We start from the raw sequence: 70,304 nt of genomic DNA, 5'->3' as shown, positions 1-70,304 counted from the left end.
GGTGGAGCGATCCCCCATGCGCCCAGCGCTGAATAAACATACCCACTTTATAACTCCACAGTTAAAGAGTGATTTCTCCGCAAGTCATCTTGGCACCCCAGATGGGACAAACTCTGCTCGGCTGCCATTGACTGCTGACGGGTGGACGTCCTAGGTGCACCCCAAGCTCTTCTCGGAGGAACTCTGCTCCCGGCTGTCCACTGTGGGAGCAGACAAGGACCATCTGGTTCATGGACAGAGGTATGTTTAAGGGTAACGGGCTGCTGGTAAGACGTGCAGAGACGTCTGGCGCATGGCTCAGTCCCGAGGAGGGGGTACACCCATTTGGTTTTGGCTTTGGGAATCCATGGGAAAGAAGTAAGATCTTTCGGGGCAAACTACCGATGACTGGTATATAAGAGTCAGTTTGCATTTTGGGCAGGGTCCTGGTAATTACTGTCACCTGCAGGATCTTACTTCAGGTCACTGTGTAGTGCACTAATTGTGGATATACTGGCTTTGAACTGACTGCAGATTGTTAACCGTTTATGATATATGTTACAAATGGACTTGGTGATTGTTTAAACTCAGTATATTTTGTGGTATGAGTGAAAAGTGTGGTGGGCCCTTTAAGTGTCTGTGTGCCTGTGTGGTGTGAGTGAGACGCTGCCGCTGCTGTGTGTCCGTGTGCCTGCGTGCCTGCAGGGACAGGGTGTGAGTGAGACGCCGCCGCTGCTCTGTGAGTGAGAGGCAGCTGATGCAAGACAAATGAGACGTTTATGCCTGTTTAAATAATGCACTGTCCTTGTATGTCTTGTGAAAACATTTTATGAACCAGAGATGGGAAAGTGAACCCCTTCTCTGTCAGTTTGGGTTAGATTTGGTCGGATTATTTGTGTAGAAGGAGTGAATGGTCGGCACAGGGAAATGATTTATACCTGCTAGATGGATTGTACACACTCCTTCTGGGCAACTGGTAGTACCAGATTGGGGTCGTGGGAGAATCCCCTGCTTTCTCTGTGCTCCTATGCTCCTACCTTTGGTAATTTTCGTCAGGCCTAGGTATTAGCAGAGTGCGTAAATTGTTGATATAAGTGGTATTATGCTTCCGATATGAGGAGATCGAGGTGTGCAGAGTATCGGGAACAATTATGGGGAATAAGCAGGGAAAAGTTGTAAAGAAAAGCCCATTGGATTGCATACTCACGCACTGGAAAGACATAGCAGGGAGGGGAAGCACGGAAAGCAAGAAAATCCTGATTAAATATTTTAATCAGTGGTGGCTACTTTACAAACTAGAAGAAGCAGCTAAATGGCACCTTAGACTATAACACGCTTTTGCAATTAATGTTATTTTTACAGAGGGAAGGGAAGTAGGATGAGGTGTCATACACAGACATGTTCTTTACCCTCCGAAATCACCCAGAGTGGCAGAGGAACTGTGGACTAGTTCCACCATAAGACCCTTTAGTGCTTGCCCTGGAAAAAGATTATAAGGGAGAAATGAAAGGAAGACTATATTATGGTGGTGGGAGCTACTAGCCAAAGTGAAAAGGCTTATTTTTGCAAACCTTTGAAATATAAACTGGGAAAGCAGTTAGGCATACACAAATTTCTGTATATGCCTTACTCCACAAAAGCGCTCCTAGGAAGACACTTACTAGAACAATTAGGAGCAACCATTACATTTAACAATGGAGAGATTACTCTGGAGGTAAATAACCAAGAACTTACACAAATAATGAGCTTGTCCCTAACTAGTATCCCCACAGGAGGAGAAATCAGTGAGGAAATTATTAATCAAGTGTATCCCGGAGTGTGGGCCACTGACACACCTGGAAGGGCAAAGAATGCCTCACCCGTAGAGGTAAAACTTAAGGAAGGACAACAACCAGTAAGAATTAAGCAATACCCTTTAAAAAGGAAGATCGGGAAGGGATCCAGCCAGTTATAGAAAAATTTTTACAAATAGGATTAATAAACAGATCTCCACCCAGTGGTGGCAAACCCATACACTTTATAAACAAAATTAACTCCTGAGCTAATCTGGTTTAATGTTTTAGACCTCAAGGATGGTTTCTTTTGCCTCTCTCTCCTCGAAGTCAGTCAGAAAATATTTACATTTGAATGGGAAAATCCTAAGAGTGGACGTAAAACCCAGTTGACCTGGACGGTGCTGCCACAAGGATTTAAAACCAGCCCCACTATATTTGGTAACTAATGGCCAAAGACCTTGAAACCCCAACTCCACCTGAAGAGGGAAAGCTGCTGCAGTATGTAGACGACATCCTAATTGCCACCAAGACAAAAGAGGCCTGCGTGACCTAGACGGTAAGCCTTTTAAATTTTCTGGGACTTCAGGGCTACCGGGTATCCAAAAAGAGGCCCAAGTGGTACAGAGTGGAGTGATCTATCTGGGCTATGAAATCAGTGCTGGAAAGAGAACCCTAGGACAAGCTCGGAAAGAAGCAATTTGTCAGACTCCGAGGCCACAAACAGTGAAGGAATTGCGAACGTTCCTGGAGATGACTGGTTGGTTCAGGCTATGAATCTACATAGACTGCTTGTTAAACCTTTATATTCACTAACTGTCACTGAACAGAAAAATCTCCAATGGAATAAGGAAGCCATACAAGCCTTTGACTTGCTAAAGAAGGTCCTGATGTCAGCCCCAGCCTTGGGACTCCCAGACGTAAGTAAACCATTCTTTCTCTTTTCACACGAGAAAAAGGGAATTGCATTGGGAATACTGGTATAAGACTTAGGCCCGTATCGTCGGGCAGTCACTTATTTCTCCAAGCATCTAGATACAACTGCTAAAGGTTGGCCCGGATGCCTACGAGCGGTTGCAGCAGTGATCTTAAACGTACAGGAGGCACGATAATCACCTTAGGCCAGAAAATGACTGTATTTGTATCTCACACAGTGTCTGCAGTATTGGAAATTAAAGGGGGTCATTGGCTTTCGCCCCAAAGGTTCTTAAAATATCAGGCAGAATTAGTAGAACAAGATGATGTGGAGATTGTAGTAACTAACATTATTAACCCAGCTTCTTTCCTGAGTGGAAATACAGGAGAACCAGTGCAACATGACTGCCTGGAGACCATCGAGGCAACATACTCAAGCCGCACAGACCTGAAGGATGCCCCTCTGGAAGATGCTAAGAACTGGTTTACAGATGGGAGTAGCTATGTCTTGAGCAACAAAAGGTATGCTGGGTATGCTGTTACTACCACCCAAGAAATACTGGAATCAGGACTGCTGCCTGTGAATATATCTGCACAAAAGGCAGAGATAATCGCACTGACTCATGCTTTAGGATTAGCCCAAGGTAAAACAGTGAACATTTGTACAGACTTGAAGTATGCCTTTGGGATAGTCCATGCTCATGGAGCAATCTAGAAGGAAAGAGGACTGTTGAACTCACAAGGGAAATATATCAAACATGGGAAGGAAATTCTGAGGCTACTGGAAGCTGTCCAACTTCCAAGAAAAGTGGCAATCATGCATATTAAGGCACACCAAAAGGTGAACTCGGATTTGGAAAAAGGAAATGAACTGGCGGACAGAGAGACAAAACAAGCAGCCAAAAGAGAGATAAAAATGTAAGGAGCTTTAGTTCCTGATGGGCAAGTCATCCCAGAAGGCAAGCCTACTTATACTAAAGAGGATCAAAAGTTAATTACAGACCTGGAAGGATCATATAATGAAGAAGGTTGGGCCATCACTCCCCAAGGAAAGGCAGTAATTCCCTCTTGTTTAGCGAGACACCTGGTACGAGAAGAACACAGGAAAGGGCACTGGGGAGAGGAGGCACTATACTGATATTTGGTCAAGAGTATTAGAGCTAGAAATTTGTATACCATAGTAAGACAGGTGACTCAGCAGTGTGACCTTTACCTCCAGACTAATCCTAAGAATACCCCCACTCTAGAAGTAGGCCAAATTGGAAAAGGAAATGGACCGGGACAACAATGGCAAATTGATTTTTCAGAACTTCCAAGAAAAGGAGGGTATTGATATTTACTGGTATTAACGGACACCTTTTCAGGTTGGCCAGAAGCATTGCCCACTAGGTCTGCCAAAGCCTGGGAAGTAACAAGAATATTGGTTCAAGAAATAATTCCACGCTTTGGGGTCCCAGCGACTATATCCTCAGATAGAGGACCACACTTTATCTCGAAAGTAGTTCAGCAAATCAGTCGCCGTCTGGGTATAGACTGGCAACTTCACACTCCTTTATCATCCCCAATCAAGTAGAAAAGATGAAACATTTGATTAAGCAGCAAATAGTGAAGCTCGGGCAGGAGTCAAACCTGACGGGGCCCCAGATTCTCCCTCTGGCACTTTTGCATATATGAGCCAAACCGAGGGCCAGGGAAGGGTTGAGCCTTTTTGAGATGTTATATAGCAGACCTTATGTGGTACAGAAGGGAACGTCGATGCAAGTTGAGGAAGAAACTGTGACGTCATACATGACAGCATTAAGTAAACAACTCAATAAAATTGGGAAACATGTATTTGGAACTCGGGGTAGAGGGTTAGATGGGCCTGGACATAACATTCAGCCTGGAGACTATGTGTATGTTAAGTCTCTTACAGAAAAGACATTGGAACCACAATGGAAAGGGCCATTTCAAGTGCTACTCACAACATTTACTGCCATCAAGATTAAGGAATACTCAGCCTGGATTCATCACACCCGAGTAAAGAGGGCCCACAAATCCCCATAGAAGGTTACACAAACTCAGCCGGGAGGACTACACTTCTCATGATAAGTCTAATAATCTCCTTTCCCCAAATACCCGGTCAAAGGTTCGCTGAATGGCCATGGTCCCAGGCGTACATTAGGTATACTGAAAGCATGAGTATAACCAATAATAACTCAGCCTTAACTTTAACAACTGTAGTGATGCAGGGAACAGAAGTGTATACAAAAATCGAATGGAGAGACATCAATGGAGTACCGCAATTATGGGGAACGGTAGGGCAAGAGATTAGAGTAGGGTGTCAAGTAATAGATAAAATCACCCATTGGTCAGTGCGTCAAATTACAGTGTCTGAGATCAAGATATCAAATCCCAAATATATCGTGTCAAGTATTGGCCATATTTGTGATCCGAAAGATCTAGAATGCTGGTATAATTTTACTTTGACTCCACCTGCTGTTTCTGTGACATGTCTCTGGGCCAAAGGTAAACTAGGGCTATCTTTTAAATTTAACATGGTGACTACCCTAGTGACAACCACAACTAAAAGCACAGTAACCATGACAACCACACCAATCGCTGTAAATCTTACACCCAACATACACGAGGTCAGCTCGTACGTGATCAGACACATAGACCAACAGCAAGTGCTGATCAATCCAAAACGGTCTCTAAAAAAGTAGAATTACAGAAATACCTACCGGAAAAGACCACAAAGAAACCTAACCGGAGTATTAGGAACCGAATTGGGAGTGTTGAATTCAATAGATTCAAAAGTAATAATAAACAAATTAGCAGCTACTAAAAGGGATATATCAAAATTACAACAGCCATTGAGGTCTTCACTATCAGCATTAGGGGTACATCAATGGGCAATGTCAAAAGTAATGCCAGATTGGGAGTAAAAAGAAACAAAAGATGACACACTTATTGCTGAAGCACTGGGAGCATTACAAGGTGATGTCGCCATAGCTCTAAGTTGCATACAAGCCCAGTTATGGATGCAAACAGTAGCAGAATCTGTAATAAGGGAAGGAGAGGAGGGCACACTTCCCACTGAAATTCGAAAAATAGTTTAGGATAGTGCCACAGAGACAAAGTTACAATCATGGTAAAACATGATCAACTTCACCTATAGGCCTGACACGCATACAGTAACGACTTTTGTGTTAACAATATATGATGCAAAATTAATCACCATACACCCCATTGTAAGCCTTAGAGTCAATTACAACAGGACCCTGCTGTACCCTTTGAACATAAGACCTGGGCTATGAATACTGGTAATAAATGGCAAGCAGTAGATCTCGAACCCTGTATCATGAAAGAACAACAGAGATTTATATGTGCAAGTAATACCTTAATAACCCAGGGTACCTGCTTAGATACTGACCAAAAGATTTGTCACTTTGGAGCACGCCCCAACGTAGATTTGAGGACCATTGTTGTCTGTACCGGAAAGGGATGTGCATGTTTAAGGACACTGTGTGACACAATAACCATAGAAGGGGCAAGGAGCTTTACTCACAACCTTTCATGATAAGGGAAAGATAAAAAAAGGTCTTAAAGGTGGTTGAGCAGGAAGGGAAACATAATTGGTGGGATACACTCCTCAGATAGTTGCCTACAACTACTGGAATCTTAAACACAGCCCTTCACCCAGTGGTCGCTTTATTAATATCTGTAGCAATTTTGTTGATCCTTACTGTAGCTATACATGTATGGATCTGGAGACTTACAAAACGCTTGCAAGCTATGTATGACACTTTATATCACAATCCGAGCTTTAAGCAATAAACTAACTAATTTGTAGGATAGTACTAACATATTATGGGGCAAGGGAAGTAGATTAAGCAGTAGATAGATAAGTAGTAAAAGAATTTACTAAGTAAGAAGAAAAGGGGGGAGTGAGAAGGGGAGTCTAAACAATCTTAGATAGATGGTGCAAGACTTGTGCAAAAACAAAGGGAGGCGTATGGGACTGTTCACAAAGATATAGCAGGTGCTGATAACGTTGCTAGGCGACTATCTCTGAGCCCAAAGAGAAGTCTCCTCTGGTCCTTGAAGTTGTGGGTATCATCAAATGATTACGCCAAACACCAGCACAAACCCTGAGATCCCAGGTACAGCCCAAGAAGTCTCCAAGGGCGCCACATGAAATATTTTTTACCTTCTGGGGAAACCTCATCTCCAGCATGCACCCAGACCTTCTGACAGGCATCTCCTGCTCTCTTCTCTGCTTTTGTTTAGGGCCATCACATCGCAGGCAGCAGCCCCTGACACCTCCAAAGGGAGACACCGGAGATGTGTTTTCTCCTGTAAAGGAAGATTATGGCTTCAGCATCATCCCACACTTCCACCAGGCATATTCTGATGTCTTTTCACAGGGATTTTGCAAGCTTAATCCTGGGTAACACCCCCAGACTCCTCCAAGGAAGATACCCAGATGTTTTTTCTCCCTGAATAATGGTCTATTCTCTGGGATCTGACCAAGATTCCTCCCAGACATGTCCCAGACTGTCCTAAGAGCTGCTGCAGTGCCCTGAGATCCCAGGTAGCAGCCCCAGACTCCTCCAAGGAAGATACCCAGACCTTTTCTTCTCCTTGATAACACACACTCTTCTCACCGATCTGACCATAATTCCTCCCAGACATGTCCCCAACAGACCTGACGCTGATACAGGGCCCTGAGATCACAAGTACAGCCCAAGAATTCTCCAAGGGCGCCACATGAAATATTTTTTACCTTTTGGGGAAACCTCATCTCCAGCATGCACCCAGACCTTCTGACAGGCATCTCCTGCTCTCTTCTCTGCTTTGGTTCTGGGTCATCACATCGCAGGCAGCAGCCCCTGACACCTCCAAAGGGAGACACCCGAGATGTCTTTTCTCCTGTAAAGAAAGATTTTGGCTTCAGCATCATCCCACACTTCCACCAGGCATATTCTAGTGTCTTTTCACAGGGATTTTGCAAGCTTAATCCTGGGTAACACCCCCAGACTCCTCCAAGGAAGATACCCAGATGTTTTTTCTCCCTGAATAATGGTCTGTTATCTGGGATTTTACCAAGATTCCTCCCAGACATGTCCCAGATTGTCCTAAGAGCTGCTACAGTGCCCTGAGATCCCAGGTAGCAGCCCCAGACTCCTCCAAGGAAGATCTCCAGACCTATTTTCTCCCTGAATAATGGTCTATTCTCAGGGATCTGACCAAGATTCCTCCCAAATATGTCCCAGACTCTACTGATCCCTGCTGCAGGGATATAAGATCCAAGGTAGCACCCTCAGACTCCTCCAAGGATGCCACCTGAAATATTTTTTACCATCTGAGAAACTCTCCCACCTCTACTATCCAAACAAGATTACTCTCAGGCACGTCATGGAGTCTATTCAGCTCTGCTTTAGGGAGGCCTAATCTTGGGTAGCAGCCCCAGACTCCTTCAAGGAAGATACCCAGACAAATTGTCTCCCCAAATAATGGTCTATTCTCTGGGATCAAACGAAGATTCCTCCCAGACTTGTCCCAGACTGTCCTAAGAGCTGCTGCAGTGCCCTGAGATCCCAGCTAGAAGCCCCAGACTCCTCCAAGCAAGATACCCTGATGTTTTTTCTCCCTGAATAATTCAGTCTCCTCTCTGGGATGTGACCAAGATTCTTCCCAGACATGCTCCAGACTCTCCTGTGCCCTGATGCAGGGATATAAGATCCCAGGTAGCACCCTCAGACTCCTCCAAGGATGACACCTGAAATATTTTTTACATTCTTACCAAGAATCCCATCTCCACGATCCAACCAAGATGCCTCCCAGGCACGTCCTAGAGTCTATTAAGCTCTGCTTTAGGGAGGCCTGAGATCCCAGGTATCAGCCCCGACTCCTCCAAGGAAGATACCCAGACATATTTTCTCCCTGAAGAATGGTCTATTCTCTGGGATCTGACCAAGAGTCCGCCCAGACATGTCCCACACTGACCTGACGCTGATACAGGGCCCTGAGATCCCAGGTACAGCCCAAGAATTCTCCAAGGACGCCCCATGAAATATTTTTTACCTTCTGGGGAAACCTCATCTCCAGCAAGCACCAAGGCCTTCTAACACCAGGGCATGATGTATCCCTTGAGTTCATCCATGAGGAGTCCCAAAATTCTTGCTTTAAAAGGGAAACTAACAAATTTTTATAATAAAAGACAAGTGAAAAAAAAAAGTTATCCATTACTTCGTATTGCCTTTATTTCTATACACAACATGTTCACAGCATGCTGTGTCACTCAGACCTCTAGAATAAACAGGAAAACACGAATGAGGACAAATTACTCTAGGCCCAGTCACACTCCTAGGCAGTACAGTGCTCTGGGCTCTCAGTGATCCCTAAGGCTGGGAATAGAGATTAAGGTAAGAGGGTGACCCAAACAAAAGCCTGGGTGCTAAATTCTGTTCTCATTCAACCAGCTGCAACCTTGAATGGGCACTGCTGATTCCAGCGTGTGCACTGGATTTAATCACCAAGTGCACAGGCACTGCTGTTTAGATTGCTCCTAGAAGTCTTCAAAGAGTGACAGTTGTGTTTGGCCTGTATTAGTACCTGCTGACCAGCTGCAAACCCAGCTCAGGTGAATCGGAAACATCCAGAAATTGCACCAGACCAGAATTCCTGATGAGATTTTGAGGAAACTTAATAAGCTGCAGCTGCAGTGCACTGGACACTGTCAAGCACATCTTAGGGAACTTCTTTCTCCCCAAAGTCTAAATCTGGTGCTCCAAACCCAGTATCTCTGGCATAAGATGTGAATTCCTCCACTTTCGGAGTATTGCTCACCCAATCTCTACACATGCTGAGACAACCCCTTCTCCGGAAAAACACCACAAATCTGGGTAGAAGCATCTAAGAGACTTGGTTCATGGGATGACTGTTGGATCACGATCCATCAAGCAAGTATTTAATTAGAGGAAAAACAAAGACATGCACTTGCCTAAGGTCACTCAACAGACAAACAGCACTGCAGCCCAGGTCTCGGTGTCACTGCATTGCCCAAACAAACACAGGTGGTTTATCATCTGAAAAAGGACAGGAGCTGTTTCAGATGACTTCAAACTCAGTCACTAAAATGTAGAACTGTTTCCAAAGGAAATGCCCTTAAAGTGTTTTGATCACTTTATAGAAATAGTGGAAAGGCTATGGGAGTGGATGAGCTGAGTGAATGAACAGGTTTTTTCCATCTTCACTTGTCTCTAACCCCTAGCTGATGAAAATAGAGGACATTTAAACACTGAAACTTACAGCCCTACTTTGTTCAAATAATGACTCTGCTTAGCATTCAAGCCCTTGCTAAGGGAGAGTGTTTATTTTATTCTAGAGTTTAATTGAATCCCCAGGAGGCTGTCCCTAGGCAAACTCATTTGAGAGCAAGACTCTAAAAATAGTGAGTGTTGGGTCATGTTTGGGATGAGCATTAAGAGAAGGTGACTTTTCAGAGCTATAATCCTCACACCCATCCCAAGCATAAAGTTCAGCCAGCTATCCATGAGTCAGTGCTCCTGTAAGGTCAGGACTCTTGCTTGCCTCTGTTCACACTTTCAGTGGAGACGCACAAACTGATTTTGACCCAGCTTCCATCAGTCTGACATTGTTAATACTACCAAACTTGGGAGAGTCAGTTCTGATTTCTATCACCAGAAAAGCAGAATTCAGTCTCCCACAGTGCTGGTCATTATCGTGATTATTCCAGCTGGGTTAATGTGACCAGAAAGTGCTGGCTGGCTGGAGGAGTTGTGCTCTGGAGGAGATGGAAATACCACACCGGCTATGATTCACCAAAACCCCATGGGATTTTCTTCCCAAACTGGCTTTCAGTAGAAGATTCCCGGTCAAGTTCTAAATGGCGCCATTAAATGTGGTCCTGGCACAGGCTGAAATCTGTTCAGACCCCTGTGCCAACGCTGCCATTCAAGACTGAAGCACTTCATTCTACCCATACCCCACTACTCAAGACTGAAATCCAGCATATCCATACTCTCCAATTCATGGAAGACCAATCATGCTTTCACGTATCTGGCTGACCTGCCATGACTGCCCTGGACATCATCCTACAGAGGGGACCCCCGAGCCATCAGTGCCTTCAGCTGGGAATGGTGACTTGACCAGGACTGTCTACTACCTTAACCCCCAAGGACCCCACTCCACATCAGATGCATTAGGAGCTCCAGACCACACCATGCCAGAGAGCTCAGGCAAGGGATTCCAGCCTCTTCCTGAGTTATTTCTCCCACAGAGTTAATTCTTGCCACGTCCTGGACCTGGCAAGGGCCACCTGGGCTTTTTCTTGCCAAGCGCCAGTCATTGCTATTGTGACTAACCAGCCAACGGCCTGGCAGGATGCCGTGAGCAGACCTGGGGTTAATGCAGACTGCCATCAAACACCCTTTGCACGGGTGAAGGTGACAGGGAGATTTAACACAATGTATTCATTTGGAAGGGGCTGGCAATAATTAAAAATTAAATGGACTTTCTCCATTAAGCATTCATTATTGACAGTTCTATATTAACTGGGGATTTCAATTAATAGTTCTTCTTTGCTGGTCCAGCTTTCCTAGCAGCTGAACTTATCACCAGAGCTAATCGCTAACACCCCCTTTATCCTCCATCTTCATGTACTTTTAATCTGTAGCAGAAATCCAGACATTTCAGGGGATGCTCTTACTTAGAAACACTCGGCAGAAAAGCAGCAGCGTGCTTCAAAGAAAATGTTCTGGCCTCTGTCCCAGTCCAGCTTTCTGTTCCCTAAGAGAACAGGACTAACAGAAATCTCAATATTTTTCTTTCCTCTACAGCCACAGGACAAAATGCTGACATGACACTCACGGAACCTCACACACCTGATAACTCAGTCCATTCATTCTTGTATTTGAGATCCTAACACTGATTTCAAGCTTTTCTCATCATGTTAACATTATTTATAGCTGCACCTGGTGACCGTGGTGGATTTCACAAATGCTTACAAGGTGGTTTATTCAAGAAGAAAACACAAAACTATTCAAGGAAACCTTGGCAATAAACAATTCCCGGTTTTTACTGCAGTTTTACTTGGATATTGCCATCACATTTACTTTAGAAAATTCTGAGATTTAAAAACACACAGTACTGACAGAAATGTTTCAATCTGCATTAAACAAAAGTTTTGAGGGAGTAAAAACATCTTCTCCCCTTTCACCAGAACTTACAGTAAAGCCCAAATACCTGTTTCATGCCACAAATGACTTTGTCCCTAAGGTCATTCTGCTTGGACTGTCTGTGCAGACAGCTCCTTTCCACTGACACACAGCTCCCTTGGGTGCCACGGGCCAGGAAAGACCCTCACAGCGAGACCCAAGCCCAGACCAGGGAGGGTGTCCGTGCGATACCTGTTTGACAGGGGATCACAGAGACCTTTCTTCTTTGAACACTACACAGGCTAAGGGTGTCTGGCCAAGTGCCCTTGGACAACAACTTTAAAACATCCCACCCTGCCCATCAAGAAATCTCAAGTACATAAAAACTGTCTCAACTTCCCTATGTAAACTTGTTCTATCAGCAGTTTCTCAGCCACCTTTGGTAACTGCAATGTTCCCCAGCGGCAGTAACAGAAGGCAGAAGACCACAGCACTGGTTCAGACCAAGAGCTGCTCTCACTGAGCACTCTAACTCTGCCCTTGACAAGGAAAGAGCAAGAGTGGGGCAAGCACATACGATGATGCCTTCCTGACTAATCTCCCAGCCTACAGACTTTTTCAGCTGAGAGTATTTTCTGTCAATTTTCCCCGTTTCTAAATACCTGCTATGAAATTTTGCATTTATTAGACCTCAGCAGGGCTCTCCAGGCAGCCCCACCACCATTCAAAACAATAACTAAATGAGAAAATTGATTGCTGAATGCTGCTGCAAGGAGTTGACAGACTTGAGTAACTGCACTCCTCTTGCTAAAGATGACATTGCTGATGCAAGGGGAACCCAGGCACCCACGTGAACATTGGCATCGTGACTTCCCTGAAAGGGAAGCAAACTGCCAGTCACCTCCATCACTCCCCCAGCTGGAAATGGCAGTGTGCACTGGCACTGTCCTGGGACTCCTGGGCTGTGCTTTGCAGTGAAGAACATCCCGAACTAAACCATCAGCATCGTGGAGACTCGGTGAAGGCCCCACGCTCGGTGAAGCTACAGCTCTGGAGGGCAACACGCCCTCTTCATTTTCCATGGCAGTGACTGTCAGCTCTCCACAACCTGCCAGCCGGTGCTGCTCAGGTCTATTCTCTGCTCCATGCATGTGGAACTCCTGATAAATTATTACCGTAATAATAAAAACATTTGTAAAGTGCCCTTCACAAAATGGTCCCAAGGAGATTTCTTATTCCAGCATAATTAAACAAGCAGTGAACACAACCCTCTTCCATTCAGAGCAAAAGCAGATGGGGCTCTTCCCAGTACCAATCAGTATCAGATTGCACACTGACCTCTGTCAGGGTGTGGGGAAGCTGCACTGGGAAAGGAAAAGCAGAACAGAAGGTGATGGGGACAAGTTTATGGAGTGCCTTTCTCTGCTGACCTAATTCTCCTGGAGAAAGGCTTTGGGGTCAGTCCCGTATCTGAGAAATATCATCCAAACCTGAGAAATGTGGAGGACAGAGGTCATGAGGGATAGCAAGGGGGAGAGGAGGATTGAATTAGAGCAGGGAAGGGATGGAGAAAAAGGCTATTGCAAGAAACCTCCTTTTTTCTAGAGCCAGGGGCAGCCTTGCTCTGTGGTCACTGTGGCACAAGCACAGACAGACTCAAACTGTAATCTGCCTTTAGATTACCTTTACGTTTATTCTACCTTTAATTCACAAGCCAACAGCAAGGTGCCTGCTTCATCATGGATTTCCCATTGTTACTGACCCCAGTTCATCCCAGGGCCCCAGAGAGGCTGCTATGACGACACGATAATTCACACCCCAAATAAAAGTGAGCTTCAGTACTACAAACGCTGCTGCCAAACCTCTGATTGCCCGGAGGTACAGCTCATCTGTGCGTTCAGGACCTGGCACACAGGGGCTGTGCTTGCGGCCTGCTTTCCAGGGGTTCACAGGCAGCATCTTGCCCCCTAAATGGCAAAGGCAGTGGGACAGGTGCCAGAACACTGAGAAGGCTTAGAAACAGGCATAGAAACAGAGTGAGAGTCACAGGCCCGAGGTTCTGAGAGTTTTTTAATTCTTCACAGAGTGGGAGTCTTGATTGCTGTTGCTGTTGACACACGGAGTGGGGAGAAAAGCTATTTACGCCTTTTACCTAAGGTCATAAGTGACTTCAGTCCCCAGCACTGACGTTTCAGCGCTCACATTCCCTCTGCCCACAGAAGGTGATTCAGGGAGTGAACTCAAATATCTTGCTCAGTGTAAACAAACCAAACGAGTTGGACTGACATGGGACCCCCAAATATCCCCGGAGAGTGTGCAGAACACAGACGTTTCAGGAGCAAGGGTGAGCAGAGAGATGGGGCAGGATCTCAGTCACGGGCAGATTTCAAGGCTGAAAGGAACAGAAGCCCAGTCACCCCGAGCCGTGGACAATATGACAGACCAACTGCCTAGCAGGGACAGCATTTCTGCACTGAACACTGAGACTTTCGGATTTACCACAATAAAAAGCCTCTGTCTGCAATGACAAGTCTGTGCAAACAAAGCCTTACGGCCACAGACTCCAGCAAAAAACAGGGTATGGGCTGTGCAGAGGAACTGCCTCTGCTCAGAGCCCCCACTTCACACAGAGGGTAGTGATGAGGCTGTTACACACCCACTGCCCCAACCACCCACCACTGAAATGAGGGGCCAGGAAATTAAAATAGGATATAGAAATTAGGCACTCAAGAAATGAAGGTATAACTTAGTTTAGAGATAAAGATGGAAGACTTAGAGATCAGGCTAGGGGCTGGAGGGTCATTAGTTAAAAGATAAGCTTAAAATAGGATAATAGATCATAGCTGATGGGCCAGAGAGCAGAACAATAGGGAAACCTTGATTAATAGAAGCTGTGAGAGAACACTTCCTGATGGAATAGGAAGGCAGCCCTAAAAGCTGGTCAAAACCAACCCTATCGTCCGGCCTGAGTCCAAGAGGCTGCATAAACTGCAAGGAGGCAGCGGGTGCTCCCCCATGCGTGTATATCACTGGCTTGTTACATGGAGAAAGGGCAACAGTTTGGCATTGCTCAACTTTCCCTTCGCTCCTGCTGCATCTTGTTCCTGAAACAAAAAGGATCTTGCTGTCGCCTCCGCTGTGGAGGTGGTCTGGGCTTTTGCAGGGTCTGCAGCGAGTGTAGGACGCGCTGTGCCAGGCAGAGGAGGCTGCTCAGTGGGTGTGGGCTGAGACCCGGCTTCTGGGTTGGAGCTCCTGCCGTCGCCATCCCTGTTTGACCTTTGCAGTGTCACTTAGTTTCTCAGTGCTCGGTTCCCCACTCTGCCGAGGGAAGATGCAGGGGTAGTCCCACTGCCCTTTACGTGGTGCTGAACTCGAGGAGCAGGCATGGTGCACTCCTGCTGTAGCTGTTGAGCCGGGCTTGGTGCTGGTGTTTAATGGGAGGGTGTAATGAGGGAGACAGGCTCTCCTCTGTGCTGCACAAACTGAAATACAGGCAGTTTTGTTTAACCGTAAGAAGAACTTTATTTCCTGTGAGGATGGCAAGCGCTGGAGCAGGCTGCCCAGGTCGGCTGGGGAGGTGGCGCAGGTGTACGTGTCGCCATCCCTGCGGGTTTTCAGAAGCTGACTGGGCAGGGCTCTGGGGTGGTTGGCCCTGCTTTGAGCAGGGTGGTTGGACTAAGCCATCTCCAGAGCTTCCTTCCAACCTCAGCTGTTCTGTGATTCACCCTGCGGGTCCTGCTTCAGTGCAAGAGAAATAACTCAGAAAGTCTTTTCTGGGGTGACCCTGAGTAAAGGTCTGACAGGATCTGTCCTCTCTGCGGAGGTGCACCCCATGCCCAGAGGAGGGTGTGTGCCATGTGGTGGTGACTTGCGGAAACATGACTCCCCAACCTCTAAGGTTATAAAGTAGGTGTGTTTATTCAGCGCTGAGGCACATGGGGGATCTCTCCACCACAAACGTGCGCACGCCTCGTGGCACCTTGCCTTGGATTTATGCTACAAAGCATTACATATTCATAATAAGCCTATACATATGCATAACCTATCCCCGCTGCGTATTATAATGAGCCTGAAAGTCATCTTCGTATGTTCTGCCCCGGTCTCCTCCTAGTTGTGTCTGTGCAGTGTGTCCCACGTGTAGCTCCCTCGAAAGATCTTTTGTTAGCACAGAATGTCTGAAAATTACTTTGTTTCCTATGTCACAGGGAAAAAACCAATTTTGAAGATGCTGTAAGATACAGCTGTTGAGATGGTGCTGATACCTTTCAATGTTTCCTCGAGGCGGATTCCATCAAGAATGCTGTTCAACTCCTCTCTAGGGCTTACACAATTGACCCCAATAATCCAGTGGTGTTAAATAACTTGGCTAACCATTTCTTCTTCAAGAAGGTAAGAGGTCTGTGGAATTTTACAGTTAAATGCTTGATAACTTCTGAACAACAAGGACTCTGGTTTTAGATTCAGTCTCTTTTCATTGGGCTAAGTGGTGCCTAATATGGAACTTCTAATCTAGGTGGAAAAGTGTAAAGGTTTTGACTTAAAGTTTGTGTAAATTTTTTCAAGAAAATAAAAGGTATGCTTACTTCTTAAGTCAAGGTCACCTTTGTGTCCCGAAAGGTTTTTGGTTTGTGGTGTTTTGTGTGGTTTTGGTTTTTGGTTTGAGGTATTTATTTTGTTTTGGTTTCTTTTTCTCTTTCATGCTTTAAAATATGAAATAAAGAACAGTAACCAGTAAAACTAAATCTGTTATTCATTTAGGCAGTGCTGTGGCTAAATCTGTCTTGTCTTTTCCAGCTATCCTTGTTTAAATAATAAATCACTGCACCATGAATAAAGTGAAGACTTTCAAATTTCGTTTAACTTCCTTTTTTTCAGGACTATGCTAAAGCACAGAACTTGGCTCTTCATGCTTGCCATAATACAAAAGTTGAAGCAATGCAGGCAGAGGGTTGTTATCCGCTGGCTAAGTCTTTTCATGTACAGGTAGGGCCATTTTCAAATTGAGATTACACTTAAAAATCTGTCTTATGAAAGTTCTAAGTGTGAAAACACTACCTCTTCTTTGATTCTTCTTTTTCATTAGGGAGATTATGATCAAGCTTTCCAGTATTATTACCAGGCCAGTCAGTTTGCCTCTTCTTCTTTTGTACTTCCATTTTTTGGATTGGGTCAAACATTTATCGAGGGGACAAAGAGAATGCGTCACAATGCTTTGAAAAAGTTCTGAAAGCCTATCCAAACAATTATGAGACTCTGAAAATCCTTGGATGTCTTTATGTGGCTTCAGAAGACCAGGAGAAACGGGATATTGCAAAGGTGAGTTTTGCTTCTGCCAGCATCATGCTTTTACATCCGACTGTAGAACTTAGAAATCAGACTTGAAATCAGACTGTACCTGAAGCTGCATAAAACTCAGGGTTACTTGGCTGTAGATATGGCTGTCATGAGAGATCCTCTGAGCTGTGGAGAGTCACAACTTCTCGACAGAACTGAGACTCCTACGGGGCTGTGGCTAAAGCAAGTCCCGGAACTGCGAGGAGCCCCAGCCTCACCTTTGTATTTGGCACTGTGCAAAGGGCAGAATTCCTCACATGTATGTTATAATTCTCTGAAGATGGTAAGTTAGCTAATGTTTTCCTGAAGGCAGCAAATTAGCTAGTGAGTTTCATAAAACACTTGTCTTGGCTTCTCTGGAAGGACGATGTTATGCTTTTTTTATAAATGACAGTGTGTTTTAATGTAGTGTTGGATAACTGAATACAAAAGGTGTTAGACATCATTTTTCTTGCCGCTCATGTTGCTGTAATAGTTTCTGCTTCTCTAACACTTTAAGCGGGTTTATGTTCTACAGAAAAATTCATTAATGAAGGAAGGAAACTAATGCAATTTTTTTGGTGACAAAATTGTGCAGGTGTTTAAGATGTTTTCTTTTGCAGTGAGGTATATCTGTCTAGTGTTAAGGTTAATACCTTCACTCTTTCTTTCGATTGTTTTCATATTTTTTTAAACAGTTTGTGCGTCCGCAAAGAGGCGTAATTATTTTTTGCTGTTTTTCAGGGTCATCTAAAGAAAGTCACGGAACCATGTTCTGAAGACGTAGAGGCATGGGTTGAGCTCGCCCAAATTCTAGAACAGACTGATATACAGGTGTTATTAATACACACCTGGCAAATTATGTGTGTGCTTCTCACAAGAGCACAGAGAGCTCATCCTCTTCTTTCTTTCATCCACGTTCTCTCCCTGTGTGAAGGGTGCACTCTCAGCCTATGGTACAGCCACACGCATTCTGCGAGAGGAAGTACATGCTGACGTCCCACCAGAGATTGTGAATAATGTGGGTTCTCTGCACTTCAGGCTGGGAAACCGAGGAGAAGCAAAGGTGTGTTACTACTCAAAGTTTGAACGGAGTTTCTTGATCACCTAGAAGTTTTCCTTGAAGAATATTCTAGAGTCCTTTATTCCTTTTTTTTTTCTTTTTATTCTTTAGACATACTTTTTGGCATCGCTGGATTGTGCAAAAGCAGAAGCTGAACATGATGAGCATTATTACAACGCTATCGCTGTAACAGCGAACTATATAACCTTGCCCAAATCTATGAGGTGATGTCTGAATTTCATGAAGCGGAAAAACTCCATTAAAACATTTTAAGAGAACATCCGAATTACGCTGATTGTAAGAAACTTTTGGTACTTTAGTTTCACAGTCCTCCTTTTAATACCAAAACTCTTCCCATTTACAGTGTCTTCGGGTCACCTTCTATCTGTCTTTGCTTCTTTTCAGAGTAGTTTTGGGGGTTACCTACGTGCTATTTCCATACCTTTTTCTTTTTTTAAGGCCTGCATCATCCTTATGGTCTAATATTCAGCTTTAAGCCTTCTAATTCTTGTTAAATCATACTGTACTCCAAAACTCTAGCAAAATTAGCTTATCTAGACTTGCATGCCTTTGCTTACTTGCGCCCCACCCCTAACAAAGCCTTAGTACCTCAGCCCTCGGGTGCAATCAAGGCCATCCACTTGATACACCCAGGCTTTGCAACCCTGCCTGTGTGGGTGGAAGTAGAGACCCTCTGGGAGAATCATTTTATCTTGGACCTTGGCCCTCCTCCAGGGAAGAAGAGCTGTTGAGGGTGTTAGCACAGCTTCTATGGCACATCCTGGTTTTCCTCCTCACTCTGCTTTTCCTCTTGCCCTCAAGCAGCGGACCTGTGGTATTTGCTGCAAAGGCAGGGTGGTAGCCCTTGCTCAGCAAGCTGCAGCACACAGCATGCCCCAGCCTCATCTACAGCCTTTCCCTGTTTGTTTTCTGTTGTTGCCTGCTGACTGATACTCTTCCTAAAGACTGTGGAGATGGGAGAGCTGTTTAAAGTGATAAGAGAGAGTTATGTAACTGGTGTATCCTCTTTTCTTTGAGGTTTCCCAATCGTCTTTAACTTATGAAACTAATGAAAAACATTCACATTACTTTAACTGTTAGAAATCTACAATTTCTGTATCACCACTGTGGATGGACATTCCTCTTCACAAGGTGTGTCTCACGGTGAATAGGGTATGAAAGGTGTCTCGATGTTTGCTGTCCTTGGCAGACCAAGAAAAAGATTGCTTTTGAAATTCATGCATGGCCAATACTTTCTTTGTCTGAGATAACTTTAATCTGTTTCCTGATTTTTATTTTCTTTTCCATTTCTGTTTTTAGGTGACTTGCGCTTGGGAGCTATGGCTAGGGATAAAGGGAATGAGGCTTCTGATTGGCTTAAAGACGTACTTTGGATAAATCTGGTTTGTAACCCTTCAAGTGTTTACAGTTAAAACACTTGAAATGCGACCTTCAAATTTTGTTTTCCTTTTGTTACGTTTTGATTTTGTTCACATAAACTAGGGGAAGAAGAAAAAACTACTGTAATCTGCTGTCTGTGTGTTTTGTTGTTCTTTTTTAAAATATAGAATTCTATTTAAGAAAAATAGTGTTTTATACTTGAAAAAGTAACCTTGCAAGGGAAAATGATACTTTTGCAAATTACAGTGAATTTTTATTTAGGACCATCCGGATGCTTGGTCTCTGATGGGCAATCTTCATCTGGCTAAACAAGAATGGGGTCCAGCACAGAAGAAATTTGAAAGGATATTGAAACAGCCCTCCACACAAAATGATACTTACGCCATGCTGGCTCTTGGCAACATCTGGTTCCGGAAACTACATCAACCGGCAAGGGACAGAGAAAAGGTAATGGGCGTCTGTCTGCCCTGTGTGTGGTTTTATTTATTTAACTTTTGCAGGCTCTTAGCTACTCAGAGCCTTTCCCGATGCCTATTTGGCATCTTGTAGGCTGTCAAACTTCTGGGTAGATCTTTAATACCCCATTATAGACATGAGGGATCAACTGAGGTACTTCATTCTGCAGGAGAAGCGTCATCAAGATGGTGCATTAGAGATCTACAAGCAAGTACTCAGAAGTGATCCAACGAATGTGTATGCTGCTGATGGCATAGGTGAATATTAGACTCTAATTTTCCTTCAGAGGTGATGATATTCTTATGTTTCATGCTTTGGTATAGAATTGTTTTTGCAGGGCCTGAATGCTATGTAGTGGAGCACAGAAAAAATGGCTTTCGTGTGCAACTATGTCACTTAGTTTTTCATGGGGAACTTCATTCCGGCAATATTTTGTTTTCTTTGGTAAGAGTACATGGTACTTGAACCTGGAAGCTTACACTGTAAATATTACTCTCCCCTTAGGAGCTGTCTTGGCACATAAAGGATATTTCCATGAAGCTCGTGAAGTTTTTACCCAAATGAGAGAGGCAACAGCCAATATCAGTGACGTGTGGCTGAATTTGGCACATATCTACGTAGAACAGAAACAGTACATCAGTGCTGTGCAGATGGTAACATCTCTAAATTGAACTAAATAATATGTTGGGTTAGATGACTTCTGGGTGTTTCGCTGCTGTCATAGCAGCTGTGAAAGTTTCTGAATAATATTTTAACGAGTTAGGTCTGTTTCTAGCATGCTGTTAGCTGTCAAGTCTCGATTTAAAACCAAACTGCCAAATGTGGGTAAGGGGTAACAAAGCAACTACCATTTGTACACTTTTTTTTTTATTTTTTTTTTTTAGTTAGCAGAGTTAAAACTTCATTGGGTTAGAATTTTGGTCTCAGAATTAATTTTCAGTGAGAGAGGTTTCAGTCAGCATAGTTAACTGTATGTGATTTACATTCAGATGTTACTGAAGAAAGTAAATGCAATTTGTTGCTGGGATTTTTTTTAATAGCAACAGTTCCTATTTTTGTTCTTGCAAATGACTGCATAAGTAATAATCGGAGCTGTCTGAAAAGATGTGCCATGATTTCTTTCACCAAAGTTAGTATCACAAGGTAATTCATGTTGAAGAAATTGGTTGAGGTCATCTAGTTCAACCTGCTCAAGCAAGCTAACTTCCAAATATCAACCTATTCTAACTAGGTTCCCTCAATTAGTTGATGAAAGGCATACAAGTAAGCTGAAACAAAAGCGTACGCTGAACAGGATAGAAGCTAAGAACAAAATGCTTTCATTGAGAGTGGGTCCACACTGAGGCTCAGAAATACTTATCTCAAAGGAATCTTGAAGCTTTTTGTGATGGTCACAAGGAAGAGATACGGGGCCTTTCTTGGCTGATCAAGACCTCAGTAGTCCCTATCTGCCCCGCCAGTGAACTCCTGTTAAAAGCTTTGGTCACACAATCACATTTATTCTGTTGTGTTTGAATTACAGTGGGAAGCTGGGTATCATTTTCACCTTTTGATTTGTCAGAAAAACGTTGTACTCATTTGCCTGTATATTTAACTACAGCTGTTAGCAGAAATGTGTTTATTTCCTGCGGTGTTGTATTGTTCCCTGGGTTGTGCTATGCAGCCAGCACAAGCCACAGTCTGAGACACATGGCACTGGACTCAAAGGGAGATGAACTGAATAGTCTAGCTTACTACAGCCACAACAGTTATTCTACTGTACTCTATCACAAAGCATACCCACCCAAGGCAGACATAAGCTAAATACAAAAACTTTGACTCTGAAGATGAGTGAAAATTGGGCGCTCACAACAGTGTGATCCAAGAGTAGTGGATCCAAGCATTACAGTTTGGGCAGTTCCTGTACTGAGCTGGAAATAAAAATGACTTTGTATTTCTTACTATTTTGGAGGTTTAGAAAGGGTGAATGATTCCTTGAGAAAAGAGTATGTCAAACAAAAGGTGCTTGTTACTGGAAAGGATACAAGTTTCGTAACTGAAGCTTTGAATCTAGACCCACAAAACCTATAGTAATGAGTCTTCCTTTACACTCTAGAACAACTAGATAGCCCTTGGCATGCCAGGTTATTCAGCTAGGTGGACAAAACCAATATGTTGCTGAGTTATCTGAAAGGTGTGGATTTTTTTTTAATTAATTGCATCAGACACATGGAATTACTACATTAAATATGCTTCAATTTATAAAATATCTTGTATGAATAAAGAAAATAGATTTAATATCATATAGCGGAGAATAATTGAGTGCACTTAAAATAAGTCGTGCTTGTTGGACTTACTTTTCAAGTACCACCTATTGTAACGATTCTATTGTATTTTAAGACCTAGAGAGCCTCCTGCACTGCTGTCAGTTTCCAGGAAAATCAGGTACTTGCTACAGACCAGCAGACAGACTTTTCTGATCAGTGAAAAGGAGGCGTCTATGTAGCATGACACACTTTAAAAAGCAAAAGGCATATTAGCAGTAATGCTTTTTAGGAATAGAAACGCTTACTGGAGTTAGGTTAAATAAGTAACGATTATCACCTCTTGTTTTGATTTTTTTTTTTTTTTTTTTTTCCATTTCAGTATGAACACTGCCTCAGAAAGTTCTCTAAGTATCAAAATGCTGAAGTTTTACTATATTTGGCCCGGGCGCTCTTCAAATGTGGGAAATTACAGGAATGCAAACCAACTTTGTTAAAGGTACGAACATAAAACATCATCTATCACAGAGTGAAATTACTGTGAGTTGATGCATGTTTGTGTCTCTAAATTCAGTAGTCTTGGATTGAAATAATGGTGCTCACTCTCTGTATGGCGCTTCAGTATACCCCTGTATCACACTGCGGCACATCTTCACAACTCGCTTTTTATTTACAGGCCAGGCACGTAGCGCCAGGGGATGCAGTCCTTACGTATCATACGGCTTTAGTGCTACGAAGACTAGCTACCTGTGTCCTGAAAGATGTAAAAAGCAATCTAAAGGAGATGCTTAATGCTGTGAAAGAGCTGGAGCTAGCCCACAGGTAAAGATGATTTGTTTCTAATCATTAGAATCTATTTTGTTGTTCCCTTGTGGTGAATTTGCAGTATAGATCACAGATCTGGTTAGACAGACCATCATCTCCTGTGAAGCGCTGTATGCAATTCTAGAGTTTCTAGTAGGAAAACAAGACTGAGCCTGACAAAACTGTGTATTCAAACTTGCTCGAGAGCCAGTTTTGTTTGGCCACGTGGCCAATATGTTTCCCAAAGGGTTTTGTGTTACTACGGTGAAGATGTGCTTCTTCCTGGAAAAGCACAGTTGAAAAAAAAAAAAAAAAAAGTTGAAAATTATTCCACTAACTTAATACTTTTTTTTATGATTTCTTTCAAAACAGCCTATAAGGCTCAAAAGCACATCATTATTATATAAGGCTAGTTAATGACTGGTAGTTCTTGAAAACTAATTTCGCCCTCCTATTGGCAAATAAATCCTAATTACTTCATGTCTTAACAGAAGGAGTTTTGGTGTGTTTGGGATCTTTCAGTTCTCTTTGAAAAAGAAAAAAAAAAAAATCTGGGCAGAGAACAGTGTGATTAATCTGATCCAACTGTAACCCTCTTCTTCAACCCCTTATTCTGCTCCTAGGTATTCCTCCCGTATCTGGTGCTTGCTTTATGCGCTCCTAGCTCTGCTGTTATGTTGAGGATAGATGTTGCCCTTCAGTAATTTTGGCAACTGAAGCCAGCTGTTCACACAAGCAAGCACTTCACAATTCTAGTGCTTTACATACTAAACTAAAGATTCAGACACAAATTCTCACTGAAATTCCATTAGCAGCTTGCTGTTACTGTTTTGAGACAGTTGCTTGAAAGCCTTTATTTTTCAGAAGTCTATCACTTTGGAAAATATTTTCCATAATCTAAAACTTTAGCAAGGAATTATTTTCTCCACATGCACAAGAACTTGAGTTCAGTCTAGCACAAAAGTTCTTAATTTAAAATGTCTCTGATGGAGTATGGGAAGAAACTGGCAACCTTGAAAGTTAGGAAGTCGTTTTCTTTAAATTAATTGAAGAAACTGTTTTCAAGACACTGATCATCACAGCTTGCGCATCGACTTGAAGGTTTGTTGTATTCGTGAGGGCCTGTCAGACAACTAGGTTCCAGGAGGGTGTTCTGGAAGGTCTTTTAAAACATGAGTTTTCCTTCCTTTCCTGATGCTGGATTCAAGCAATTAAGCTGTGACAGACAAGGAATAAATCTGCGGGCATCAGCAATGTACTTACTGCTAGGAGCAGTAAATGAAATCTTAGAAGTCTCTTTAGAATTTTGCAGGGGGTTTGTTCTGCTCTAGAGGGGTTTGAGAATGTTTTAAATTTGGAGAACTCTGAATGTACCTTTCTACTGTTGTATTCAAAGGGGCTGCACGCAGCCAAAACTGGTGAGATGTACTCATCTGTTGAGTTTGAGAAGATTGTAATTCAGGAGTAAATGCTTTGGTTTAAGGCAAAATGACAGTAAATATATAAGTAATGCCATATTTGCTTAGTTTTGTTGTTTTTTCCTCCAGGGTTGCTGAAGACAGGTTTCAGATGGATGGTTTTAAACCAACGGTGGTTGAAGGGGGTTTTTTAGTTGTTTGTGGTTTTGTTTTTTTCCTTTATCTTTGAATCTCACCAATTTACTGAAGGGACATCATGCTACAGAGTGTTGGTGTTGGTGGCCCAACAAGCTACTCAGGAATGTGAATGCAGAAGCCATTCCTATCTGAAGTCGTCCCAGGCTGTTGCTGCTGAAGCACTGAGCTTGCTGTTGGGGTTCTGTGGGAGTTGTGGGGGTTATCGGGGTCCTGGGGGAGGGGTATTTGGGTCCTAGAGGGAGCGTAATGGAGTCGGGGTGGGGCGGGAAGGGGGATGTTCTGGAGGGGTTTGGGAGGTTTACTGGGGTCCTGGGGGTGTCTTGGGGGAGGCATTGGGGTCTGGAGGAGGGTCTTGGTGCTCGGGGGGTGTTAATTGGGGTCATGGGGGAGTTGAGGGTGTTATTAGTGTCCGGGGGGGCAGTGTCTAATGGGCTCCTGGGGGCAGTTTCTGGGGGAGATATTGGGGTCCTGGGGACAGTAATGGGGTGCAAGAAGGGTCCAGAGGGGGGTCACTGGGGTCCTGGGGGGGATCTTGTGGAGGATATTGGTGTCCTGGGGATATATTGGGGAGGCTAACGGCACTCAGTGGAGTCCTGGGGGTGGGCTGGTAGGGTCCCGGGGAGATATCTGGCATCTTGGGGGTAAAGTGGAGAAGTGGGGGCCAATAGGATCTGGGGGGGGACAAACACTAATGAGGTTGGGGGGAGGGGGGGGCGCTGAGGGTGTTTTGGAGGGACCTGGCCGTGGCAATGCAGTTTGGGTGGGTTGCACGGGGGATTTGGGATTCCTGGGGGTCCCAGGGGTACCTGTCCCCCCCCCGGCAGGTGCTGCTGCCCCAGGGGTACCCCGAGAGCCTCAGCCCCGACCCCTCCAGTGCCAGTGCTGGGACGCCGTGGGGGTGGGGGACGGTGCCTCCACCATCACTGGGGCCACCCTCACCTGGGTGCTGCACGGTGAGTTCCCCAGATCCCACCGCCCCCCCCCCTTTTCACCCCAAAATGGCCCTTGGTCCCCAGATCTGTGTGTAATCCCCAGTACCACAGTTTTGCCCCAAAATTTCTCCATTGACCTCCAAAACCATTTTTGTCCCCCAAATTTCCCACTTTGAACTGGTGTTCCCACTTTGCCCCCAAATCAGCCTCAGCACCCTCAAAACTCTTACATTTCATCCCCAAAATCTATCTTGAAAGTCAAAACCGCATAGTGTGACTCCAAAATCTGTTCTAGCAACCCCAAGAGCCTTCCGGTTTCACTCTAAAATCTTTCTTGGACACCAGATTCCCCGTTTTACAACAAAATGTTCTAGTTTGACCGCCAAATCTCCCACACTCTCCCCAAAATCTCTCTTGGATCCACAGAATCCCCCTGTTCGACGCCATAAATTACTCTAGCACCCCCAAACCCTGCCAGTTTCATCCCTAAAACCCCAGTTTGACCCCAAAACATCCCTGTATGCAAAATCCCTTCCCCCCCCCCCCCGTAACCCAAATTCCCCTATTTCACCCCAAATCCCCCATACCTGCAATTGCCCCTTTTCACCCCAAACTCCACCATGGCCCAGATCCCTCAGTTTCATCCCAAACCCCATGTTCCCCAAATCTCTCAGTTTCTCTCCAAAATTCCTGCCATGCCCCAAATCTTCCAATTTCATCCCAAAACTTTTTTGTCCCAAATCCACCAATTTCACCACAAAACTCCCTTGTCTGTGGGCACTCAGGGAGCTCTGGGGGCAGGGTCTGTAGCACAGTTGGGGTGTCGAGATTTATTGGGCTCCCCGTGCCCCTGGTGACCTTATCCCCCTTTCGGTGCCCCCAGGGCAGGAGAAGGAGGGGCCCTTGCTGGAGGGGACCCCGCCGTGCCCACGAGCTCTGGGCGGAGCAGCAGCTCTGCTACAGGGAGATCCCCGAGGCCTGCGTGGGCTCCTGCCAGGCCAAAGACGCTGCGAGTGTCCCCCCGTGTCCCCAAAACCTCAGGGGGTCCCCGCCCCATTTTTTGGGGACATCGTGATGTCCCCAGCTCAACACTCACCTCTAGGGTTGGTGGCCTCTCTCTCTCCTGAGGTGGCCGCACATCCCTGCGTGCCCGCGGCTGGAACCAGAGGGGCTCTGCCACCCCCACACGTGTGCTGCTGCCCGGAGCCGTTCTGTTCTGCGGCGTCCGAGGTTTGGGAAGGCCCTGGCGGCAGAGGGCTGCGGAGGGCAGGGGGCGGTGAACTCCCCGCAGGGGCTGTGGTGCCCGGCTGGGTGATTCCTGCTGGCCGAGGGCAGGCAGTGCTGGGGGCGTGGCCTTCTGGTGGGCGGGCCCATCCCCAGAGCCCCGCCCACTGTTCGTTAGCTGTCCGTCGGGTCTGGCCGTTGGTCCGTTGGAGCCACCAGCCCCAGCGCCGGCAGCACGGAGCTGTGCTGGCCCGGAGCGGCGCTGGGAGGAGGCAGGGTCTGGCCGAGCGGCGCTGACCGGGCTCTGGCAACCCGCTTCCCGTCCTTGCTGTCCCCGGCTGGGCCGCGTCCTCGGTGCACAGCAAGGGTCCTCCTGTCCCGGGCAGGATGGGCCAGGCCAACGGCTGCTGCGGCTCCAGGTGGGCTCCCCCCACGGCTCGGGGACGGGGGGGCACGGCCGCGCCCCGCAGCAGCGGCCTTTCTGACGCCCGCCGCGCTCTGCTCCGCAGGGACGCTCTCGCCGACGCAGAGCCGGTGCTGAGCGCAGACGTGCAGCTGACCCGGGGCTGCAAGAGGAGCGAGAGGCGCCTTCTCCTCCTCCAGGGTGAACTGGTGGTCACCAAGCTGCGGTGAGACCCTCCGAGCCCAGCTGCCGTCACCCCACGCCTGGCCCCGGCACAAGGGCTGGCACACCCTGGCCCCAGGCCCCGGGACCTGGGTGCTGGATGCACCAGTGCCCGCCCCAAGGGCAGGGGGGGAGCAGGGCTCTGCCCGGGGGGGCACCCCAAGGTGGCCACCTCCACCTCACTGCCTGCCTCCGCTCTCTGCAGAGGTGGCACCACCCTGCGCCCACAGCTCCGCCTGGCCCTGGACCAGCTGTGGGTGCTGAGCGACGGGAAGGAGGCGGCGGGGGAGGAAGAGGCGGAGGGTGTCGGCGGCCGTGAGGAGAGGAGCTCCCTCCTCTTCCTCTGGCCCAGGGGCTCCTGCACTGCCACTTTCGGGTGAGTCGTGGTGCCACGTCCCCCGGCCGGGCAGGAGAGGTTCCTGTGAAGGGCCTCTGCCCTCCGTGCAGAGCCTGGGCAGGGAGCGGGCAGCACGCCGGCAGGGAGGGATGGGGGGCATTTCCACATCCTGCATCCCCTGGTCGCTTTTGGTCCCCAGAAGGGAAGGGCCAGAGCAGCTGCTCTGGCAACACAGAGGGACCAGGGCTTGGGCAGCGGCTCTGTCCCGCCCCACGGGGCTTCGTCCTGCCCCTGTGTCCTTCCCCACGGGGCAGGGCTGTGCAGGCGCCCGCCTCTGCCAACAGGCTGGGGGGCAGCGGGGCCTGACGCCGTTTCTCCTCTTGCTGCAGCTCCCGGGCGCTGAAGGAGCTGTGGGTGCACACACTGCTGGGGTAAGCTGGGGGGTGCTGCAGGCACAGCCAGATGGGGAACACAGCTTCCCGGCTGGGGAGAGGTGTCCCTGCGGCTGCGGGCGGCTCTCGGGGAGAGCTGCCTGACGAGAGAGAAGAGGCGGCTTGGGGCTCACCCAGCTCTCTCCCTGTCCCTTCCCGGTGCACAGGACACCCGACGGAAGCAAGAAGCCCCGAGTGACCCTCGTCCCGTCACTCAAGCTCCTGGAGAAGGAGCGGAGCCGCCGCCATGCCGTGAGTGTCTCTCTGGCACGGGCACTGTCCCCAGCACTGCTCCTGCAGCCCAGCAGCACAGGCATGGCTGCTCACCTTCTGCCTCTGCTTCTCTCTTGCCCAGTGGAGGCCGTTCAGCACCAGGAGCCTGGAGAAGCTGGTGGAGAGCCAGGCAGAGGTGAGAACGGCTGCCTTTGCCCTCAGGCTGTGCCGGGGTGCAGGGATGGGTGTGCTAGTGGGGGGAGCTTGGGAGGGTCCCTTGGTGCAATTCCGGGAGTGGGGAATGTTGAGGAGCCACCAGAAATGCTGGCATATCCTGGCTGGTGGCACTGGGAGGAAACCTGCCACAAGGGGCAGAGGGCCGGGGAGATCAGAGGGTCCCCGCTCTGCCACGCTCAGGCTGCTGGTGCCGGGTTCTTGCAGGCTGATGTCAGGAAAGGGCCTCCGATGGCCCCGTCGAGCAGTGAGGGAGGACTTTGCCGCTCACCAGGTGAGTTTGGGAAAGAAAGGCCCCTCCTGCAAGTGGCTGGGCTGTGCTCACTTGTCCCTTGAGTGTCCCCATGCAGGTTGGGCAGCCTGAGGAAAGACGTCAGCTGGAGGAGAAAGGACAGCACCGGGCAGTGGCCGCTGGATGTGGTTCTGTGGGGACACAGGGCCTCTGCTGCTGCCCACAGCCTGGAGGATGACAAAGCCAGGGCTGGGCCAGGCTGTCCTGGGGACACGCTGGCTCTCAGGAGCCCCCGAGCCGGATCTGTTGAGCCGGAGCTGCGGTTCCAGCTGCCGGACCCTGCCCGTCCTGCCGCACCGCTCAGCACCGCGCTGCAGGCAGGGCAGGGCAGGGCAGGGCAGGCTCTGGGAGCGCTGGCCCAGCAGCATCCTCTGACAGGCTCTTGCTCTCTTTTCCTTTGCAGCAGGAGGAACCAGCAGCAGCAGGAGGAGGAGGAGGGGGCCGCCCTGGCCCTTTGCTCTGTGGCGGAGCCCGGCCACTGCCCCGGCGCCAGGGCAGGCGGGCTCCGGCTGCAGCAGGGCGCTCTTTGGGCAGCCCCTGGCAGCCCTCTGCGGGGAGGATGGCACGCTGCCCCAGCCCATCCAGGTCAGCCAGCCTGGCCAGAGGGTCCCCAGCCCTCCCTCTGCAGGCTCCGGAGGGCCAGCGGGTGTCCCCGGGAGCTCTGGGGATGGGGCACTGGGCTCTTCACCCCCAGCACGGAGCCAGCTCTGGGCAGTGCTCTGGCCGCCGCTGCTGGAAGGCGGCTCCTCGGCCACACAACTGTCCTCCTGCCTCTCCCGCAGGAGCTGCTGGCCGTGCTGCAGCAGGAAGGACCATCGACGGAGGGGATATTCCGCAGAGCCGCCAGCGGGACAGCGCTTCGAGAGCTGCGGGAGGCCCTGGACCACGGCACAGACGTCGACATGGGAAGCCAGCCCGCGCTGCTGCTGGCCGCCATCCTGAAGGTGAGCGCTTCTGCCCTGCGGCTGGAGGAGCTCCCGGCTGGCCCCCAGCGTTCAAAGGCTCACCTGGAGGCCTGGGCCTTGCAGGAATTTCTCCGGAGCATCCCCTGCAAGCTCCTCGTGACCGAGCTCTACGAGGACTGGATGGCGGCGATGCAGAAGCCCAGCAGGGAGGAGAAGATCTGGGAGCTGAGAGCGTGAGTGTGGGCAGCAGCCTGCCTGTTGAGCAGGAGCCCTGACCGCTGGCCCAGAGCACCTGGAAAGCTGCGCTGGCTCCCACCAGCCTCGGGCGAGTCTGGGGGACGCTGTGGGCAGCATCTGCTTTAGTAGCGCCGTGTTCCCCTTCCCCCAGGGTGGCCGAGAAGTTGCCCGCAGCCAACCTCCTCCTCCTGAAGAGGCTGCTGTCCCTCCTCCGGCACATCGGCCGCCACGCAGCCACCAGCAGGATGGGCTGCAGCAACCTGGCCGTCTGCGTTGGGCCGAACCTGCTGAGCCCAGCCCACGCGGACCTGCTCCCGCTGGAGGCCCTGCTGGAGGTGACACACAAGGTGCGCGTCCCCACTCGCCGGGGCAGCCTTCCCGGCCCACCAGCGCTTGGCTGCGCAGAGGGCTCTGCCGGCCTCCTCCCGCCAGCAAATGCTGTCGGGGTGGCTGCCTGGAGGAGCAGCCCCACAGCCACAGCCTCTGGGCAGGAGCAGGGGGCAGGGGTGGCAAAGGTGCTTGGCCCCTTGTCAGGCAGCGGGGTGGAGACCGACGGTTTGATGCGTGCAGGTGAACGTGCTGGTGGAGTTTCTGGTGGAGAACTGCAGGGAGCTCTTTGAGGAGGAAGCGGGCAGCCTTTCCAGCCCAGCAGACCAGGAGCTGGCAGCCCCCCTGGAGAGTTTCAGAGGTGAGAGGGGGGACTGGGGGTTGGCACCGGCTGGGGCTTGGGGCACCAGAAACCTCTGTGTTCCTTCTGACAGGAACAGGCATCGAGTGTTGTCCTCTGAGCCCCGCTTGTCCTGTGGCCTCTCTTTGGCCACTGCTCTCCAAAGATGAACGTTTTCCTCTGCAGCATGAGCTGAAGCCTGCAGACAGGCCATCGGAGGGCTGACCACAGAAGTGTAGGGCTTTGGGTGGGTGTTGCTTTAGCTCTGTTTGCTTCCAAGAAGTCACCATGTTGCACATGCTTTTGATTTCTAGATCTGCGTTTGGAAGAACAAAGTGTCCCTGCAGGCAAAGTGGACACCGAGCGTCGGGCAGAAGCTTTGCTGCATGCACCCCCCTCTCTGCTCGGTGTCCTCACAGGAGCTGGGGGAGATAGAGCGGTGGAGAGGGAAAGGGGAGAGGTACGTCAGCTCCCCCAACACGGTGACAGCGTGTCTGGGGCAGGAGGGGAGTTTCCGATGAGGCCAAGTCGCTGCCGTGCCTCGGCCTGGCAGTAGAGCTGGTGTGGGTTTGGGTTATTCCTCCGCCCCTGGGGATGATACATAGCAATGGAAATCGGCACGGTGGTGTCTCAAATGCACTCGGCAGGTGTTTGATCAGCTAAAGGCCCACAGAAAGTCAGAGAAGAGCAGTTGTCAACTTCAGGGGGGTTTGCTCAGGCCCTATTTTGTCAGAGCTTCCTCAGGGCTGTTTGTGGGTCAGCAGGGGGACTGTGTGAACTGTGGCTGATGCAAACCAGCCCCAGGCATCTCCTCGGGAGAGCTGAGGGACCAATTTAGCAAGAGTCCCTTACCGCCCCAGGTCACTCCTTGCCACATGCCAACTGTGACATTTCTGGTTTAGGCACGGCCAGCTTTGCCTCCATCCACCCCCGAGAGCACGGCAGAGTCCCTGGGGCGCCCAGAACTACTGGCCAGGCTTTCTGAGGAACGAAGGTAAAATGAGCTGGCTTTGGTTAAAATCAGAACTGACTCCCGTGGGCTGTGGCTTTCTCTATCTAATCCCACTGTGGGGTGGAAAGATTTTCAGGCTCTGCTGAGGACCAGGAGAAGAAGAGGAGCCAGAAGAGAAGAGCGGCCTGGGGAGAGGAGAGCGACGGCTGCCCGGAAAAGAAGAGGAGGAAGAGGGAAGGTTCTTGTGGGGACGGACCAGCACAGAGCCGCCGGCAGGGGCAGAGGTTGGGCAGCCCAGGTGCGTGCCGGGCTCTGCTGCCCATCTTTCCCCCCCTCTCCACACTGCTCTCCGTCAGCCCCAGGCGCTGGCGAGGGGCAGCGAGGGGCCCCGGTGCTGCGCGGGCTCTGGCCATAACTCCCTGGCGGGGCCCGGGGGCTCCCGGCCGAGCCCTGCGGGTGGCACAGGGGCCCTGCGCGTCTCTGCACGCGCTCGGGGCTCGAGGGGCACTGCCCGGGGGACGAGGCGCCAGAGCCGCCCCGCAGGCAGCGCCAGCAGCAGCTCTGTCGGGGCGTCAGCAATCCCTCACACACGGTGTTCCCAGAGAGGCAGCACAGCCCTGCCCCTTCCTGCCGCCAGGGACTCACCAGAGCTTTCTGACTCTGCCCTTGCAGGTGCCGACTCGTGGTCACTGCCCGGACCGCTGTGCCTCCGGGGCCCCGCACTTGCCCTATAAAATAAAAAGATATTTTCTCTCTTGTGACTGAGTCTGCCACGGGATATTCTGAAGCGGGGAGCGGTTGTTCTGAGGTGAATCCTCAGGGGGGAGTTTGGGATCGTCCCTTGTCCCAACACCCTTTCCAGGGGGTGTCAGGGCTGAGTCGAGGTGCTTGAGGAGGGAAACCCAAGCCCAGAGTCACGCGGGAGGGTGGAGGCTGGATGGAGCAAGTGACAAGAACAGTGACAAGTTGGTATCACTCAGAATCTAAACGTAGCCGCCCCCAGCCCCTCTGACACCTGAGGATAAACTGAGACGCAAGGGGGTTTATTTTCTGCCAAATTACCCTGTAAGGTGACAGGCGTCAACGCTGGGGACACTCCAGGGATGGAGACGTCACCACAGACACCCTGCGGCCACCCTGGTCCCCTCCCAGTTGTGGGGCATCAAAGTGGGGTGCAGCCCAGGGATGGGGACGTCCCCAAGAGCCAGCTTGGGGTCTCTTGTGTCCCTTCAAAGTCATGGGGTGTCAATGTGGAGGACACCCTGAGGATGGGGGCATCACTAAGAGCCACCTTGGGGTCCCTCAGGGTCATGGGGCATCAACGTAGGGGACAGCTCATGGACGGGGATGTCCCCAAGAGCCACCTTGGTGTCCCTGTGTCCCCTCCCATGCCCAGGGTGACAATTTGGGGACTTAAGGAGACCCTGAGAGGTGTGTGGGGTGTCCCCATGGCCCCTCCGGGGTGTCCCTGTGTCCCCCATCCTGGACAATGCCGTTGATGTACCAGTGGAGGCCGTTGGTGACTTTCCTTGTCAGCCCGGTGTGGTTCCCTTCCTGGGGGGTGGGGGAGGGGACACGGGTGACCACAGGCTCCCCAAACCTGAGGGGAGTGGTTGCGGGGGGCTTGGGATGCACCTCTCCCTTCCCAGGTGTCCTCGAGAGTTTGAGGGGGATCCCACCAATGCCACACCCTTGTCCCTGCACCCCCACCACCACCGGCAGGGGGTGTGGGGACAGCAGGGACACAGTGTGGGGGGAAACTGGGGGGTGTGGGGGGGTGACAGTGCTGGGACCCCCCAAGCTCCTGCAGGGGACAGTAGGGATGTGGAGGAGGGGTTTGGGTGTCCCAATGGGGGAACTGGGGGTGCAGGAAAAGGGGAGACTTCACCGGGACCTTCCCCAGAGCCCTGCAGGGGACAGTGGGGGTGAGGGAGTTCCAAGTGGGGAATTGAGGGTCTTGGGGGGACTAAGGAGGGGTCCTCCCAATTTTGGGGGGTTGCTGGGGAGGTTTTGTTGGTCCCAGAGGGGCTTAGGGGTCCCAAGCGGTTGAGGGGTATCCTAGGGGAACTTGAGGTGTTCCCCACTATTTTGGGTGGCCTCAAGGGTTTTTTGGGCATCCCCACGGATTTTGGGGGGCTCTGGGGGGGTTGGTGGTTCCAAAGGGGCAAGACTGCTACAGAAAAGCAGCTCTTCTCCTCAGCACCAACCCTCTGCCTGACACCCCCCCACATGCCCCCCCCTCCCCAAAAAATCACCTTCATTCACTGTCCCCCCCCAATCCTTCCTTCTTCAAAGCTGTGTGGCAGCGACGTTACGATGACGGGATGAAGAGCCCACTTTGGGTGGTAAAGAGCTCGCTTTGGAGCTGGAGGAGGAGAAAACCCACAGAGCCCTCTCAGGTCTCATTCCAAGGACTGAGAAGCCTTAAACCATGGAGAGGGAATCTACTCGCTGCACCCCGAGTTTGTCAGCAACCTGCTGCTGTTTCCTGGACAAACACTCGTGCAACTAACCTGTGGCGTATTTTCTTAGGTGTATGTCTTTAGTAACCGTTGCCTCTTTGTACCTTTCCTGAGTTTTTCTTATCTTTAATTTCTTGAGCTTTCTGATTCACACAATACGAGACAGAAAACACAGAAGTGAGCTGTCTGCTCTATTGACCAACCGAGTTCATTTCCAGTGACCTGACCCAGCTTGTAATATCCAACACACCTAATTAACCACACACCAAGCCAGGTTTCTTTCTGTCCTGTGTTGTTTATTGTTTGAAAACCTGTCTTAATAATTTTTACATACAATAAACATATTACTAAATTGTATTACTAAAAATAAAATAATGATAAGCTCAGCCGGGTTAGAATCCAACAGAAAGTCAGGAGCAGGGGCAGGAAGGACGTGATCTTCCCTCACACTAGGTGGGTGAACTTCTAGGTGCAGACTTGGACCTTAACAGAAAACACAACACACAACAAAATAAAGTTAATTCTAAGCAGTCACTCTCCCCATTTACTTCCTCCCACTTTCTTTTGCTTTTTGACTCTCCATGTGCTTATTTATGTCAAAGCTTCTTTCAGCTGCTGACACACTACCACTGCAAACTGAAGAACTTGCCAACGTGTGAAAGTTTCTGCTGAGAAGGCAGAACAGCCGCTGCTTTGTTAGTGCAAACACACAGAGGAAGGGAACCTCTATTTCCACGGGCTTCTATCCCATGTGCCACCATGTCACTACTTGTTGGGCAATTTGTACAGGATGCCAAACACGGGTACTGCGATCTGACACACAGGAGCATTTAACCCACACTTCCAGCCCAGAGGTCCTAGCAAAATTTTCACATACCTCTGGCTCTAGCCAAGGGTAGTGGCTGCACTGCAGGAAAAATAATTTCTAAAAGCGTCTGAAGTCAGCTTCTAGTGATAGGACTCAACGCCGTTACTCCACGAGAGATGCTGACGGCACTAGTAGGGGAGAGCTCTTCAGACTCCTGCCCAAGGGAATTCTGGGGACGGGAAACATCAGCTACCCCAAGTTTTTCCTTCACAAGTTTCTCTTTCACGATGTTTTAAAGAACCATTTCACATTATCCCGCATATGTTCGTTAGCATCATTCCTCCTCTCAAAGTCCTTCACCCATTTAAGATTTCCTCACAAACAAGTCTGATCTTTTAGTTCCTAAGAAAATCCATCAATGCCCAGGAATCCCTCGGAAAGCCACCGGTGTGCAGTCCAGGTTAACACCTCCCCGTGTACCCACAGGAGATAAACCAAAGAGGAGATGAAGGCAATTTCTCTCCCATCTCTCCTCCCAGGTGCTTTGAGGTAACGCTTACACCCAGAACAGGGAGACGCAGAAAATCCCGGCACTGGACCTCTTCAGGTTCTGGCCTCCTCAGGGCTGTCAGGAGCCGAAGGGTGTCGCTGCAGAGAAGCTTTAGTGAAAGAGACACCTGCTCCTCAGCCACTGCTGCCAAACTGTAACTCTCGGTCAACTGTCATCTCTGCCGTAGCTGAGCTCGTAACCTGCATACGGAACCCTCTCCCTGCTAATCCCTGGAATCACCCCATCCACCTGGAGAGGGGCAGCGGAGATCCCTCTAGCCAGCCTGCTCCTCAGTTACGGACAGGTAAAGCAGTTACCTGGAAATCGAACGCTCCTTCGGACTCTTCTTTATATTCCATCCCTTCCTGAACCAGCTGTGAACTCATCAAGCCTGGACTTTTTCTTTTCCCTGTTAAAATAAATTTGACCGTTATCACAATTACAGCTTGACCTTTATTACACAAAGACAAAAGAAACAAAACATAGCCAGAATGAGAAGATGCATACTGCTTGCAGATGCAAAGGTGGACATGCTATTTAAGCAAAACCAGTGTAGAATTCTTCCTACAAGTCTTAGGGAAAGTTTTAGGATGACATTTGCCTTCTTTTAGTTTTGCATGTTTACCACCTGCACCCAGAACGTCTGTGGGAGAAAACACTCTGTCATTTCTGCTGATGTCAGATGCACTCGAGTGTAACTGCCGTCCGACAGCCCATCGAAACACAGACGTGAAAACCAGCCCAACTTCACTGAGCCAAACCCCCACTCCTCTTTAAGTCTCGTCGTTCTCTGTCAAACTCCTCCCGAGATAAGGGAGGCCAAAGGCACCCTGCTTGTGTCAGAAATGGCAGCGGGACCAGGGGAGCGACGGTGCCCCTGTCTCGGCTCTGGTGAGGCCGCTCCTCGAATACCGTGTTCAGTTTTGGGCCCCTCGCCTCCAGACAGACCCTGAGGGGCTGCAGCGCGTCCAGAGCAGAGCAAGGAAGGTGGTGAAGGGTCTAGAGAACAAGTCCTGTGCGGAGCGGCTGAGGGAACTGGGGGCGTTTAGCCTGGAGAGGAGGAGGCTGCGGGGAGGCCTCATCGCCCTCTACAGCTACCCAAAAGGAGGTTGTGGCAAGGTGGGCGTTGGTGTCTTTTCCCAAGTCACAAGCGACAGGAGAAGCAGCGGCCTCCAGTTGCACCGGGGGAGGTTTAGATCAGCTACTGGGGAACATTTCTCCACCGGAAGGGTTGTCAGGCATTGGAACAGGCTGCCCAAGCTACCATCCACGGGTAGATGTGGCGCTGAGGGACATGGTTTAGTGGTGGACTTGGCAGGGTTGGGTTATCGGTTGGACTCGATGGTCTTAATGTTTTTTTCCAAACTCAGTGACTCTACGATTGTCCAAAGGAGGAGCTTGTGCCATTGGGATGGCATGTGAATGAGCCATTGGAACTGCTGCTGGTCCTCAAGCTGGTGACGTGTCTGCAGGAGCTGGGGGATATCCTGGAGGAGGGAGAGTGCACCCAGCAGACGGAGCCGCCCAGGTGGGAACTGAGGTTGTGGCGGTACCCCCGGGGGAAGAGGACGTGCTGGGGGGGGTGGAGGATACAAGGAGGTGGAGGCACCGGCACAGAGAGCGGTGTTGGTGCTGGTAGTGCTGGGCCCTGCGTCCTCTGGGTACGTTCACTGCGCGGGCATCCTCGATTTGAGCTTCTAAAGAAACAACAATCTGTGCCTACTTATTCCCTTATAAACCAGCTGTTGTGTCCGTTCTGTGTTATGGCCTCCTTTAACAGGTTACAAGCAGCAGTATATTGAATTTCTGTAGCCTACTTACACTTCCCAGTCTGGCCTGCCACTTGCCGAGCGAATTTTGCCGGCTCTCACTGGATGACCTTCAGGCATGGGGAGAGAAAAAAAATCCCTTTCAGTTTACCTGAAGATAATTTTTTAAGAGCAATTTGTAAGTTACGGTTACTTACCAGTTGTGGGTACTGATCGTCCCTGGGGGCCCAGAAGACTTGGTGATGCTCTCTGTCCCAGTCCAGGATCCTGATAGCCCTTGTGAATTGGTGCAAACAGTTGGAAAATAAGCTCTACCTAAACACAAGAATCACTGCATATGGTGAGAGAAAACCTACCTTCTCTTCCCACAAACCACGGACCGACAGCGGGGAAGGTCGAGTACGTTCCATGGCAGCCACCAGCGCAGCAGGAGCCACGGGTGCTGGTGGAGGTGCTGGTGGCTGCTGCTGCTGCCTCTGGATAATCTGTGCATAACCAGTGCCATTTCTGAAGTTGTTCACAGCCTAGAGGCAGAAAAACATTTACAAAGAGGTAACATGAACCTTCAGCAGCTTGATGAACAGAAGTCTCCACAGAGTAAAATTACTGGTGTATTCCCATACATACTGTCCTTCCTAAAACAAACCAACATACAGATATATTCCGATTAGATCTAAGGGAGAAATTCTTCCCTGTGAGGGGGGTGAGGCCCTGGCACAGGTTGCCCAGAGCAGCTGTGGCTGCCCCCTCCCTGGCAGGGTTCAAGGCCAGGTTGGACGGGGCTTTGGGCAGCCTGGGCTAGTGGACGGTGTCCCTGCCCGGGGCAGGGGCTGGGACTGGATGGGCTTTAAGGTCCCTTCCAAGCCAAACCCTTCTGTGATATATGCACACATCCCACTGCGCACTGGGGCTACGGATTGGTAACTCAGACTATCTGTCCGTAAAGCTCTCCAGTGTTAACACTCAATTTGAAACCGAGTCAATCCTGTTAAACACAAGTGTGAGCTGAGTTTGCCAGGCTGTCTCTCAAGAGTTGTCGGCATCTGTAACAGCAGGTAATGTATTTGCAAAGTAAATTTAGCCTTATTCCATTTAGCCTTGTTTAAGGAGATGTAAATTAATATTTTCTTCCCTTTCAGCTAATTGACTGACCAGACTTTTCTTAGAGTTTTTCTAAAAGTCACCGCATTACCTGGCGTAGGAACTTGTTGGCAACTAAAGTATCAGGAGAAACATCTGCCTGATGACACGATGGGCACGTATGTTCCTCAGAGTCCAGCAATGCTGTTCTAACACCTGGGTATAATCAGAATCATCACAACAGGTTTTAGCTAAACTAAGGAAATTTTGGGGGTTCTATTCAGTTCTAAAAGCCTGTAGATGGTTAATGGGTGAATATGGAGCTGAATTGAGAGCACGAAGTTGAGAACTGAGAGCATGCAATGTTCAGCAGTGTAAAAAATTTCGAGGATGCAGGAAATAGCTGCCCAGCTTTGATATTTCACTACTGTAACATTTGAAGATGTAGAGTAGGCCGTGTCTTGATGTTTTGACTAGTCTGTTCTCCACTGTCCAGCAGAGTGAGAAGTCACCAACCTCAAGGTTAATGAATAAGACACATCTCCAAAACCCATGAGTAGGTTCAAGTTCTGATAGTTTTAACCAGCTCTCCCCTGGAGAAGAATGTGGATTAAATGCCTAGCGAGCCATTTGCTGCAGACCACAGCAAGTCACCAGCGCTGGCTCTAGAGTTTTGTATGAGAGAAAGGACTGTGCACAAACTAAATGCATTTGATAGCGAATACTGCAATCAGCTGCACCATTACGCACTCTTCTCGTGCTCATCCTTCCGCATGTAAAGAGGGTTTAACTAGATGATGCATAGAAAGGGAAAAACGCCTTCTGCCTTAGTTTTTTCCTGACTACAAGAAGAGTCCTTTCCTATTTGGGGTATACTTAAGTAGTAAACAGAGCTGGTAAGAAAGGAATGTTACAATCTTTCTGCTGCCAGAAGATCAGGTGTGATGTTTTGAACTGACAAACATGGGAGTAACACTTACACTCATCACAGAAACTGTTTCCACAGCAGGGGATAATAACTGCATCCACCATGATTTCTTTACAAATGAAACATAACAGCTCTTCTGGAACACGACTGTCTAAGGAGGAGGAGAGGGAGGAAGAGGACGGCTCCTCAGGTAGAAAGGGATGCTTCTCCTTCTTTCCTCTGGCATACGCTTCCCTGGAGGGGGGTGGGGAAGGAAAAAGAAAAAAAGTTACAGATGGGTAAAGGAGAACTTTCCCAAGCTTTTCATTTTATCCAGTGAAGACAGTAGGTGGCATTCTCACTCCAAATTAGCCTTCAAAAATGCAGGCATTTAGTTTAAAATACTTTCCTATAGCCAGAGCACTAGAAAAGGGAGGGGAGAACAATTTTCCTTCTGCAGAGCTCTTCCCTTCATTGGATCAACTAAGAAATTAGCTCAGACTACAGAAATCAATTTCTGACAGCTAGAGACCGGGTGAAATGAATCCCACGTCTCCTTTCACCAGAGGGTGAATGTGAATCGCAGGCTCAGGATAAAGTCAGTCTCCGCCTAATCATGTTTTATAAATGGCGGAAATCTATGTTACAGCTTCTGCAAAAGGAGATGCATGACAGAAAAACAGAGGTGCTCCCAAGTGCATTTTAAAACAGCCACCCTTGTCAGCACACACCAGTGTTTTCTTAGCTTACAGCAACAGGAAAACATCCCTCTGCTTCACACATGGGATTGGGCAAACGGCAGAGGGGGAGGGGATCTCAGTCCAACAGCTGTTTGTTAAATTCTGCAAGAAGCCTTACAAAGACAAAACAGGAGCAGAAGGAGCTTTCAAAAAGAATGATGCCACCGTAAACACGACGGAGATGTTTTGCAGAAATAGGGGTTCTTAGCATACCAAAAGCTTACCCAGCGTTCAGGGGCCTGAACAGCAGGACTGCCCCATTTTAATATTAGAAATCATCACAGATTTTAAGGTGAAGATACAACGACAGTGCTTCTTCCCCCATAATTACAGATGCTGGCCAGCTTGGTGGCGTTGCCACTCAGACATGGACACTTGGCTTCCCTCCTTCACTTTTTGGTCAGACCAGCTAATTCCATACTCACGCATTAATAATTGGGATGGCATATCTTCCAGTCGGTGTCAGCATCGCACCCTTCATATTGGGATCTTCCACCTCCACCATGAAACTCCTGGGAATTCCCGTGCTCTTTCGAAGTCTGCGAACAGACTGAAAATTACTGTCCTGTTAAGAAAAGAAATGCAGACATATCTCAAGACCCACACTTAAAATGGCATTTCAACCACTATTTTAAGCAGCAAAAGCTTTAATCCTCTCCTTTTAGCTAGCCCAAGGGCTGCTCGACTGAAATACTCTTTTTCCCAAATGAATACAGCCAGCATGCTCCAAAGGCCCGAGCAGTGTTCTGAGCTCAGTTGATATTCTTTGGCTTAACTTCAGGGTCCTGAAGGGTGAAATATCCCTCAGCTCACCGTCCCCTCAGAGGAGAGGCACAAACCCCCTCCTCCTCCAAAGGGCAGTTCAGAGGGAGAGCTGAATGCAGGGCTCTGGATCGGCCACTGGGGAAACTGGTATTCCCCATCTACACACGAAGGTTGAATTCGGAGCTGATGCCCGTGCGTTCAGTGAGTAACCTTAAATGGCATGAATACTCAACCAGAGACTTGTGTAATTATAACACGCAAATATTCAATAGTTGGGGCCAAGAGAAATGTCATTTTTTCCTACAAAATACTAAAAAATGCAAACTGTCATTAAAAAGAGTTATGACAAAAAAAACCTTGCAGTAACATTGAAGTATATAAAAATATGCATTAAATTTCACCGAGAAAGATCTATGGACATATGTAATGTCTGTGACCTCAAAGAAAGAAAATTTCCCATTGAAATCTCCAGCTTTCCCTGGAATTTTGAAGGGCTTTGCACCACTGCCATACAACCTCTGTATTTCAGCCCAAGAGAAACAATTCCTCATAGGGGGTCCATGTAATTGCTGTGTAACTGCCAAGGTAAAACTATTAAAAACCAAGTGTCACCAGAAGCCCCCCACAATCTTACCCCATTTGTTGGACAGTTCTTTATATAGTGGCCAGGTTTTCCGCAGCGAAAGCAAACATAGGATGGTGGAGGTGTAGCCAGGGGTTTCTTCACATAACTAAAAGGGTTTGGGGAGAAAAAGAAAATGGTATGCATGCATCTCTCTTGTTCCAACAACCATCTCTGCAATGTCTCCACAGTCTTCACAGAACAGACGGGACTTTGCCAACACTTACTTGACTGGATTGTACTGACAGCAAGACTGGGTCATCATGGCTTGTATTTTATCTTCTTCGGAAGCGTTGGCTTCAGCCAGACTGCCGGTCTGTTTAACGGGTAATTATGGGACACGCACATTAGAAGCCCATTTAACTCCCCAGACAAAGACTCACCCAACCCTGTAAAAGGCAGCCCGGCAGGAGCGGGGGTTGCACAAAAGCAACTGCTTATGTGAGCCAGAGCTGTCCCAGAGATGTTCTGGGGAGCCCTTACGCCATCACACGGTGTCTCTGGGCCTGTGAACCTGCTTGGAAGGAGCATTTTTGGGCACTCAAATCCTGAGGCTCTGTTTGTACCTTACAGAAAGACTTGTGTAACCAGCCCAAATGTATTCCAAGTGGACTGAAGCTTTGTGTAGAAAGAATTACATTATCTACTAGTTTTAAACGGATTCTTGAGTTCCAGAGTATTGGAAGGAGAAAATCTCCACTGTACATTCAATTGAGACAGATGTGTGCAAGTATCAGTGTCTATATTTTGCAGCGTTAAAAAGACATACAACTTATGAGTTGGGGAAGTTGCTTTTGCTTGCTGAAATTCAGCTTCAGACACAGAAGCATTGAGAGGAATCAAGATTTTTATAACTCCTCAGCAAGACAAAAGATTCTTTGCAGTAGAAATTTGTCCATCATGCGCTGTAGGCAGCCCAAACTGCATGTCCCCTGCACTTGGCCAGTTTCTCACATGGTAGAGTCAAACTTCACATGAGTTTACAGAACCAAGGACGTGTTTAGGGACAGCACTAACAGAGACCAGTTTCTTCTGGTGACTACTTTCCAAAGTAACCGTTGGGGTTTTTTCCCCAAATGTACACAATTTAATTCTGCAGTGGGAGAGGGAAGAAGAGAGTGGGAAGAGATCTCTCTCTCTTGGAAAGGAACGCCAGCCTTTATTTTCAGAAGAAAGAACTAGCTCCTCTGCATTAGGCCCCGCCTCCTCTATTCTTTAAGACGAGTAATTGAATTGGCTCGCACTACGCCTTTTCACAAAGTGCAGCCACTAGTGCTTTCCCAGACAAAGTCACACATTGTTGAGAAGAAAACACAAGCAGTTCCATAGCAAACCCTGGCATTACAACACCTTCAGAAGGTCACCTCTGCTAACACACTGCACTCACACATTGGTATATTCCCGCAAACAATGAGGCACATTTACACAATTTACACAGTCTGCGTTCAAACAAATTAGGTTGTGTTGTCCGCTCTCCACAGACTACAAGTTATGAAACTGTGCAGCTTTCCGAGAGTGGATCTATAACTGCAGTGACTAGAAACCAACAGTAGCCACGCAATTGCCCGTGCTACAGAAACGTTTCTATTTTGGCTGGTGCAAGCCCCCCCTGAAATGTCCATGACTTGCAGCCAGTTAAATTCTTCTGCGAAAATTATGTCAGTCTCCAACACAAAATTAACAAGAGGTCTGAGAAACAGTAAACAGCTCCTGAAGTGCTGCTGCTTTGTGTCTTGAAGGTGAGCTATAGCGCAACATTACGTTGAGGGACTCCCCTGCTATCTTCCCAAACTGGGAACTACTCTTTACGGGACACTATGGAAATATATACACATCTTAAAGTTAAAACCAATACTGTAAATGATTAAAAAGTAAGTTTTATTCCCATTATAACAGTTACCCAGTTATACATCACCGTACAAGATTTAAACATATGAAGCAAGTGGGATTTTTTGTTGGGGGTGGGTGGGTGGTGTGTTTAAGCCTTTGACAAGAATAGACACATACCTTAATGAGCTGGGCCAGAGGAATGGCTGCAGAAGAGTCCTCAATCTGTTCACAAAAAATTAAACACATATTCAAGTTGTACTATCAAAACATAGCAGAAGTTAACCTCTACTGCAGTCTGAAAGTCTGCACTATAACCTCCGTGTGTCATGGAAAGAGTCATTTCCAACGGAATGTAATTGTACTGGTTCAAAACAAAGTCCAAAGCTATGACCGCTTCAGAGGGCCTACGTGGTTCATGAGAAGCAGCTAAACTCAGCCTGCTGGGGTTTAGATATTTGCATTTGCAGACAAACTGTGAAACTAAACCATTTCATCGGATAAAGGGGAAAGATCAAATGCACAACTTTGGAATACCACTTTGGGTACCAACAACATTTAAACTCACAGCAATCTGATAGAGACCTTCATGTACTCAGAGGGGGCCAAACAACATCACTTCAGTCATACAGCTTTAGGAACAAATACTCAAGTATTTCAGGACACGGGAAGGATTCTTAGCTGCACAGAACTGTCCTCAAAACCTAGGGGATATGTTGATTTTGGGATTTCTAGGAACCACCAAGTCAAAAGTAAGAAAAAGTACCAAGTGGCACAACAACGGTTTCTCAGTGCGTTTTGACAACATCTTCCAAAACTGTTAGGCAAAGAAAGTACCTATAAACAAAAGCTAAGTGATACAATGCGAAAATGGCAAAAAATACACTCCAAACAATTTTAATTGCAAGAAACCAAGAACACACGACAGCCTATACAAACACACTAGCTCTAGACAGAGAGGTGTAGAACACAGCACCAATTGAATTGTGCAAACCTTGAACCTACATGACCTAGAAACTATCCTACATTATCTGTACAACACAAAGTCATCCAGGAAATATTCCAGCATATTCAGTATGAAACACAATGCCTCACTAGGCACAAATACCAATATTCACATTAGAACTGTGCAAATGATGGCATTACTCAGTGTTCACTGTGCTGTGAATCAAACACAGGGTCTCTACAACATACACTATGTCTCACAGCAAAACAGATTAACTTCATGTTTGGGAGATTAATAGGAGGCTACATTGTTTAGAATGACGTGCAATGTGTAGGAAAAAAGTGTGAGATTGTGTTTGTACATACTGCTCTGGATGTTTCACTCGCTGGCTCGGTTCGAGTTCTAGAAGAAGAAATAAAGGGGATGAGAACTTAGAACAAAGCACTTGCACCCAGCCAAAAGCAGTGAAAGCAGATTCTGAAACCTAAACTTCAAGACATTCTGTTCTGATAGTGTGCTGCATGTGGAAATGTATTTGTACGCATAAATCAAATCCCAGATCCCATTTGTAGTTTGTCAGCAATTACTGTAAGACTTACAGCTCTAGAACCCAACAGTGCCAGAGGAAGTCCTCAGACATTTTGTCTCTGCTGTGTAAGTATCAAAACGATGAAGTCTGTGCTACAGCTTTGTGCTCTTAAACAATCAACCATCACATTAGCGACTGTTGCCCTTTCCTCTAGAGCCAGGATGCAAAAAAGCCAGATTGGAGGCATAAGAATACCTGCCATACCCCACCCCGCCTCCCCCAAATGCAAGACACAGTCAAACACTGACAAACAGACTCTTCTGAGATGGGAACATGCGTATCTGTCTTTCCTATAAAAGCACGAGAAAGAAGATCGATGCAAGCCGAGTGCCTCTCTAAACTAATCTCCACAGAAAAGGCTAAGAGACTGCAACCCCTGACAGAGACTGCAGTGCTTTACGGGTACTTACATAACTGGTGTTTTGCTGGTAGTTTTAACTCCTCTAACAGGGACTCGTCTAACAATTACCGAGGAGTTCTTAGGAATGAGAGCATTGGCATCTGTGTATTCTGAAAACAACACCAATACAGAAGAAAACATGAGTCAGTTTGTAAGAATATTAAGATGTAATTACATAGCACTTGAGAGAATCCCTTCACAGACAGGAAAGCAAAATTTTATATCAAGCACCAGCAGCAAAACCTTTTCCACTCTTTTCAAACAGTTTGGATGCCAGCAGCAAAATGGTCTCAGAGGTCCCTAAAGGAGAGTGTGCTCATGCATGAGGTTCTTTCCTGACCTGCCCTAAGTTGCTTTTGCTTCTGCTGGGCTACAAACCCAAGAGATCTGTGGAGAGAAACAAACCACAGCAAAGTCTCACCCGCATAAACCAGATTGGAAAGTCTGACCAGCTTGCCCTGCAACTAAGCAGGCACTTGGCTAAAGCACGAAAACTCTGCCCCGTTGCTTTCCGAGCTGTTCACTAAAAACGATTCCCCCGTGCCGCGAGTGCTGGGGACTGACAGAACACAGAAGGAGCCGCCATCTCTCTGCTCCTCGGAGCTTCATCCATCGACAGCCACACTGACAGCTGCTCAGCGCTGTACCCTCACATGGAAATGGGACTGGCAGGGCTAGAGTTTGGATCACAGAAACCGGAGGGGGTTTTGAGCTTGCTTTCACAGGCAGGGCAGAACGGGCTCCAACTAAAGGGGTCTCTCCTCTCTTAAGCTAGTCATCCAGTTTGAATAAGGCAAAGGGACGTGAATTCTTTCAATTCACTTTTTGCAGAGCAGAGAGACTCAAATCAATTACAAAGACAAGCCTTCTGAAAAGCCTTTTGAAACCAGTGTGTGCCTGAGGGTCTCCATGCTTTGCCATGGCTTACACCGTGTCCCTCTTTTGAAGAGGAGGAGCTACCTGAGACACTCGGACTGAGTAGGCCTCAAATGTGAAGATCTCTCCATGAGTAAGCTTCAAACTTAAAGACGTCTCCATGAGAAGGGTTTATATATTGTACTTACACAAGCTGGATAGGACTAAATGTTTTAAAGCGCCATCAGCAGCCATTCCCTGTCATCTGCCTCCAGTCCTAACTACTAAAAGCCCTCACCTCTGGAGGCCAAATCAGAACGATGGCCCGAAAGCCAAAGTTGCTGTGAAAGTACTACTAATGACAGAACCCGAAGCTTTTACAGAAGTCATACCCGAAACCAACGCCTAGAGCTCTGCTCAAATGGGGAATCTCACCATCACGCAGCCACCTGTCAAGACAGGCCTGCGCCGGGACTTTCTGATGTCGGAGGAGCTCAAACACCACTGAGGCTGACAAGCAACGGGGACGTGATGCCAGCGGCAGCTCTGGAAGCCCAAAGCAGCTGTTTCCACCTGCTGAGCGGAGTCATACAGAGTGCTCTTTCTGGTCCAGATCACAAACCACTGGACTGAGATTTCAGAGGCACAGGATAAGCAACAGTGGCCTCACAAAAAGGCAGGAGTTTGCTAGGCCTGTGCCCCGCTGAGGGTTGTGCTGGGTCTGCAGAAGATTGCAGGTGGCAGCACCTCTCCGCGAGGGAGGCTGTGTGTATGAGGACAGCAACCAGTGCGCTTATTCGCCAGTTCTGCAAGCCTGCAGAGGTCAGCTGGGACATGCACAACAGGTGTATGAGGCAAAAAGGGGAGGGGGTCCTCTTTTTGTATTTTGTGGCAATTCTTTGACCATTGGAAGAGAACCATTGACATCTGCCTTCTGAACACACTGTCCTTGCATGCAGAGATATATATAGAGAGAGATGCATGCTTGTTTTCCATCCACTGGTGAAGTGCACAGGGAGGAGACCTCCAGCCATCTAACAGCAGACTGATAGAAAAATGAATTCCCCTTACAGGTCAATCAGTACACATTTAAATGGATCAGCTGAAAACTGAAGAGTGACAATAACCTGGTGAGGTAAAGGCTTTATTTGCACAGGGCACGTATCACGGCACATATCTGTGGGGGGACTTGAAGTATCCTCCCACTAGCTTGGTCACCGAGGCAGAGAATTTGTGGAAGAGGGTTTACAAACAGCGGGGTACACTGCCGAGGTAGTTCTGTGCCGGGACCTGGCACCTGTTGGCTTTGATACATTTGATTTTCCTTCACCTCAACTCATTGAGTTCATTTTGGTGATGAAATTGGTGTCAATGATGAAATCTGGTGAAGTCAAACAATGTCGACTTAAAAGTTAACTTTTTTGTTTTTAAATAGGAAAGGACTAAAACCGGAGCATTATTCCTGAAGTCCTTGGAAATTTCTGTTTGCTCTTTAACAGCTGCCAGCTTAGCCTAACAGCTCTCAGACAAAACTGGCATCTGCCAGCAGGAACCTGTTCCCCGCAGGCAGCAGCATCCCCTAGCAGAGCCTTGGCAGGTACCAGGAGCTGCGAAGCAGTGTCACTCTGCCTGGCCACGACTCCACATCTGCAGGCTGAGCAGTGACATCACACTCAAGAGGGCTACTTTTGACAGTTCTCCAAGCAGAGCTCCAACAGAAATGTTCAACAAAGCTGGAGCCAACAGCATCGTTGATTCCTACTCCCTTCTAGCACAAATCTTGTTTTGCTGCCAGTGATGGCCAGTAAGTGGCTACAGGGGGGGCTTCGGCAAGCACTACCCATTGCACATCGAGCAGGAAGTCTTCTACGCCCAGCTCCCTGTCTCACAAACAGATCGGAACGGCTCTGTGAGGTCCCCACAAACGCCACAGCCACCGACGGTGGCCGAATCGCACGGTCCCTTCCCAACCCACCAAATTGCTGGCGCCGGTTCCGCGTACGCCGGCGGGTCAGGCCCCGGGCTGACTCACGGCACGTGGGGACAAGCCCCAGAGAGCAGCGTGTGGTCCCGCAGGCCGCGGGCGCCGCCAGCCGGGCAGTGCCCGAGGCCCCGCGCCCGCCGCCCCCACGCACCTTCTCCGGTCTCAGCGTTGGTGACCCGCAGATCACAGTTGGCCGCCTTCAGCTTCTGGCGGCCCATGATCTCGCGCTTCAGGTTGCCGACGGAGATGTGGAGGCCGCTGAAGGTGACCGTGTCGCGGCGCAGCTGGGAGAAGAACTGATAATGGACACACGGCATGGCTGGTCCTGGCGACGCCTGCTCCTGACAGCGTCTGCCGTGCGCGGCAGGTGGTATCTGCCAGCCCCTGGCCCCCGCCCCTGCAAAGCCTCCGGCCCGGGACCCTCAGCGATGGAGCTGGGCTGCGGCGGCAGCGCCCACCCGGCTCCTCCTGGCAGCCCGGGCCAGCAGATGGGCGATGGGAGAGGCCCCGCGGCCCCGGCTCAGCCTCCGCTCCCTCTCTCACGGGCAGCGCTCCCAGGCTCGCTGTGGCAACTCGGGTGCTGCTGCCCCAGCGATCCACCGAGGGGCTTCCTGGCCACCAGCAGCACAGTCTGCGACCTGCCACCACCACTGCCACGGCAACGAGTCGCCACAGACGGCCACGGCACTGCCACGCGCACCCCGCGGCATTATGACCCGGCCCATGGTGACACAAGGCCGGTGTTCTGTCACCGCCCGGGGCTGTGCCTGCCCGGTGTCCCTCCTGCCACCCCCGGGGCTGTCCCTGCCTGGAGTTCTGCCACCCCCATGGCCTGTGGTGTCCCCCCTGTCACTGTCCAGGCCTTCACCACGCAGCATCAGCTCCCTCCCGCCAGCCCCTAGGCCTGTGGGGTCCCTCCCAACAGCCCCGTGCCCGTCAGGGCCCGACCTCCTGTCCCCCCCAGGCTGTCACCACCCGCTGTCCCCTCCTGCCAGCAGCCCCCAGGGCAAGGCAGCCTGGGGCAGAGGCAGCGGGCTTTGCCCTGTGGCCTCGGCTGCCGGAGCTGCCGGGCGGGGACGGGAGGGGACGTCTCAGGGTGCCGAGCCAGGCCCCACGTCCCCTCTGCCGCCGCCCCGCTCCCCGCTGACGGGGCAGCCCCTTGTTCCCCGCCGGGGCCGGGGCCGGTCGGGGCCGGTCGCTCTAAAGGGGCCGCCGCGGCGCCTTTCTCCGGGTCTGTCACCGCCGATGCGAAGCCGGGGCCGGTCCAGCGGCGCGGGCCGGGCCCGGGAGCGGCGGCGGCGCTGCCCGTGGCCGTGGCGCCGGCGGCCCGTGGCGGCCGGAGCCGCGGGGCCGGTGAGTCGGGGCCGGGGGCGCGGCCGAGGGGGGCGGCGGGGCCCGGGCGGCGGCGGCCCCGCGGCGGGAGGGGCCGGGGCGGGCGGCGCGGGGCGGCCCCGCCGCGCTTCGGGCCTTTGTGGCCGGGGGGGGGCGGCCGCGGTGGGAGCTGGCGCGGTACCGGCACGGGCGGCAGCTCTCCCCGGGTCGCCTGAGGAGGGACCCGCCGGCGCCTCCTGACCCGCCGGGACTCTGCTTCTGCCTTGGAGTAAGGAGGAGAGCGGGAGGGAACAGCGAACCCGGCTGCCGAGGCCGGGCTGGGGGGTTCCAGGGGCCTTCGGCACGAAAGGCAGCGGCCCCGGGAGAGGTTTGCCCGCAGCGCGGCAGCGCGGCCTGGAGCGCTGAGAGAGGGGAGGCAGCGGAGTGAGGTGTGACCGCAGGGGCTGGAGGTTTATCGACAGGCTCACTTGGGGGTCCATGTCTCCCTGTGCCTCACTGCTCAAACCTAAACGGCTGAGGGGGAAAACCGGAGTTTAAAAGTTGATATGTCACCATTAGATTGTTGAGTGCTCATTAAACTCTCGCTCCAGTGGCTAGAAGCTGTCCTACAGCTTCTACTAACCTGCCACTTGACAGGATGTTTTCCTCGCTCAGCACTTATCCCCAGACACACCCCAAAGCCCTGTTTCCAGTTCCCCAACACCACTTCTGAAAGTGAGCCTAACACAGAATTGCAAAGCTTTTGACTTGACCGAAGTGAGTGTAATTGTTCTTAAGTAATTTGCTTATTCAAGTAGGCAGTGAACGCTATAAAAATGCGGGATTGACGAACAGCTTAAATGGTTTGTGATCTTTCTGTGCAGTGCTGCCTTAGTCTGGTCTTCCGTGATGGCCAGAGCTCTGAAGCAGGGAGTCGTTAAGGTTTGGTATCCACATGCTTTACTGGAAACAGGGCTTAAGTTCCCCTGGTTAGACTCTGTCTTGAAAACCAACCTTTGACATCCAATCCAGTTTCTTCATTCAGTACTTTAAGGTTGGTACCAAACGAGTTTGTTCAAGAGGCTTTGGCATCTTGGGATTTTTTTGTTGGTTTGTTTATAAAAAGCAAGCCTTGCAACTTTTTTTCTTGGGGCTCTGATGAAACGTGTCTGTAATGGTGTTTTTTTTTAAGTTACTTTGAGTCACTTGGTAACTAGGGATGGAGGAGTGTTTCCTCTCTGGCAGAACAATGCTGTGCTGCTGGACATGGGGCCTGTTTCTGCTGAAATTGGGGCATTTATGTTTAGTAACGATTTTGCCAGTAGTTTGACCAGCAATAGTTTTGGGCCTCCTACTGGAGAATCGATTTGAGATTTGGGTTTTCCTGAAAGCTGATTTATGTATTTTTTGTGACCAGGTTGTCTGCATTCTAATTGACTGCTCAACTTTGGTCTCCCTCTTCTGGGATCACACCTGCATAGCCTTCATACTGAATTGTTGATTAATTCCCCTGCCCCTGCAGAAGCAATACTATCAAGAGAAGTTGTGGAAAACTGCTGCGGGCGGAGGAAGCAAGCAGCCGATTCAATGTGAATGATAGAGCAAGCTTCAACTTTATTGAAAGAAGTCACCCCTTATATAAGCACTCTACAATAACCATGCATACTACTCACAGATCTATTGGATACATGTAAAAGGCTACATTATAATATCCCAGCCCCCTGTGGCATTTCAGGTATGTCACAACATCTTCCCTCTTCTGGCCTGCCTCCTTTCCCAAGGTTGTTTTTACCATCAAGGCCATTGTGTACCTCAGTTTCTCTCTTTGTTAACATAGCAGTCTGTTGTTAGCATAACTGTACCCTGGGTTTTTTCCTCTGTTTACCTCAGGTGGCTGTGACCAGCTCCTGCAGAGACCCATGGCCTTGCTCTCTGCAAGCCGTTCTCCAACAGAAAACCACTTATTGCTTTGCTTAGAACTGCTTCTTGCTGTCTTGGTAACAATAACTTGATGGGGTGGCTTAAGCAGCTTCTGCATGAACAGAAGTTACAAACTGCTGAGTGGAACTCAGCATGAGAACGCATGAGGACGCTGCAACAAAAGCAGATTTTCTTTCAAATGTTCTTAACTCTTTACTCTTCTCCTTGATCCTTGAGGTGGTTAAAAAAAGCTCCGATACCATGGTGGTATTCATCACTTAAAAGCCAAACTAAAGTCAAACATGAAAAGTAATTCTCAAGTGCAATTTTCTCTCACTGTGGAAAAATCTGTATAAACCCTTTTAATCTTTGTACATTTAGAATTCTATTAGCCTTTTGTTCTATTGTTTATTTCAGAAAAAAAAAAAAAACAACCAAAAAACCAACCCAAAAAAACAAACCAACACCACAAACACAAAACCCACCCTAATTTGCTTTAAATTTCTCCTCAGTTTCTGTTCCAGGCTGAGGCTGGCCTCTGCCATTGCCTTCCATGAAGAGGCCTTGTGCAGGAGCCCCCAGTGCTGGAACCCCTGAAGCCCAGCAGACAAGGTGCCAGTTTATTACGTTGCTGTTGCTCAGCTTTGAAAGCAGCAGAGTTTGAACAACTCGGGTCACATCCCGATTTGCCAGGACGCGTAGAACCTCCTGTTTGGTCTGTGCTGGCAGCACTAATGACAAATAATGCATTCTGTTTGAGAGCTGGTGAAAAATACAGAAATATTTCTAAGATGCAGACAGCTGATGGATTGTGGCTGTGTGCTTCCAGCTCTGGTAGATTTATATGATGATTTAACCCTTCAGGATGCTTTGCTGTTTACTCCCAAGCTTCACTTGCCTCCTTTTAGCTGCGTCTTGGAGCAGGGGAGCTCTGTGGATTAAGGGGTTGTCTGGGGGCCAGCTTGTGGCCAGTTTCTAGTGATTTACCTAATTCTAGTGAAAATGGTGAAAGACTCGGGTAATTATGCTTAGTGTATAGATGCATTTTGTGGCCTTAAGCCACAATAAAAGCCTAGAGCTTTTACTCTCGGAAGTAATTCTTAGTCTGTAGAGCTGAGCTGTATTTTTTGACCTTTCCTTCAGGTCAGCTGTGCACAGTCCGATTACTCCAGGTAGTAGTTAATCCTGGGACACGGCCGTTGGGCCGTGGGACCACCTTAGCTTGCTGTATGTGGCCTGTGTGCTCAGCAAGCAGTAAATAAGAAGCAAGATGTTGGATTTTGCATTTATCAGGTAGCTTCAGCTGTACCGGTGTCCTGTACATCGAATTTCAGTGATTGAGTTTTATTTGCCCTTCTGTTGTTTCTCCTTTCATGAAGAAACCACTGGCCTGCCCTGTCACACACTTGCTTCCTTGGAAATTCCTGTCTTAATTATTGACAATTAGCTATTTAGAGTACTTAAACTGAATCTGTTGCTTCCCAGTTCTTTTAGCCCACGGTTGGGATGTGCATCAAGACAGCTTTCTGGCTTACTTCCAGTCTGGCTGCAGCTTTTCATGGGGCAAAGAGGTTGCTGGTAATTGGTCATCAGATTTCCTTTCCCACTTTCAAAAAGTTGCTCTTCGAGGCACTGTGTGCATTAGCTTCTTCTTCCAGAAAGCAATTTATGAAACGACTTGGGTCTAGTGACAGAAAATCCCACTGGGCAATAAGATTGCTTCAGATCCTGTATTAGTGTTGCCAGATTTATTTTTTTTAATTGCAGGGGAGCAGAGTTTTGAATAATCATGAAGGCATTTGCATAGAACTTATTTTTATCCCAGACAGCAGTGGTCTGTGTAAAACCATGAGGAGCCAGACAATTGTCACTATTAAACATCTGTGTCCACATCAATTTTGTACGGCCTGATTATTGCTGGGTGATTTCTTGGAGCTGTGGCATGATAATTTTATAGTTGGTGAGCTTTACATAGAGTGACAAACAGAGCAACGATCCTGTGCTTTAAATTCTTAGGGGGAAGAGGGGCAGGGCTGGGCTGTCTCAGCTGTAGCCAAAAGAGAATCCCTAAAGTGGACGCAGTCTTAAAAAAATAATTAATAAAGCATTCCCCTGAACAGGACAGGTTGTTTTGCAGTGTTGTGTTGCCAAGCAGGTTTGCCTTTCCACAGGCTTCTCCCTTGAACTTCAAGGTCCAGCCGTATATTTCTGTGAAGTTTGGGTTGAAAAGGGTTATCCCCGGGGCTTTGGTTGTGCTGTACAGGCATGGCCCCCTGAATTTCTTTCTTGGTTTCTTACCTGTGCTGAGAGATTAGAAAAGTATTTCCCTGTTCAAAGCTTTTGCTTTCTGTCTTTTCCTTTTGCTGGGGCCTGGATTCATGTTATTCAGTCTACCTTCTAATTTATGTTTCATGTAATTGTTCACTTTGCCGGTCTTGGTGTTTCTGGTTCTACTAAATAAGCTGTCTGGATAGTCAAGGCAGGGAGATTCGCAACCTTGAGAAAATAATATCAAAAAAGCCCAAACACCTAATCTGAAAAGAATGCTTAGGGCATTCTTTTACTACCAGTGTAGTAAATGACTGCTGTCAGCAAAGTCTGGGCGAGAGTGTGGGCTGTACTCGTGCAGGTGTGTACGTCCAGGTTTTTCCGCTCTCTGCCGCAGCACTACCATTTCCTAGCCATTGTTCTTGTCCTTTCTGCCCCTCCCTGCAGCCATTCTAAACTACTTCCTCTAATCCACTGGCATTAATGGCACAATCTGAGATGAGTAGAAGTGCCACTGGCAATATCTAAAGAAAGCAGACTCTGTTGCATAGACATCTCTTACTTCTGTAAACACCAAACGATGCCTAAGAACTGGTGTTACAATGGCTGTTGTGATAGAGGTAACATCCAGCAAACCAAGATGGCAGAAAAAAATTAGGAAATACCCCTTCAGTCTTCTTTTGTAATCCTCCACCAGGGAATGTTCCCCACAGGATATTTCTTAGCACTTGAAGCACGCTTTACTGAAAGGGTCCTGGTCGTGAGTTCTGAGTGTAGCTATGTGTTATGGTGTGGTTGGACAGAAATGTGTATTTAGAAAACTAAACCAATTACATTTTATTAAATAAATGAATAACATTGTTCTTTGCCTTCCAGTCTGCAGAAGCACGGACAGTCACAACAGTCTGACCCGGCTGAACACGCTGGAGAACTGCACTTGCAAATCTTGCTGATGTTTAAAACCAAGCCTGAAGATTTCCGTGAGCTCAGCTTTCCTAAACTGACTATGGTTATAAACTAGTTGCTTCTTTTTTGTGTGCGTGGCCTGACGAGTTTAAAGGGACTTTTCCCAACCTCACTGCGAGTGGAGGAACTCCTCTGTTTTTTAACTCGGCGCTGGTCATTCTTGAGATGGTTCACCTGCAGGAGATCGGCCTCTGTAACCTGATGGACGTTACTCGAGGCTCTGTGCGGATTGAGAAGAACAATGAATCATGTGACTTGTCCACGATGGGCTGGTCAAGGATTTTAGATTCTGTAGAAGATAATTACATTGTGGCCAACAAGGATGACAAAGAAGAGTGTGGAGATGTGTGTCCAGGAGCCGTGAGAGGGAAGAGCAACCGTGCACCTACTGTGATAAATGGCATTTTCAGTGAACGCTGCTGGACCCACGATGGCTGTCAGAGAGGTGAGTCTGGGGCGTGGTGCATGTCAGCTGTGGTTTTGCTGTCAGTTTTTAACCTGTCAGACCTATTGGTGGGATAATAGGTGCCTATTAACCTGCTACCTTTAAGCACAGCTTCCTAAAAGCAAGGCTCAAAATTAACATGATTCAGGTGAAGAGAGGGCCTATGGGTTGGGGCTGTTTTATCAGTTTTCACCTATGTGAATAAAGTATGCAAGAATGTAGTCTTTGGTTTCTTTGCCACGTTAGGGACTGCCTAAAGCTCACAAGTGTAACTGACTCTGGGTGTATCTGGTACCTTGTGTCATATTTAAGGTGGTATTAGTATCTCTGCTGAGGTTTTGGTAAGGGATTAAAAGTCCAGACTGACTGAAAGGCTGCTGCAGGCAGCAACAGAACAGGAGAGAAAAGTCTGATGGAAGAAGCCCAACTCTGTACAGGTGCAATTCCATTTTGACCGAAGCATTACTGGTGTAGGAAGGTGTAAGGCCTGTGGGTGAGTGAGCAATGCTTGCACAGAGCAAGAAGCTGGAAGCCAAGTCAGAGCTGAAGGGAAAAGGAGAAGGAGGAGAGAGGACCTGGGTGGGGATTGCCCGCAGCAGGAGTCCCGGGGAGGGTGAAATACCTGGGCTTTGACCTGGGGTTTTGTTCAGGGGAGAAGGTATGGTCAGAAATTTAGCTGCTGCTGCTGCAACCCCTGAACTCCAGTTCTTCAACTGTATTAGCATGCCTCTTTTTAGCTGTGCTTTTGGAGCAGGGGGAGTAGCTCTGTGGATTAAGGGGTTGTCTGGGGGCCAGCTTGTGGCCAATTTCTAGTGAAAAGCAAATTTGTTCAGTTAAGGCCAACTCATGTTACATTTTGGGTCGGAAGGGAGAGAATATGTAGTCTTTTTGGGCCTAGCCTGATGCTGTTATGGCAGCCAAGTGTGTTCCGAAGGTTTTGTACTTTTGCAGCTGACATTTTTATAACATTTTGTACATACATACTTAGTTTTATTGCCGTAAAAATGTAGTTCTTGGTTCAGTGCAATGTGTTCATGCAGAGAGTGTCTTTGCTGAAGAATGCAGACAACAAAGACGCTGGAAATGCCGTGTCCTAGACCTCAGTCTAGATCTGCCAAAGATGATTTTCATATTTTGCATTTTTTTCCACGTTTATTTTTAATGTAATAAGAATGCTATATGTCTCTCAGTCCACTTGTGGAAGGAACAATTCCCTCTGAAACAGGATTTCCTGCCAATTGTCCTTGCATTCTTCTCTGTTTATACCCCATTTGAAGCAGTCTGATGTTTTTGACAATCTAATTATAAAGGTGGGCTCAGCCTTTTACTTGCATATTGCGTCATCTGGAGGTGGAGTAAGGTAATAGGAAAAAAAAAGTGGAACAGGCAAATAGAAGTGACCAGGAAAATGATCTGCAGTATCGGACAGGCCCTTAGTGAATCCCGAAGGGCTGCATTCCTGGAATATGAAGATGGATATCTGAAATATAGGCTTTGTTCCCTAGAGGATATGATGAAATTCAAGTTCTCCTGTTCCCCCTGAATGAAACCTTTGTAGGAGTCTGTAAACTTCTTGATCTTGGGAGTTGACTACCAGAAAATTTGAGTTATTAAGACTGTGAGCCATTTCGGGTTGGTAGGTGGACTTTTTCTTTAATCTATTATCTTGCTTTATGCGATAAAAGCAGAAGCTGTGTCTCTCAATTAGTGCAATCTAGAATTTGTTGCACAATATTAACCTCATGAAAAGGAAGTGGGAAGTATAGGAAAGCATTTGGGCCACTTGAAGAGGATGCCCATCTATAAGAAGGATGGAAGGATGATCCGGGAAATTACAGGCCTGTCAGCTTGATGTCGGTACCCAGGAAGCTGATGGAGCAGCTCAACCTGAATACCATCACACACCACATGCGGGACACCCAGATGCTCAGGCCCAGTCAGCATGGGTTTAGGAAAGGCAGGTCCTGCCTGACAAACCTGATCTCCTTCTACGAAGGGCGACCTGTTTACTGGATGAGGGAAAGGCTGTGGATGGAGTTTACCTTGACTGTAGAAAGGCCTTTGACACCGTTTCCCACAGCATTCTCCTGGCGAAACTGGCCGCTCGAGGCTTGGATGGGCACACGCTTTGCTGAGTCAAAAACTGGCTGGCTGGCCGGGCCCAAAGAGTGGTGGTGAAGGGAGTTAAATCCAGTTGGCAGCCAGTCACGAGTGGTGTCCCCCAGGGCTGAACACAGTAGCCCTTGGTAAGCTTTCACAGAGCAGTCAGGGCAAGCAGGATTATTAAGCAATATTCAGGAGTCGATATAAGTTGCTATAAGTAAAGAAGTTGCAAAGCAGGTGATCATTTCCTTGTATCACCTCCTTGCTTTATTTCCCTTAGAAGGCTGTTGCAGTGTTGTGGTAAGGCATTCGCTGTCTTTTTCTACCTGCCAATCCACAGACATGTGGCGCTCAGATCAGAGCTAACCCTTGCAGGAGGTTAAAACCTTCGCGGGAACAAAAGCACAAACGCCAATATGGTGGTTGCTATTTGCTCAATTTTATTAACCGTGCAATCGCTTTATACAGGCCTTTCTGCACATCGCGAGGTCTTTAGTTCCCTGTTCTTCCCGTACATCATGAGATCTCTCATGCGCCTCTATTGTTCCCGTACATCGCGAGATCTTCCGAGCACATAATACAAAAAATCGCAGCGAGCCTTTCTGAGGCTGAAGCAGATGAAGAGGAAAAGGCAAACCCAGATCTCACAGCGAGGGAAGACGCTGGAATTGTTGATGAAGATACAACAGCAGTACAGCGTCAGAGTCCTGAAGTTCCTGGGGAGCTCAAATGGGCGGAGTCAGGAGAAAGTCTCCTTGAGGAAGACAAGGAGCGGGATGCAAGCAGCAGGGGAACAATGGGGAGGATCTCAGGCCATCGGAAAGCAGCGTGTTGGAAGTGAGGACAGTGATGAGGAGGGTCCTGAGAGTGACGAGGGGAGCGGGGAGTACAGCCCCTCTGCACGGCTGTGGGATGCAGAATGCATTTCCTTTATTTTAACAGAAGGTTTTGGTTCTGTTTCTATTGCTTTCAGTTCACTGCAGTGCATCTAAGATAGTCTTGTGTGGCATAAACAATTGGAATGCTGCTGCTTGATGCTCTGCTGGGTTACTCTGACCATCTTGTGTGTTGCTTTTGTTTTGGTTTGCGTTCAGAATTAATGTGCTGTTGGTTTGCATTCAGTAATGTGCTGTTCAATGAGTAATGCTGAGGCCTTCAAAGACGTTTGCTTCTGGAACCCCTCTCTTGTGTGAAAGAAACTTCAGTTTAGGCACTTTCACCACTAGACTCAGATGAGTGGAGCAAGGACTACTGAAGAAGAACGAACCTTAAAAACCTAGAGGACAGAATCTTATGCTCTATTGATGGAGTGTGTCAAGCTAGTAATCTGGTCCTGAGCTGGCCTAAGACAATAGTGTGGTTCTTTATTAGCACAGTTCCTGTGTGCTTCCATCCAGCACACACGGTTTCATGGCTCTGGGCTTGCACAGAGATCCTCTATCCAGTACAGACAGATAGTCCGAATGGTAAGTAGGTAACAGCGTTTGCTTCTTAGTCCAGTCCTGCATCATCTCTGCTGCCAGGAGACTACCTGAGATTCAGGGATGGTGCAGGTCAAGGAAGGACAGGAAAAATCATTGAATCCTAAAAATTACAGCTAGGAACGACTTCCTAAATTGCATAGAGATTTGTCCCCATCTACCTGGGGGTTATTGAGGTAAATTTTATAGCAAATAAAGAATTGTCAAGAAACCAAGTGTAGAGCAATGAAAGAATTGGTTTTCAGTCCTTTCTTGTGCCTCCAAGGGTCCTTCTCAGGGCGGTGTTGAGAGGAGACCGACAGGCACTGTTCTGGTTTTGTCCCGAGGAGACCCATCTGAGAGGATTTCTCCTAACCGGTGCTGTCATTAGCAGTGCAGAACTAATTTATCGGAGAAAATTGCATATGCAGAAGAAAGCAAAAGGTGCAGAGTGCTCCTCCGGGGTTGTTCGGTTGCAGGATGGGTCTGGGCAGATCACAACGGGTGTTCTGTCAGAAGCGTGGGATTACCTGGGGTGGGCTCCTGCTGTGTGTTTTCTGATCTCGCTGTGCTCTTTGGGACAAGGAGATACTGCCAGTCCCAAGAGAGAGAATTGTTGTCAGCGGTGTTTGTCACCCTGCCCCGGGCTCTGTGTTTCGAAAGATTGTCAGGTCTGTTTTGTCAGATGTATGACCTGACTGTGAAACATCATAATCACTGCATTTACAGAGCAGAAAATACTTCTCCACTTATTTTTAGATAAGCATAGGTCTTCAGCCACTTAAGTTGAGGAACTGAGGAATCATCAGAACTGTAGCTGAGAGCTTAACATAGACATTTTTTTAAAAAACAAAGTGTTCATAGAACAATAACAATTTTATGTCTATAAAACAATATTGTTGCTCCTGTGGTGAAACCCCCTGAGACTGCCTGACAAAAGCAATCTCACCGCTTGTGAAAATGTGGAAGATTGCTGCTCTGTGGTTCAGTAGATGCCCCTGCATGAATTTTCCGTTGGATTTTTAATGGTTGTCTCCATTTGGTTTTAATCTACCTAAAATAAAATTATTGCTGGTGAAGATTGACGTGGCTCCAATCGGGTCTGCCCTAACATTTCAAATTTTAAACCAAGCTGAGGCAGCTGGATGACTTCTGCTCCCCTTTCGCCTTTTAATGGCTTCTCTTTCTGGCTTCCTCTTCTGTAACTTTGTGATAGTTCTTGAAGATTGCAGTCAGTCCAGGCGGAAACAGCAACGGCAGCTGGACGTGGTGATCACGTGAATTCCGAACCTGATGATTCCTGTACAGGTGTGGAAGAAGAGGTTGTAGCAAGCGGGGAGTATGATGCCAGTGAAGGTGAGTTGGCTGTTGAGTAGGGATGAAATCTGATTCATCGGAAGTGTTTTTATAGAAGTACTTGCCCTTTCCCTTTCCTTTTTTACTCTATCAAATCCTGCATGTGCTCTTTTCTGTCCTAACTTGTATAAAATCGGGTGGTGACTAGCTGGCTTCTGTAGTCCTGTGTAGTTAACCTGTATTACAGTAAATAACTGCTTTGTTGACAGTTATAATGGTCCTAGGTAAAGAATGAAGGCCATGAAAAAACTGGCTGCCAGTCAAGAAAACAGCTGTGGGAGGCAGGAGTCTAATGAGTTTCCCTTTGCTTCCAGGTAGCGCGGGGGCTCGTGGGGAGGTGCATTGCCGGGGCAGGCAGGGTGGGACTGGCAGATGAGGAGGGAAGCTGAGCTGCAGCCTCCATCTCCGTGCTGTGCCCTGTTTGTCTCTCATCTCCCGGTGAGCAGTTGGCCTGATTGGCAGTGAGGAACCTTCAGCTTGTCTTGGTTCCCTCCAAGAACGTTTCTGATCCCTGCAGCCCAAGCTGTTCATTGCTGGGAGCCGTACTGGAAGGTCACCTTAAGCTTCCACTCCCCAGCAGCAGCGAGTCTGAAAAGTGAAGAAACCCACAGGTTAAAGCTGACTTCAGTCTGCACTGCTGCTCTTCCATTTCCTTCTGCCATCCTCTAAGGGTCTAACAGCTGGCAGGAACAGGCCCTCTCTATTGTTTTTACACTGCTAGTTATGCCCGGTCTTGTACTTTGTCACATTAATCCAGGGTATTCTAAGGTTTTTTTTCTGGTCAGCTGGGAGCCTTTTGACCTCCTTCCTCTATGTAGCCTAAGAGCAGAGTCTTGTAAGGTGTGTTGTCTTCCGTCTGGAGTGTGTATACAGGAGACTGGAGGTTCCTCTCGTCTCTGGTCTGTCAGGTCTTGTCTTTTTCCTCAGTAATTCTTCCTCAGATGAAACTGCTTCTGCATTAGTCTTATCAGCTGACTGCAGACAGCTGTCGATACCGTTTAGTTTCAAAGCCTGGTGGTTTTCATGTGCTGGTCTTCACAGGGATCTGTGTTTCTGATGCAGAGCCCAAGGTAGAGACCATGTAGTTCCTGGGCAGCCCGACTTCCGTGGCAATTGTCCCTCCGGATCTGGGTTGAAACGTGGTTGCTTTGTAGGCAGGTGGTCTTTGGAAAGACCCAAATCTCCTAGTTGTTACCTTCTCAGGTTCCACGGTGCCTCATTTGGAATACTTTAATGCTGAAACAACCTCACGGTTGCCGTTATCATTCTGCCCAAGGCAAGACCTCACTTTACAGAAGGGAATACTTTGCAAGCAGCAGCCAGAGTAAATTAACTGCTCTTTCTGCTAATGAAGCAGGTAAACAGGTAGACTATGCCATGCACCACACAGCATTTGGTTTCTTTCAGGCAAAGTGAACCAAACGTCTGTTTTAAAGGGACCAGCAGAATCCATTACATTGGACTCGGCCCAATATAAGCAGCTGGACAGTTTGGACACTGTACTTTTGTGGAGATGGGAATATTTACTCTGAGCTGGGATGACAGTTTGGGATGTTTTCATATTTTACCAAAACTTCCCTTAGAAATGTTTAGAATGATTTCATGTTACTGATTTTGGTAGTGGACTTGAGCTCTCCCAGATTCATGAGGTAGGATTTTCAGCGTGAGCAGTGTAAAAGTATGGTAGTGATGGATAACTGACTTTTTAATATATATATATATATATGTATAAAAGAAGAAAAAACCGAAAAGATCAGGTACAGAAAGCTAGTAGTAAACATCAGGAACAAAGCTGGTGCAGGATGTTTCTTGGATGAAGGCATGATTGCTTGTATTGCAAAATGCAGAGGTTTTGATTTTGAAGTGTGGTCCAGTGTTCAGTGATGGGGGGTCTGGTGGGAGGAAGCAACCTGCTGAGCTCTCTCCTCTCCTTCCCCAACCTCCCTTCTCTCTGGAAACTCTCTTCCCAGGCTGTCCTTGCTCCTCCTGGCTCCTGCACTGTCTGCAGCCACCTGGGCTCCTTGTGCACCTTCCACTTCCCTCTGCGGAGACCTGGGAGCGAGTCGGGCCCGGCTCTGAAGGGCAGGAAGGGAGGGGTGGGCGCGGGGAGCAGCGGGGCCAGGGGGAGGGTTGTGGCAAGCCAGACACGAGCTCCACTCGGCTGGCAGAGACAGGCCGGGCAGATAGTGTCCTCCAGGCCTGGAATCTTCTCTGTCTGCCGTCCAGAGACGGGCTCTGCTTGCACAGGCGGTTGCGCCAGCAAGCAGCAGAAAGCAGTAACTGCAGAGTGCAGCAGTAGTGCAGAAGGGTAAAATCAAAAGGAGTGGGAGATGGTTTGGGGCAAGACAGACAGCCTTTGCGCAGTTTGGGAAAGGTAGCTTGGGAAAGACCTTGCTCTTGTTCCTTTTGGTGGCACAAAACTTCTCTGTTCTTAAAGAACCGGGACCTGCCATGTTTGTACAGAACTCTGGTGCAGCAGCACAGGCTGCCGGGGGGGGCCTGTCCCGGGACAGACCCCACAGCGCCGAATTCAGTGAGGGCATTCCCGTGAAATTGCCAGCGGGCAGGAATCGACCTTACGTTATCCCCCTGATGTAATGACGGAATCCATGGGAAGCCATTATACGAATAGCCAAGTATTCTTTTTCCTGCGTGTGCATATTTTACATGAGCAATTCACCACCCGTTTCTGAACTTTTGAACATTACTGTCAAGCTTATAGCTACACCTGTGCTCCCTGCTGGGCAGGTGAGGGAAGGGGGCAGAGTCCGGAGGGCAGGCAGAGCTGTCAGAGTTGAATGATGGTCATGCGTTGGCATTTTGGCTTAAATTAGTTATGCCAGATGCCAGAACAGCAGCACTAGAAACACAGTCAGAGCAAAGGTGCATGATGAGAAACAGCACAGCAAGTTTTCTTCTTATCACCATGCTGATGTCCCCTCATTGCTTGGGAGAGATAGCATCTTTAATAATAACCCTGTAAAACAGCCGTAACACTAACACAATTCTCAATAAAACTGTTGTTTTGATTATTTTTTAATAGCACCAGATGGAACTTTCTTGGCAGAAGGAACAAGAACACTTGATGTGCAGGGAGCAGCAGAAAAAGTGGCACAAGAAGGACAGATGGTAGGGGAGACACAAGCACCTGAGGAGGCAGATTTTGTCAAAGAGGAAGAAGTTTGCACCAAAGATGCAGGAGAAGTGGAATGGGTGGAAGATTTGCTGCCCGAGGAAGAAGCAGTGGCTGTGCTGCAGGCAGAAGGCCAGCCCGTGGTGGAGGAATCTGTACCCGAGGAGAATGCCATGGCAGAGGGAGATCCAAAGGACAGGGGACAGGGAAAGAAAGTGAGTTTGGCACAGAGGTGTCACCCAGGGAACAGGGAGTTCTGGTGGAGGGGATGGAGAGCGAGGCAGGACTCGAAGAGCAGGGACCTGGGGAGGAGGAGCTGTCAGGGGCAGGGGAAGAGCTTGGCTGGGAGGAAGGCAGAATGGAGCCCGAGGGGCAGGGGGTGGCTGAGGACATTTCCGAGAGTGATGAGGAGGACTCTGAGGGAGAGGAGTCTGAGGGAGAGGAGAACATGAAGGAGGGAGGTTTTTCAGGGGAGGATGATGTGGCAAGTGCTCTGTCTGCAGGAGAAGAGGACCTGGAGGAGGAGAATGTGAATTGAAAGATGTGCCGAGTGCTCTGTCGGCGGGAGAGGGGGACCTGAAGCAAGGAGCATTTGCAGGGATAGACCTAGTACCGATTGAGCTTTCTGATGAAGAGGAGGACATGGAGGAGAGAGGATTCAGAAGGGAATACATGTTGGGTGGTGTGCCTGAGGGCAAGGAGGACCTGGCCGAGGGAGGATTTGCAGGGAAGGATGTTGTGGCGATTCTGGTGTCTGGGGGAGATGACACTGAGGAGGGAGTGTTTGCAGGGAAGGACGTTGTGGCTGGTCCTGTGTCTGAGAGAGAGGAAGACCTGGAGGAGGGCTGGAGGAGAGAGGATCTGAAGGGAAAGAGGTTGTGGCAGGTGCTGTGTCTGAGGGAGAGGACATGGAAGAGGGAGGATTTGTGGGGGAGGAGGATGATGCGGGGTGGCCAGAGCAGAGTCAGGAGGTGGAGGCGAGGCCATGGGTAGAGCAGCGGGGTCAAGGAGCTTGGGAGGGAGGGATCACTGGGGAGTGGGGAGGAGAGGTGGCCTGGGGCGAGGACGGTTGCTGGGGTGAGAACGGGGGTGACAGGGCACAGGGAGGGGTGATGGGAGCAGGGGGTGGCAGAGAGAGCGGGGCAGGGGTGGCAGCTGAGGGAGGGGACTCTAGGGGGGCTGGGGGGGATGGGGAAGGGGCAGCTGATGGAGCTTGCGGGTGAGGGGTCAGCCAGGAGCGGTGTGAGGGAAGGGGCCGAGGACCAGGGCGAGGCAGGGGGAGGGGAGCGGGGCACACTTTAGTAGTCGACTTGGGGTTTCCCAAGTTTAACTACTGAAAATAAACCTGGCAAATTAAACCAAAGAGCTGAGATGTGCATTTTAGTTGCGGCTTAAGTGAAAAGCAATAAGCAAGTGTAACATGTTGTCTCATAAAATTATATTCCTGGATGATATACCTGAAACAATCAAGTTTGCAGAAGATATCTTTATCTCTGCTGTAACGGCTGGTACGTCTTCCTAGAGACGTTCTGCAAACACTGCACGAGAGACAGCACACACATGCCAGCACAGGGCATTTACCTGCAGAAACGTAAAAGAAAATACCCCTCAATGTTTGTATTTACAAAAGCTAATTTTTTTCCATCCATGCCCAAAAATTACTCATACCATGACTCACAGAAAATCTGTCTTCAAGGCAAAATATTTTTCCTACAGCAGGCATATTAAGTGTTAACTAATTTGATGGAGGTTTTCAGAATAAGCTTTCATGGTTTTGTAATTAAAAGCACCAGAAGAGAAAGCAAGAGATTCAGGTTCCACATAGATATTTTGTGCCCGGTTCTGTTCTCACAGCATTAGAGTAACAGAGCAAGTTCTGGCCTCACGTGACCTCGGGGAGGCAGCTAACTGACTGTCCCGATCTGATATTGGGGAGGGTTCTTAAACGATCCCAAGAGTGAGATTAAGACACAAACGAGGTCAGAAGCCGTACAACCTTGTGAACTTTATTTTGCATACAACAGCTAATAGCGATAGGACAGAGAGAAAAAGGAAGGGTCAGGATCCCTAAGCAAGAAAACGGTAGAGATGCAGCAAGATTAATTACCACCACCACGAATCCAGCAGCGTACTGTTGGCTCAGGCCTGGTGCAGGTGATGGTGCTCCAAGCTCCAAAAGTAAAGACAAGGCTGTGAGGGAGAGAGAGAGATCCCGAGAGAGGAGTACGCAGTCCTTTTATTGTCCCCGATTTCTCCCAAAAGTCCGCCCATTTCCATGGGGCTCACTGTCTCGTGGCCCTCCGTGCGTGCACGCCCCAGCGTTGACCGTGGTTGTGCCGGCCTGCACGTCTTCTTCCCCCCGGTTTAACTGCGGGCGGAGGCTGTGGTTTTGTCTGGGACAGTTCCTCTTCTCCAGAGCGTACTCCTCCCTGTCCACGGGACACTGAGGCCAGGACGTGGTGGTGGTGCAACAGCAATGCCTGAGACGTACAGTCCAACACAGTCCCTTACGCTGACATACTGTTATTTCCGTCTGTAAAAAGTCCTGCCTAACAACGAACAAACTTTGCAAAGTGATATGAAATTTTAAAATGACAGTATTGAAGGAGAGTAAGAAAGTCTGTCAAATGGAAATAAACCATGAACCACATCTTGATTTACCAGGTTTTTGTTAAAGCAAAGGGAACAAAGTGTGAGTTTCAAAGTGCCAGCAGTTGTTCTGATAACAAATTCAACAGTTCTTTAGAATGTAACATCCATAGTGAAACCAGACAGAGTCATGGAAAGCAGCAGCAATCAGCAGCTTTCAAAATTCACATATAATTTTTCAGCAAATAAATTGAGTGCAATCATTTGTTTTTCTTCATTTCTATAAAGAGAACTCTGTCGGGCAGACATTGTACAGCACACATCAGCTACATCACCTGAATCCCTTGAAAACCCAAGTGACTGTAAAGGTTAACAACCCTTTGGATAATGGCATGCTGCATAGGAGGAATGTTGTCAACCAAACAATGACTAAGTTTAGATTTAACTTTTTTAAAAAAATTTTAGGACCCAATTTCCAATCTCATAGCAAACAGCTCATCTGTTGCCTATGGCAGAGCAGCAGGTCTGAGGTAATTGGGGATGTGCCCTTCACCAGAACGCTGCCAGACCGATCACAGAGCAAGCGAGCTCTCCAGCCCTGCCCTGACGCTGGGATCACCCGTCTCAGCCATTCTCCAGGGTGTGACACCGCCGTTTGCAGTCGCCCAACCCTCTCCCGACTGTCCCCCTTGCTGCAGCCATCTTCTGCACGCTGACAGATTTACACCGCGGCGTAAGGCGAAGCTGTTGGTGACAGCTGTCGCCGAGCCCATCCTTCCAGCGTTTCTCCAGGGCTGCAGCGCCGGGGCCAGGCCCAGGCCCGGCCCACACGGGGTCTGCCCAGGCCCCCCCGACCCCCGGCGCTCCGCAGAGCACGAGCCGAGGGCCCGGCCTCACCGCGCTCATCTCGCCCCGGCCTGCGGAAGCCAACGCTTGTCCGCGGAGCAGGGCACCGACACCTCTGACGGTTGCCCCCCCGATGTCTCCAGTCCACGCTCTTATTAACCGGCAGGGCTGGGTCGGCCGAGGCGCTGCTGATGGCCACAAGGAGCCAGCTGACCAGCACGGATTCCTTCCTGCCTGCGCGGGAAGCACTAACAGCTCATTTAGAGCTGAATCGTTTAGAGGTGTTTTGCTCCAAGCCATGTTATCCCAGTTGTTGAGACAGGAGACAGCAGCAATCAGTCAAAAACGAGCTACAGAAGCATCACAGGAGTTAATGGGACTGGAACCAAGTTCAAGTTAGCTCTGTGCCAGCCCTGTGCCCTGTCTCTGCGCCAGCCCAGCCCGCTGCAGAGGGTTCACTAGAACAAACGGTATCAAGCAGCTCCCCCACACCTGCCCGTTCCCTGTTTCCAACGAACGCCGACCCGGCACACACGCTCCTCTGACCTCCTCACCCAGCGCAGAGCCAAGCAATGACCCAGGAGCAGCACTGCGATGTTTCCAGCAGCGCTGCCCACCTCCCCTCTGCAGGGTGTGCAATGGCCTGATTTAAGGCTGCATCGAATGGAGTCAAGGGACTTCTGGCACGGTTCTCTATCTTGCTTTTGAAAGGATAGAGGGCAGAAGGCTGAGAAGGCTTTCTAGATCTGCGTTGGGAAGAGCAAAGTGTCCCTGCAGGCAAAGTGGACACCGAGCGTCGGGCAGAAGCTTTGCTGCATGCACCCCCCTCTCTGCTCGGTGTCCTCACAGGAGCTGGGGGAGATAGAGCGGTGGAGAGGGAAAGGGGAGAGGTACGTCAGCTCCCCCAACACGGTGACAGCGTGTCTGGGGCAGGAGGGGAGTTTCCGATGAGGCCAAGTCGCTGCCGTGCCTCGGCCTGGCAGTAGAGCTGGTGTGGGTTTGGGTTATTCCTCTGCCCCTGGGGATGATACACAGCAAGGGAAATCGGCACGGTGGTGTCTCAAATGCACTCGGCAGGTGTTTGATCAGCCAAAGGCCCACAGAAAGACAGAGGGGAGTAGTTGTCAACTTCAGGGGGGTTTGCTCAGGCCCTATTTTGTCAGAGCTTCCTCAGGGCTGTTTGTGGGTCAGCAGGGGGACTGTGTGAACTGTGGCTGATGCAAACCAGCCCCAGGCATCTCCTCGGGAAGAGCAAGAGTCCCTTACGACTCCAGGTCACCCCTTGCCACATGCCAACTGTGACATTTCTGGTTCAGGCACGGCCAGCTTTGCCTCCATCCACCCCCGAGAGCACGGCAGAGTCCCTGGGGCGCCCAGAACTACTGGCCAGGCTTTCTGAGGAACGAAGGTAAAATGAGCTGGCTTTGGTTAAAATCAGAACTGACTCCCGTGGGCTGTGGCTTTCTCTATCTAATCGCACTGTGGGGTGGAAAGATTTTCAGGCTCTGCCCAGGACCAGGAGAAGAAGAGGAGCCGGAAGAGAAGAGCGGCCTGGGGAGAGGAGAGCGACGGTTGCCCGGAAAAGAAGAGGAGGAAGAGGGAAGGTTCTTGTGGGGACGGACCAGCACAGAGCCGCCGGCAGGGGCAGAGGTCGGGCAGGCCAGGTGCGTGCCGGGCTCTGCTGCCCATCTTGCCCCCCTCTCCACACTGCTCTCCGTCAGCCCCAGGCGCTGGCGAGGGGCAGCGAGGGGCCCCGGTGCTGCGCGGGCTCTGGCCATAACTCCCTGGCGGGGCCCGGGGGCTCCCGGCCGAGCCCTGCGGGTGGCACAGGGGCCCTGCGCGTCTCTGCGCGCGCTCGGGGCTCGAGGGGCACTGCCCGGGGGACGAGGCGCCAGAGCCGCCCCGCAGGCAGCGCCGGCAGCAGCTCTGTCGGGGCGTCAGCAATCCCTCACACACGGTGTTCCCAGAGAGGCAGCACAGCCCTGCCCCTTCCTGCCGCCAGGGACTCACCAGAGCTTTCTGACTCTGCCCTTGCAGGTGCCGACTCGTGGTCACTGCCCGGACCGCTGTGCCTCCGGGGCCCCGCACTTGCCCTATAAAATAAAAAGATATTTTCTCTCTTGTGACTGAGTCTGCCACGGGATATTCTGAAGCGGGGAGCGGTTGTTCTGAGGTGAATCCTCAGGGGGGAGTTTGGGATCGTCCCTTGTCCCAACACCCTTTCCAGGGGGTGTCAGGGCTGAGTCGAGGTGCTTGAGGAGGGAAACCCAAGCCCAGAGTCACGCGGGAGGGTGGAGGCTGGATGGAGCAAGTGACAAGAACAGTGACAAGTTGGTATCACTCAGAATCTAAACGTAGCCGCCCCCAGCCCCTCTGACACCTGAGGATAAACTGAGACGCAAGGGGGTTTATTTTCTGCCAAATTACCCTGTAAGGTGACAGGCGTCAACGCTGGGGACACTCCAGGGATGGAGACGTCACCACAGACACCCTGCGGCCACCCTGGTCCCCTCCCAGTTGTGGGGCATCAAAGTGGGGTGCAGCCCAGGGATGGGGACGTCCCCAAGAGCCAGCTTGGGGTCTCTTGTGTCCCTTCAAAGTCATGGGGTGTCAATGTGGGGGACACCCTGAGGATGGGGGCATCACTAAGAGCCACCTTGGGGTCCCTCAGGGTCTTGGGGCATCAACGTAGGGGACAGCTCATGGACGGGGATGTCCCCAAGAGCCACCTTGGTGTCCCCGTGTGCCCTCCCATGCCCAGGGTGACAATTTGGGGACTTAAGGAGACCCTGAGAGGTGTGTGGGGTGTCCCCATGGCCCCCCCGGGGTGTCCCTGTGTCCCCCATCCTGGACAATGCCGTTGATGTACCAGTGGAGGCCGTTGGTGACTTTCCTTGTCAGCCCGGTGTGGTTCCCTTCCTGGGGGGTGGGGGAGGGGACACGGGTGACCACAGGCTCCCCAAACCTGAGGGGAGTGGTTGCGGGGGGCTTGGGATGCACCTCTCCCTTCCCAGGTGTCCTCGAGAGTTTGAGGGGGATCCCACCAATGCCACACCCTTGTCCCTGCACCCCCACCACCACCGGCAGGGGGTGTGGGGACAGCAGGGACACAGTGTGGGGGGAAACTGGGGGGTGTGGGGGGGTGACAGTGCTGGGACCCCCCAAGCTCCTGCAGGGGACAGTAGGGAAGTGGAGGAGGGGTTTGGGTGTCCCAGTGGGGGAATCGGGGGTGCAGGAAAAGGGGTGACATCACCGGGACCTTCCCCAGAGCCCTGCAGGGGACAGTGGGGGAGTTCCAAGTGGGGAATTGAGGTTCTTGGGGGGGCTAAGGAGGGGTCCTCCCAATTTTGGGGGGTTGCTGGGGAGGTTTTGTTGGTCCCAGAGGGGCTTAGGGGTCCCAAGCGGTTGAGGGGTATCCTAGGGGAACTTGAGGTGTTCCCCACTATTTTGGGTGGCCTCAAGGGTTTTTTGGGCATCCCCATGGATTTTGGGGGGCTCTGGGGGGGTTGGTGGTTCCAAAGGGGCAAGACTGCTAGAGAAAAGCAGCTCTTCTCCTCAGCACCAACCCTCTGCCTGACACCCCCCCACACGCCCCTCCCTCCCCAAAAAATCACCTTCATTCACTGTCCCCCCCCAATCCTTCCTTCTTCAAAGCTGTGTGGCAGCGACGTTACGATGACGGGATGAAGAGCCCACTTTGGGTGGTAAAGAGCTCGCTTTGGAGCTGGAGGAGGAGAAAACCCACAGAGCCCTCTCAGGTCTCATTCCAAGGACTGAGAAGCCTTAAACCGTGGAGAGGGAATCTACTCGCTGCACCCCGAGTTTGTC

At 49.3% G+C, this 70,304-nt stretch overlaps 2 protein-coding genes and 2 pseudogenes across 2 annotated transcripts; 3 read left to right on the top strand and 1 right to left on the bottom strand.

Moving 5' to 3' along the window:
* Window positions 1-14,116: 14,116 nt before the first annotated feature.
* On the top strand, window positions 14,117-24,255 carry LOC141963273 (RNA polymerase-associated protein CTR9 homolog; annotated as a pseudogene).
* A 3,014-nt stretch (window positions 24,256-27,269) lies between these two features.
* On the top strand, window positions 27,270-40,887 carry LOC141963272 (T-cell activation Rho GTPase-activating protein-like). Its single transcript, XM_074912456.1, has 9 exons — window positions 27,270-27,511; window positions 28,930-28,996; window positions 29,393-29,599; window positions 29,797-29,958; window positions 30,043-30,152; window positions 30,308-30,503; window positions 30,727-30,844; window positions 31,138-31,283; window positions 40,873-40,887. Exons 1-9 carry the CDS (start codon window positions 27,270-27,272, stop codon window positions 40,885-40,887), a joined length of 1,263 nt encoding a protein of 420 aa, XP_074768557.1.
* A 577-nt stretch (window positions 40,888-41,464) lies between these two features.
* LOC141963271 (E3 ubiquitin-protein ligase RBBP6-like) lies at window positions 41,465-48,396 on the bottom strand. Its single transcript, XM_074912455.1, has 5 exons — window positions 48,231-48,396; window positions 45,251-45,350; window positions 44,617-44,653; window positions 43,486-43,530; window positions 41,465-41,587 (listed from the first exon to the last, which is right to left on the bottom strand). Exons 1-5 carry the CDS (start codon window positions 48,394-48,396, stop codon window positions 41,465-41,467), a joined length of 471 nt encoding a protein of 156 aa, XP_074768556.1.
* A 5,762-nt stretch (window positions 48,397-54,158) lies between these two features.
* Window positions 54,159-62,506, top strand: LOC141963270 (insulin receptor-like; annotated as a pseudogene).
* Window positions 62,507-70,304: the final 7,798 nt, after the last annotated feature.

Source organism: Athene noctua, chromosome 8 (genome assembly GCF_965140245.1).
Source record: "Athene noctua chromosome 8, bAthNoc1.hap1.1, whole genome shotgun sequence".
In the NCBI taxonomy this organism is placed as follows: domain Eukaryota; kingdom Metazoa; phylum Chordata; class Aves; order Strigiformes; family Strigidae; genus Athene; species Athene noctua.
Note: the sequence above shows the minus strand (reverse complement) of the source record. Positions and strands in the feature narration are given on the sequence as shown.

Coding starts and splice junctions, on each gene's coding strand:
- LOC141963272 (XM_074912456.1), top strand. CDS start 27,270: ATGGGCCAGGCCAACGGCTGCTGCGGCTCCAGGTGGGCTCCCCCCACG. Junction 29,600..29,796: donor CGCTGCCCCAGCCCATCCAG/GTCAGCCAGCCT, acceptor CCTCTCCCGCAG/GAGCTGCTGGCCGTGCTGCA. Junction 30,153..30,307: donor AAGATCTGGGAGCTGAGAGC/GTGAGTGTGGGC, acceptor CCCTTCCCCCAG/GGTGGCCGAGAAGTTGCCCG.
- LOC141963271 (XM_074912455.1), bottom strand. CDS start 48,396: ATGCCGTGTGTCCATTATCAGTTCTTCTCCCAGCTGCGCCGCGACACG. Junction 44,654..45,250: donor ACCAGCAAAACACCAGTTAT/GTAAGTACCCGT, acceptor TTCTTCTTCTAG/AACTCGAACCGAGCCAGCGA. Junction 41,588..43,485: donor CTCTGGCCCAGCTCATTAAG/GTATGTGTCTAT, acceptor AAACCCTTTTAG/TTATGTGAAGAAACCCCTGG.